Source organism: Ammospiza nelsoni, chromosome 21, assembly GCF_027579445.1.
Source record: "Ammospiza nelsoni isolate bAmmNel1 chromosome 21, bAmmNel1.pri, whole genome shotgun sequence".
Classification (NCBI taxonomy): domain Eukaryota; kingdom Metazoa; phylum Chordata; class Aves; order Passeriformes; family Passerellidae; genus Ammospiza; species Ammospiza nelsoni.
Genome location: NC_080653.1, coordinates 11,641,656 through 11,702,603, shown reverse-complemented (window position 1 = coordinate 11,702,603; position 60,948 = coordinate 11,641,656). Strand labels below are relative to the sequence as shown.

Genomic DNA, 60,948 nt, shown 5'->3' with positions numbered 1-60,948 from the left:
AATATTTGTTACATTTGGGACTCTAGCATGGCTGTTTATTTGCAGATCCTACAGAATTGAGGTTCAGTGGTACCAGTGTTAATTAGAGGTCAGCTTTGTCAATTGCTACAGAAGTGTTTCTCTTCCTACCTGGACATGGAATGAAATCAGCTCCATATCACTCTAACAGCCCATCTTGACAAAGTAATCATAATTCTCATGCAGAATATTCAAATAATTCCCTGAAGGGCAATGTAAGGAAAAAGAAAACAAAAGATAATTATTATTTGCTGTTGGACTTCTCAGAAATTGGGAGTTGAGCTACCCTTCAAAGCCCTGTTTTGATGTGCAAGCCTTGCCCTCAGGAGGGTGCAGACACTAGCACAGTGCAGCTGTAAGACAGAGGCCCTTGTTCAGGTGCGTGCCAGAGGCCACAAGCCCCAGGAGCTCTTTGGGGGTCACTGGCTGAAGGACACATCCCCTCTGGGCCCTCACCCTGTTTTTTGGAACTTGTTTCATAGTTAGTATTTGCAAAGCTTCTGATTTCATTGTTTAATGTAATTTTATTCAGTAAAGCTTCCTCATTGCATAAAGGTCTTGGTATTTAATATTTAATAGCATAAATCCCACGTGAGTCTCAGGCGGAGGATAAAAATTACATTTTAAATTAATGTGCAGTCAATGCCTGCTGCTCTTTCTGCATTTAAAGGCCAATGGCCATTTCAAGCCCAGCATCACCTTGCAGGGGCAATGCCTGTGTTCTCTGCCAAAGTGGCCAGTCCCCATCACAGGACGTGTAGCATTCCCCTGTACAGACGCTGTCACTTGCCTCCATCTGGAGCCCTGTGCTCCATGGCCATTTCAGGATGGACACCTGGCATTCATCCACGCAATCTTGCCGCTCCGTCAGTCGGGAGCTTGTGGCACAGGGCTGCTCCAGTGCAGAGCCCTCCTGCGTGGCCTCGGGTCCGTGCTGCTGCGCTCGCTGGCACCAGCACAGGACAGCCTGGGACACGCAGCCCTGCGGTCCAAACCACCATACCCCACATCTGTGTGGTCATCAACAGCTCCTGGCTTCTGCACGAAAGGGGTTTGGGCCAGACTTTGCAAGGATTCAGCGTGTAGCACATACCTGGAATTCCACGTTTGTTTACGTGTTTGGTTATTTATGCTGCTGCTTTCGTAGTGATAATTTCTTACTTTGTCTTTTATGACTTTTAGCATTTCCTTTTTCCTTCTGCTGGGAGAAGGTTTGAGATGGAAATCTGCACCTAAAGTTTTTGCTCTTGAGACATAGCAGCCAAAAACATGTTCAACTTGTCAGATGGTATAGACCCACCCCACAACCAGCCATACACATTGTCCCTGCAATGTAATGTCCTATTGCCTCAGTGAAATTTTTATATATATATATATATACACACATATATAACATTTCAGATTATGTAATGTCACCATCTGCTGCTTTACATAAACAGTGCTCAGCTTCCACCTCTGCTGCTTTATGCAATTGTGTCCCCAGCCAAGCCACTGGGGTAGGGGATGGAGGGGGGAGTGCTCTGTTTGCTCTCCTCTAACTGAATACCCCTCCCTTCACTGGGGCAGAGCTGGGGAGCTTGCAGCCATAAACACCACACATTGCAGCAATGCCCATTTGTTTTCCGCTTACTGTCCTTATTCTTCCATATGCAAACCAGGCAGCTTATGTTTACTTTGATGGGCAAAATTGCTGCAGGGTCAAATGGAAAGAAGAGATTGGCAGGAAAGGAGCAAATCCTCCTTAAATGAAAGTGTCTGCAGTAATTAGCAAATGTTGCAAAAATGAGCTGATAAACAAGCAAAAGGTAAGAATGGAAAGGTAAGCTTCAGGGCAATTAATTAAGATGGTAAATAAAAAGAGACCAAACATTTTTGCCAGAATTTAACAGATGGGAGGGTATACTGGGAGCATGGTATTTGTTCAAGCAGTGAGCAAAAGCTGGAAATACAGGGATTTGGGACCATTTTTAAAGGAACTGGCTTGTTTTCCAGGAATAAGCCTCAAGGAAAGCAAGACAACATTTCCTACATTTGTATTTGTGCTGCTCATGAAGTCCAAAGAAATGGAAGTTCCTGTGCAAAACTAGAGAACCCACACCCAGCCCTGCTCTTCACGTGCAAGCACCAAAACATTAATCAAGTGCATTAATTAACCTGCAGTGCGGCACGCCCAACAGATGGGCTGGGGATGTACCCTGTGTCCTGCCGTGGGGCTGAGCCCTGTGGCCTGTCCCCCCTCAGCCCCAGCAGAGCCAAGTGCTTGTGCAGGTGCCTGAATTCCCTCAGCACCACAGAAACGTGAGAAGCCTCTAAGGGCCAAGCCCAAGCCTGGAATGGGCTCGGTCATCCCGCCCAGCTGTCCGTCGGCGGCTCAGGGAGGCACGCCCGGAGGGGAGGGATCGGTGGGTGCACAAATGCAGGGGGGTGACTCCCCCTCCCCATCTGCCCTGAGGTTCTGTGGCAGGCTGAGACTGCGCAAGGGATCTGGGTAACTGCAATCTGGCTGCTGAAGGGGGGGCATCATCACCCTAAAGCTCTTCTGAGGATTCCAAAAACACTCAGCTCTAAACTCCAGAGCCTTCTTGCTCTTAACCCTGGGAGAAGTCATACTTTAATGACTACGTTATCACCCCAGTTTATTTTTTTTATGACTGAAGCACGCTTGACTCTTTGGGGTGGGCAGCTTTGTAACAGTTAGTGTTAAGGGATTTGGGGCAAAGGGATTGGGATTGCTCCACAGAGGCAGAGCTGCATTCTGTATTTCAATTTTTGGTGGGTTTATTTCTGATGAAGAGCAAGGGAGTGATGTATGTTATGAGGAAGTGATCAATTACCTGGCATGTCTGGAGCACTGAGGATTTTATCACATCATGATGATGGTGATTGATTTTTTTTTTTTCCTTTTTTTTCAGGTCTGCAGCAGAGCAGCAATCTGTGGATGCCTGATTGCAGCTGACAGGTAAGTTGTGGAGCCAGCTCACCAGTGACTGTGACAGGCCTCCCTATCTCATGTCCCCGCTTCTTTTCAGACTGTAATGGCTTGATGAAGACATGCTGTCAGGGTGATAGAGATCCAGAGATTATTAAATGAGGATGCCTTCAACTTGCTAAATTGCTTTAATCTTGCAGGAGGCTCTATTAGCTCCTATTGGTCCCACTTTGAAGGGGTTAGAGAAAAAAGCAAAGGGGATGGGCTGCAAAAATGCAGCAGTGTTTGCTCTCCTGAAAAGCAGAGCCCAGGAAGAAAAGTGGGAATTGCGCCTGGCTTTGCCTGCCTGGCTGGCGCCATGCAGTGCAGAGGATTGATTTAATTTATCCCAGCAGGTGTTGGGTGCAGAGGGCTGTTACTGGCGCTGGGGGGGTTGTGAAGCACAGCACACTTGGTGTCTTGCCCCTTGCTGGTCTTGGAAAGGATGGAGAAGTTATTCTGTGTCAGGCCGCTCTTGCCTGTACCTGGTTGTGTGGGCTCCATCCTGCTCTGAGGGAGGAGAGGGTTGTGGCATGGGTGCTGGCGTTTGTATCCAAACCTTGAGCATCTGTTTCTCTGGAAATGAGGCTGTAGTTGCAATTTGTATAAAATAACTCTTTGCCAAAAGAAATGATGGGGCTGTTTTGATCTAATTCCAGAGTTGTTCCATTATTTTTGCTGTGACCGTGTGACATGAAATCCTTTGTACTCCATTTCTGATCACCTGTAGCATGAAGAGGGATGGAGGCAGGAAATAGTGAAAGGAGCCCAAATGAGGCAGTGAAAAGGGAATGAAACCAAACAGAAAGGAAAAGGTCTGTTCGAGGTGCAATCATTGGAGAAATGCTGCTATCCTCAGATGACATGCAGTGTAGATGGGAAGGCATATACCTGAATTCCCAAAGCAAAGCAGACAATAGTCTGTGAGTGTCAGTGAGTTATTGCATTTGTTGGCTGCTTGCTGAATTAAGTTCTCTGTTGGTTGGATGTCACTGCAGAGAGGGTGGCAGTCAGAGCTCTGGTTGGATTGTGGATGTTCAAGACTACATTGAAAAATGTGCTGGTGGAGAGGAACTTCTTGTCGGGTAGGACAGGCTGTAGACTGTTTGCCCAGAAATGGTCCCAGCTCCAAGGCCTGTGAGTATTTTAGGGTAAATGCTTTCAGGTGACTTCTCAGTGTGGGTTAAAAGTAGCAGATGAGCAGAAAGAACTATTCCATGTGGTCTCATCTCCCTTCCTCTTCCCTAGTATCTATACAGTTTTAAAAACCCTAAACAAAACAAGCCAAAGCCAAAATAATGAGAAACAAACAAGCACCTACTCACCACTGAATAACCTCTGACAAGATTGGCATTAACAAAGCTGACTTTTTTTAAGACAACCTTTGCAATGAAATGAGCTGATTACCAGTAGGAAGAAACTTAGTTTATTATCTGATTTTTAAAAGCCTGAATAATTTAAGCCATTGGCTTTATCAGGCAAAATGATGATTTCAATTATTATCTTTAATAACTTTGTAGGAAATATTTCAAGTTCTTTTCCATGAATCCTACTTCAAATGCACCTTCGGAGATAAAAGCAGCAAACTTAGCCCAATGAATAACTGATAAAGCAGAAATATCATTGCCTTGCCTCAAGAACATCACAGCTCTGAGTTCATCTTGTGCATGTAATCAGGGTCTGTGCTCTCCCTGGCCTCTATTGGCAGCAAAGCTCTTTTATGATATTCTGTCATTTATGACAGCTCCTCCAGAGAGTTCATTAGGGTGAACATTAATGTGGCTGAATCCAGGAAACTGCTTTTCCTGACATAATGCCAACATCTATTACAATGCTGTGCCGTGCAGGGGGGAGCATTATGGTTGTTTAATGTGCGTGTGTGTGTTGCAAATGGCATCACTTTTTAACTCTCTCCGTAAAGCAGTGTCTGTTTTCTGGATTGCCACCACTATAAATACATGTAATGGGGAGCCTGAGCAGCTGTTGTGTTAAGCAGTTGTCTGTGATGATTATGAATTCATGGTTGTGGCTCCCAGGACTAGAGAGCCACAATTAATCTGTACTATGATTCAGACCATCAACGTGAGTGCTGGTGTTTCCCCTGCTCTATTGGTATTTCTTAGAGTTCCTCGTATAAAAAAATCTGTACTAGGAATTGAGGCAAAGGAAAGCAGCAATGGGAAAGAACTAGCCAGTGGTTTTCCCTTCTTCCATCTATGTCCACACACCCGTGTTGTGCAGGAGCAGCTCCTGAGTCTGAAGCTGGGTCAGTTGTTTCCAGCTTAGCCATGGTGGAGTGTAGGTAGGATGGATGTTGTGGACTCGCTGGTCCCATGCAGTGCAGACCATGTGGGTGCTTGGTTTTAAAAGAAAAACAAGAAAAAGCAAAACTAAAACCCCCAAGTTCACCAAAGAAAACTGTGTTTATGACAGCAGGAGAAACATGGCTGAGGATTATCATTCTTTGCGTGCTTCGCTCGGATGGAGAACACTGTAGCTGTAAACTACCTCATGCTTTTTCCCACAGCCTTATTCTAATCTCCTTTCTGGGTTAATTCCCAGGTAAGAGAGCTGTGCCATTCCATTTTTAATTGTTTTCAGCTCAGTCTCCTGATTGCCAGTGCAGAGCAGGGCTGCCAGGACATGCTGTAACGTGTCCTGTACAAGCATCTTATCTGGTCAGAGCTGCCATGGGTACTTAGGAGGCTGCAGGGACACGGGCATTCATCTCAGTCAGCTGTGATGAGCCACAGCTGCAGTGGATCCAAACTGGCTTCATCTCTGGGCTGCCTGCCCCCTGGGCTGGGATGGACAGGTCCGAGTGGAAGACTTGGCTAAAAAGCAGGAGAAGAACTCTGGGGAAGGAATTCAGGGCTGGTGAATTGCTGCACTCAGCCTGAGATGAGCTTGGGAGTCCCAGTAGCCTTGTGGGAGGTAGGAAACCCCAGGAATGTCCATTTGCGGTTAATTAAGTTCACATCAAAGAAGCAGCGCATCAGGATCTGCTGAAGGCTGCTGAGGAACTGGGGTCCTGGTACTTGTGTGGGAGTAGGAGACTGAGCACAGCAAGTCCTGTAGGATTGACCAAGAGACGGGGCTGGCATGTGGGACCGGCAGAGAAAACCTCCCAGTGAACCCAGAGCAGGCTCTTTCCTGGCCAAGCCCAGGGAGCACGCAGCTTCTTTGGACAACCCCTGCTTCGAAGGGGCTGTGGCTTCAAGGGAGGCAGAGCAGCTGGGAAGTGGGAGCGGTAATAGATGGGGGAGTGAAATCTCTAGGGAGCATGAGGAAGTCCTGTGCCTGCTCCTGCCCCACGCCAGTGCTGCCAAGAGCTGGGCTGAGGGCACAGCCTGCTGTGTCCCTGTGTTGGACTGGAAAGGAAAACCAAGCGACAGCCCTCGGTCCCTGCCAGCCCGGAGGGCACGGGCACAGGGGCAGGCACAGGGGACAGGGGCAGGGACAGGCACAGGCACAGCCCTCGGTCCCTGCCAGCCCGGAGGGGACAGGGGCAGGCACCGGGACAGGCACAGGCACAGCTCCCGGTCCCTGCCAGCCCGGAGGGGACAGGGACAGGCACAGGCACAGCCCTCGGTCCCTGCCATCCCGGAGGGCACGGGCACAGGGGCAGGCACAGCCCCCGGTCCCTGCCAGCCCGGAGGGCACGGGCACAGGGGCAGGGACAGGCACAGGCACAGCCCCCGGTCCCTGCCAGCCCGGAGGGGACAGGGGCAGGCACAGGGGCAGGGACAGGCACAGGCACAGCCCCCGGTCCCTGCCAGCCCGGAGGGCACGGGCACAGGGACAGGCACAGGGACAGGCACAGCCCCCGGTCCCTGCCAGCCCGGAGGGCACGGGCACAGGGGCAGGCACAGGGGACAGGGGCAGGGACAGGCACAGGCACAGCCCCCGGTCCCTGCCAGCCCGGAGGGGACAGGGGCAGGCACCGGGACAGGCACAGGCACAGCCCTGGGCGCAGCGCTCCCGTCGGGCTGCGAGCGGAGCCGCTGCTCCCTGCCCTGCTGTCCTGGAGGGCTGCAGGAACGGGGCTGGGGAGAGGCAGAGAGGAAAAACACCAGAATAAAGAAACCCGATCAGTTAATTGGTGGAATTCTCTTTCTCTGGTTGACTGTATTCATTCTGACAGGAGCCTCTCCTCCTTCCCTGGAGTGCTCTGGCAAGTGAGACTTGCAAATAAAGCAAAGGATCTGCTGAATGCACAGCCATGCATAATTTAGGAGTGCTGGAGCCTTCTGCGCATCTCATCACAAAATGGCATTCAGTAAGTGCTAACACAACTCCTTTGTGGATAGGCATTTCTGTGAATTTCTTGTTTTTCTGTCAGATTTGGACATCAGACCCCTGCCAGGAATTAAAAATTGACCATTAGGAAGTACTGTAGCAGGGCTAACACCTAACTGATGCATTTGTTCACGTGTGCCCACAGTCAAAATAAAGAAATGATTGTGGATCCTTGAGTGGGTTGGCTTTGAAGGATACTATGAATAAATGATGGAAGACTACATTTTCCTTGAATTCACACTTTTCACCCATAAGTCATAAAAACAAATTTGATGCTAGAGAAAATAGCTGAAAGGGGAAACAAGGACATCTCTTTCATTCTAAGGGTGTGGAGAGAAAGTGTTTTATGTCTCTGGACCAGGTGTGTGAGAGGAAAGAGCTGTAACTCTTTAACTTATGTGTATCTGTTCCCATCAGGTAGATGTTTCATGCAGGGAGAAGGACCAAAGAAATAATTAAGACTAGTGTTGATATTTACTTGGACTAATAGAATGTTGTGCAGCATCACCTGAATGAAAATCAAATTTGTGATTAGTAGGTGGTTCATCCTGTTCTAACAGTGTACAATGATTAATTCTTCTTTTTCATGCCACAAATAGTAATTAAAGAGAAATATTACATAGCTGCACCTGGTTTTCATTATGCAGTTGCAACAGTGTGTAAACCAAATCTTTTATTGATGAGAGCAGCCATAAGTTTGAAAACTCAAGGAAGAGCATGAAAACCCCTCTGAGGCTCCCTAGAGACATGTGAGAAATCTGAAATTATTAAAACATATGGTGGCACATACTGATTACTGACAGCTCCTGCTGCGGCTGTGGGCCCTCATTCCTCTTTGACTTCCAGCTTTTCTAAGGATTCTCAGCTTGCTTGGTTCTTCCCCTTCCCTTGGTAAATCTGCTATGCCAGGGGAGCCGTGTGCCATGCCTGGACAGTGAGACCCAGCTGATGGATTGTCCTGCTGCAGGGACAATTTGCTGGTCTCTGTTCAGCAGCATCCCCTCAGCCCCATCCCTGTTGGGTGGTGGGCAGTCTAAAACCCACTTCCCTGCACAGCCCCTGAACCACAGGGCTTTATTCTACTGCAGTCTTTAAAAACCATTATTGTGTATCGGATATTAAAGCTGGGTGTTTACACCTGCTATTTGAGCCCCAGAGAGGGAGGGGGTATATTTGTATGTCTGGTTGATATATTTATGGTGTTTGCTGGGTCCCTGTGGGCAAGGACATTCACCATCACTCAGTGGCCATCATCTACTGCCAATCTCTCTTTATGTGTGCATATGTATTTACTGATCTTGATTAATATTTATTTCTCATAAATAATACATCACTGTGATTTTGTGTGTGCCACTGCAAACTGCAGCAACACAAAGGGCAATGAATGTGGTGGTAAAGCTGCTCCATCCCTGCAGAGCTGCCCCAGGGCCTGGAGGCTGGTTCCTGCCCTCACATCAGCATCCCTGCCCACCAAGTTCTGGGCTCCAGCACCACCAAGCAGCCCCTGCTGGTGTCTGTGCCCTGCTGCTGCCTGCTTTAGGAGGGAACACTCTTTCCTCTGCCCCAGCTGGAGCCAGCCAGGAGGGAATGTGGCAGCAGCTCCCTACATCAGCTGATGGTGCCCTGTGCCAGGCTACAGGGGCAGCAGGGATGGAGTTCTGTCACTGCACACCCTCCTGGTGCCTTGCTAGTGCTGTGCCCTGCTGGCACACGGGGACAGAGAGCCAGGGCTGGCGGCACGGTGCTGGCAGCTACGGTTTCTCTGAGGAACTCGAGTTATTCACATCAGTACCTTTTTGCCCAGTAAAATGGGCAGATTCTCCCCAGACCTCACTGCCCCATTGTGCCAACCACAGCATGAGTAAACAAGATAAAAGCTGAGCCCCTGGGCCCAGGTTCAGACAGCTCTGACGGGAAGGAAGGAGGGAAACAGCACTGAGAGGTGAGCACATCATCAGCTCCTCCGACGGGAAAAGTAGGTTATTCTGAAGAAACAAACAGGAGAAACATAAAACAAATAAACAAAAGAAGGAGAAAAGGAAGATGGGATTTGGACAGAAGCTGGTTTATCAAATTCCAGCTGGACAGTGATATCAATTCTGGTAGCACTCTGCAGTGCATTTGGCACTGTCCCCCAGTGCTGGGATAGGGACCAACCCCACTCTCCCCAGTGAGTAGCTATGTGTGCCCAGCTAGGAAATTCTGGAGAAAACTGGTTGTTCCCAATGGGCTTTCAGGGAGCCTATGTCCTTGTGCTCACAGAATCCTAGGCAGCCCTGGGAGTCCTCATCTGAGTGAATATTTGCCAGCAAACCCCAGCCAGTCAAGTGCAGACCAGTGCTCTACCCTGCTGGTTGCTGTTGCTGTGCAAACTTTGGTATTTGTTGGAAAAGGCTAATACCAGAATGGTTTGCTTTAGGAAAAAACATTCCTGATAAATGGGACTGTTCTGCTTTGAGTAACACGGTGGGGTCACAGCTGGAGCCTCTCATCATAGCAGGGGGAAGGCTGACCTTGCTGTAGCATAGCAGCCTTGCAAGCAGTTTCTTTTTTCCTCCCCTTTCCTTTGGTGGGGATACAAAAGGATGGAGGGTTCTGTGCCCTGGGGAGTTCTGGTTTGGCCCGTGCCCTAATCCTGCTGATCTGTTCTTATGCATGTGCTTTGATGATCAAAAGGCAGTTCAAATACCAAGCAGCACTTTGCTACCCCAGGTCTCCAAATGCTTTTTTAAAGAGGCAGGAACATGTGTGATGCTTACAGCTTGGGTTCAGGGAGCTGGCTGGTGTGGGAAGTCACTGTGCACACCTGAGGCAGGATGGGCACCGAGGGTGTCTGTGCATAAGAATGCCTTCTGCATAGCCAGGAATGGGTTTTACAACACAGAGTGGTTCTTCCAGGCACAACCTGGGTATTGCTAATATGTAATTATATGCAGAGGACCGTATGTCCCGGCTTTTGGAAACTTGTGTAGTCCCTGTTCTTGGAAGCACCTATAAAGTCAATATGTTATTGACAGTCACTGCCTGGTTTGTCACGTGGAGTTATCTGCCACCTCAATGGGGCAGGGAGCTACTTTTGCAATGATTTTTGGTGCTCCATCAAAGTTTGTAGCTCTGAATCAGTTTGTGTCAGATGAGTATCATCTTTTACAGATGATTTTCAGCAGTGACTGTTTTCTGCAAAACAATTATTTCAATAAAATCCACCAGTTCCTCCCTCCTGGTACTTTGGTCAGCCCCAGAGCTGACCGTGGCCAGGCTAATGCCTCTGACCCTGCTCTCTGTGGGAATGCCACTGCCAGCACGGCTCAGGGGTGGCCTCAGACAAGCATCTTGGTGGGGCAGGGAGAAGATCAGCAAGCCTGGGTTGCCTGGAGGCATATGGGCTCCCATCTCTGCTGTCCCTTTCTTGGACAGAGCACTTACCCCTTCCCACACCACCCAGGCTTTCTCTTGGGTTATGGATGATGGACCCTGGATTTCTACTTCGTTTAGTGCCCACTAGTTTTCTGGATTTGTCCTTGTACATTTGTCTTATTTTTAGTTATCCTTGGTGACCTGACCCAGTTTCTGCTCTCGTGTATTTACTCCCTATGGCAAACCCCAGAGTCCACAAGACATCAAAGATGGTACATATCCTCTTCCAAATTTGTTGTGAAATGATTACCTGGAGGCAAATGATAATTTCCTAAGACTGCAAAAAATTGAGAAAAACCCTGTTTCAGATGTCAGCAGCCTCAGCTCTGCAGTAACTGGTGTCTTTGGCCACTCTGCATAAGCTCCCAATGGTTTCTGCCCCCCTTGTTTTTCTGAGCCACTGGCCAACAGTCACAGCTTTGGCAGCTGTGTGATGCTCCAGCTTTGTCCCTGCACCATGGCCGTGGAGAGCTGTTCTAGGAGGGGTGACGCAGAGCCCTCGGTGCCTTGCCCAGTGTGGGGAGTGTTTTAAGGGCTGGGTCCAGGGGGCAATGTTAAGAGTCAAATGAGTAAGAGAAAATTTTACGCCAGTGGGCGTCTCTTATGTATCTGATATTATTTAGGAAAATATGCAGAGAGAGATTCTCTATCTTTAAATAGACTTGCATATTTTATCTATCAAGAGAGCAAGTCTGGTGTGTCAGAATATGTAAATACGTTGAGTAGCTCTGAGGCTGGCAAAAGAGCCAATATTAAAAAAAAACAGATTTGAATCTCTGGCTGTCTCATATCCTCTGCTGTAGATGCCTACCTCCTTAGGAAATAAAAGATATTGTTTAACACACTCTGAGCTGTCACAGTTAAGTTCGATACCTCTGGTGTCTGGTGCTCCTGAATGTAATTGGGATGCTGTACATTTTTCTAGTCATTACTTGGGAATGATGCTCTACAAAGTCAAGATAAAATCAATTGGAAAGCTGACTTCTTGCAACTTCCATGTCTTCTTTTCTTTTCTTGAAAGTTGAAGTATTTTCCTGCAAGAAAATTGCATTGACTGAATCCCTGTGCTTCCCTGTTATGTCTTGCTTTCTGGGTTTGTAGCTGCTCCATCTTATCGAAGTGGAGATTTCATTAGGGAACTTCTGAGAGTTTTTCTTTTAATTAAAGGAGGTATTATACCTCCTTGGTCAAACTACAGCTGCTAATTCCCAGCTGTCATTGTGGCATTTGTTTAATTAAGAACAAAATTATATGCATGACTGGAGAACCATGAGACAGATTTTTGAACATTTACAGGGTAGGATCTGTTGCTGGGGTAAATCAGCTCTGTTTCAGGTCTGTGGCAAAAAAGCACATTCTAATGACGGGGGACAGATTGAGTAGCAGGAGAGGGGAAGAACAACCCCACCTCTTCCTTGGCTCTGAGCTGGCAGTAGTTAGGCATTGCTACCCATGCAGATACAGATGCCTTCTACCAGACCTCTGTCCAAGATGCGCCCTTGACCTTGCTCCCATCCTTCAAGACAAAAGTTTTGAAGGAAGAAATCCCTGCAAAACCCCAAACAAACCCCCAGAGGTGGGTGGGTGGGTGCTGCAGGGCTGCTGGGACATGGCCCAGGTGTCCCCTGCCTCTGGCAGCTCCTTGTGTTGACAGGATTCGTTGGACTGGCAGGCTGGCCTGGATGAATTGTGGTGCCAGGAGAGTTCATCACAGCTGGGCTAAATGGGAAATTCCTAAGTGACCCGAGGCGATGATTTCTCAAAACCTTTGGGGTTTTTTTCTTTTTACTGGATAGACAGAATGGAAATTTGACAAGTGCAAGCCACACTTCTTATCCTGGTTCTGAGCAGACTGGTGAATCCACCTGATGATAGAGTTGATGTACTGAGTTTGTCCAGACCTTCCTTCTCTGCTCTCAGCATGTCTGGTTTGGCTTGAAACCATCTCAAATAAATTCAAGGCTGTAAAACTGTAAGAGGACCCAACAGCAACCTCCAGCTCCTTGAATTAAAACATTTTTCAGAGATTTTTGGAAGGTATTGATCTTTAGTGTGCTTAATGATCATTATTAACCTTAGAATTATGTATGGTAAAATGAGAAACAGAAGGAAGGAGGGAGAAACAGAATGTTTGCCCTGCTGAACAAGAAGACTGATTGTTCTGGGAAGAGGCTCCTGGTGTCCCACCATGCGGTGGGAATGGGGCCAGAGGGTGCCGGGACAGTGACACAGCCACGGGGCTTCTGCTGTGAGAGCCCCTTTGGCTGTTCCTCACTCTCTGAGCAATCATGTCCCATGGAGGGGCACCAGAATTTAGGTATAATTCTGCTTTGTGAGAGCCAGTGGGATGAAAACAGCACAGCAACAAGAGCTGAGGTTGCTTGTGGGGCTGTCTCCTCCTCTCTTGAGGAGTTTTTAAAGCCTGGAAAGGTATCAACCCATTAAAAAGCTCATAACAAAAGGTGAAAAATTCAGAGAAAATTTGACCTATTAATAAAGGATTTAGCTAAATGTTTGTGTAAATATTCATGCTGAACTATACCATTAACTTTTCCAGTTAACCTGCTTTCTCTGCTAAGGGCTCTGAGTAAAATATGTTCCCAGAGTAGTTTACAAAATAAATTAGTGCTGTATCTGGCCTATTATTCTTCCATAAAAGATTTAAAAAGATAGATGCAAAAGTCCATTTCTGAGGGACCACTGATCATTTTTCTCTCTTATGGAAAATAAAACCACTAAAAGGCAACAGTTTCTGGGAAGTCTGCTTGGTTTGCTTGTCATTTTGCAAGGCAACTTCTATTTGCAAACGAAAATTCTTAAGAATTTAAAATGTCACTTAGAGCATCTGCAATTGCCCTGTAGAAGAGTTTGTTCACCTGTCAGCCTTTATAAGCACATGAACATGCATTTCTTTTACTCCTGGGAAATCTTGTCCAATTTTAACACTTTTCAGTGCGGTTGGTGAGAGGGTAGCCTGAAGTTAAACACAGGAATATATTATTGCATTTGACACTTTTCACAAGCATTGTGCTTAGTGTATTCTGAGTATTGAATTGGAGGATGGGCCCTGCAGGCCGTGGATAAACCTGGTCCATGCCTCGAGTCCAGTGAGTACCAGCAGAGCAGCTTCTGGGGAGAGGCTGCTGAGGACCAGCTGGGGTTCTGCCCCAAAGTATTGAGATGCTCTTCACTGGCACGGGAAGAGTTGAGCACTGGCCCCTTTGCTCTCTCCTGCTCTGTGCTCAGCTTGTAACACACGTGCTGACAGCTCTGCGTGTTCCAGGGCTGGGGCACAGCAGCACTGAAGAGTGAACCTACCAGGGCCCGTGTAAAACTTTTGTTTTCCAGATTCTCCTCAGTCAGCCACAACTACTGGCTGAACAGGAGTAAGTGTTTTTAGAAATGCTGAGACCTATAAAAATCCTGTGTCACAAAAGCACCCAGGGACCACTGGGAACACTTCCTTGTGGCCACAGAAGCCTGGGAGGTGAGTACGGCCAAGGTGGCTGGAGTGGTAGAACACACGCACCTGAGGCAGAGCGCCAAGGGACCCCAAAACAAGGCATGAAGGCATTTCCCCCTGCCTTGCCAGCTGGAGGTACAAACACCAGAGCACTGTTCAGACCTTCTTGAAAGCAAAAGGTCTTGCTCAGTCTGCCTGGAGCTAGAGTGTCTGGAGAGGGGGACAAGCAGGGAAGGATAAAGACAAGGAATTTGTGGCCCCTCAGTTTTGAAATGATCAATTTTGAAATATCAGAATGTTGTCAGAACTGATGCCTTGGCTGCATCCACAGTCCATTGGTATGGCAGGCTCCCTTGTATTGTGTTGCTGCAGCTGAGCCTGGATTTCCCCCCCCAAAGACAGAAAGTGACTTTCAGTGACCCTGTTCGTACCTAAAAGGTTCAGCCTGCAGATCCCGACAGCAAGAACATGAACTAAAACCAAATTCTCAGCTTGAGTCCTCACCAAGAGCGAACACCGAGGCTGCAGCTGCAGAGGACCCCTGTGCTGGGTGCCAGAGGGATTGTGTGGGGCTGGATACACACGAAACAGCCACAAAGAGCGAGTCGTGCGGGTTTGCCGGGAAATGCTGAGGGTTCACATCCCTCCTCTGCCCCGGCCAGGGCTGCAGCTTGGCCGCTGCTGCTTTCCCGGGCATTCACTCGCTTCCCCTTTTCCATGGGCCCCATAAAAAGCGATTATGTCTGTTTTCTGTCAAAGGGACTTGTCACAAGCAAAACCCTCTGTGTCTTTTTCCACCTCTTTCTCAAAGTAATGAGCGGTGCGTTGAGCCAACAGAGTTGCACTATGTATCTGCAGGAATTCTCGTAACAGATATGCTGAGGCTTGGAAAACTTATTTTAGATAAGCCAAATAATCTTTTCAATTATCTTTTGCTGAAAATATTGTATTTTGTAGGCATTCAAGAGTGTTATGGCATAAAATACCAGCCTAATTATCATTAACTTCTCTATTATGTTTGCTGAAATATTTTTTGGAGTTGTCAAATATGCAGCTATTTTGTTATTTGGGAGGGAGGTTTTAGCAGCTGGATAGTTTATTTCTTGATTGTGCAATTTGATCTACATATTTCATTTCAAGAAGATGTTATCTAAAAGGATAGCACCAGCAGCTCATATTTATTTATTAGGATTATTCCATCATGGTGGGAACAGCGTCCTCAGCTGGGTCCTGAGTTCCCAGGGCTGGCACAGCAGGGCTGGGGGGCCAGGGCAGTGTTGCCCCTTCCTGGCTGCCTGGATGGGTGATGCCACAGGCAGTGTCTGACACAGATCGGGGCTCTGCGGGCAGCCAAGCCCAGCACGAGGGAGCAAGGCTGTGTCCTTGCTTCACAGTGTGTGTGCACGTCTCAGACTCCCTCAGCTCCTACCCAGCTCCCGGAGCACTGGCCTCCTTGTGCTGAAAAACAGGTTTTTCCCCCGGATTTGGTCGTGGTGTGCAAGGCTGATGGAAAATCCCTCCAGCTGCTGCTGCAAAACACCATTTCCCTGAAAGGAAGGGAAGTTTTATTGCACCGCAGAGCCAGCAGAGGGGATGCATATACAATTCATTCTGGTTCCTCCAGGACATTCTGTTTGGCGCTGACGTGTCAGAGCTGTGACTGCTCGGGGGCTGCTGAGGCCTGTGAGAGAGGCACTGCAAGTGTGGGTTCAGTCGAGATGGGGAGGTGAAGCATTGTGCTTCAAGCATTGGTGTAGCCATTTACTTAAATTATCGCTAAGCCTAATGTCACCCCATCTCCTCCACTGCCTGTTATTGAGTGCTCCAGCTGGGTAATCTCATTAGAATTTGTCTCGTTCTCACCTCCGGCAGCAGCCATGTACACAGCCTCACAAAAGGTTATTCACACAATATTGCATGACCTTGATGAAAGGCTAATTTGATAAGAATTCAATTTAAAATTCCATTTGTACTGACAAACCAGGATTTTATTGATGTCACAAATTTTCAGCAGTAGAAGTGACATTAGGGGCGAGGCTGCCTTGTTTGCAGGCCTGGAGGTGGACAAGGCAGAGGATTTATATCAGAGGGTCAACGTACCTTGCAGCAGTTTAGTTTCTATGCTTCAGTAAACTGTTTGTAAGTTTTCTTTCCTTTACTATCCTATTTTTCTTTGCAGTTTGCTTAAAGAGATCTTTGCAGTGGCAGGGACGAAGCAGTGGTGGCTGATAAGGAAGGCTGTTTCCCTGAGCAGTCAAAGCTCATTTCCTACGTGCCCTTTCATCTTTCGGTCTCCACCAGGCTGAGCCAACAGACAGGATAAATAACCAGCCCGATCTGCTCTCTGGATGGGGTGCTCATGCTGTGGGTCCCCGGCCCTGGCAGGAGCTGGGGTGGCTGGGGACACACCGGGCTGAGTTGGGTCTGGAGATCCGGCACCAGTGTCCTAGGAGCAGATGGGGAGTCCAGCCAGGGATGCAGTCAATCGGCTGCTGCTATCCACCAGCTTGGTTTGCTGCTGAGAACCATGTTTAATGCTCCCTGTGTGTGCTCAGGGGCTGCTGATGCTGCCATCCCTCCCGTGCCTGCATCCCTCATTAACCTTCCCTGGCAGCCTGCGCGAGGTGTGCCAGGGCAAAGGTGGTGCTGTGGCAGCCTGTGCCAAGGGCAAGGAGAGGCACAGAGAGGACAGCAGCAGGTTGCCAGGGGCTGTGGGAGTCCACGTGTGCAGAAGAAAGCAGTGACTGAAGTGGCAGCAGCCCGTGCCTGGGTTCCAGAGCCAGCAGGGCTCAGCAGTGTGGCAATGTGTTGTTTGTATGAAACTTGTCAGGCTGTGGCAGGGCAGGAGAGCCTTTTCCAGGCAGCTGAAAATAACAGTGCTGCAGTGTGGAGACATCTGGAGAGGAGGGTGCTGGCACCTGGCAGAGGCTCCCCAGGTGCATGCAGGCTGCTCACAACAGCCTGGCTGGGCCATCCTGACACAGGACACTGCCTCAGCAGCCAGCCTGTGTGTGGGCTGCCCACCTGGACACGGCCTGTGTCCCTGCTGCCCACATGTGACACCCGAAGCTGCAGCAGGTCCTGTGCTGCTGTTCCAGGTGGCAGGAGGTGGCACAGAGCAGGACACAGGCTGGGACTCCCATCTAGGAATGGCAAGTCCTGTCCCCTGCTGCCCTAAGCTGTGCATTGGCCCATGCTGCAGTTACAGCATTTGGAGAGTCACAGCTCTACAGCAGACCCAGTATTGTAATTACTCTGAGTTAGTACCTTGGAAAAATCAAATGTGCTCTGAAAGGAATGATATCCTCAGAAAAAAACCCATGCAAAGTAAAAAACCAGCCTTATCTGACTTAATTTCCTTTTGCTTTGATAGATTTTGCAATAAATTACTTATTTAATGGATGGCATGAAACATCACACTGTGATATTTCAAACATTCAAATGCCTTGATCATTTAATACTATTTTCCCTTCTTTATTATGCCATAGGCAGAATTTTAATTATTATATTTATGCAAATTATGTTTGTATAATCGTATTTGAAAGACTGTGTGGATCAAATTTTCCAGCCAATTTATCTAAATACAAGCCTTAAACTTTCCCTTTATCACTGTCACAAACACTCTTCCTCCTAATTTGTCATTTTAGGCACTTCCTTCCTATTACACTATCACAGAAGACTCAGTGTTGTTTGCGGCCTCCAAAAAAATAACTCAGGAATCATAGTCAGAAAAACCAAACCCATGTTTGTGTACATGGGTGAATAGAAAATCTTGCTTTGTAGGCCAAATTACTTATTTTTGAACTGCTTGGTTTTCCCTTTCCCTGCTGGCTCTCTGAAGTCTTGTCCCAAAAGCTCACTGCTCCTAACAATGATATCTTTCCCCTTCTAAATCTGCTCAGTGCTCCCAGTAAATCCTTCTGCTGGTACTAGTGGGTGATGGTGTTCGTTAGCAAATTACTGTCTAAATGAGAGAAGCAATTAGGCAGATTTGTGAAGGACAAAACTTGTATTGATTAATGTAATGATGACACATGCAGAATAATTTTGGACTCATACAGAAAGTAAAGATCAAAAGGATGGGAAAAACAGGTGTCTTCCAATTAGAGCATAAATCGACAACTAGGAGCTTTCTCTGACTGCCTTTTGAAACTTCTGGCATTAATCACTGCTGCTCTGTGCATAACACTCCAAAGAAAGGAAGCAACCAATATTTTCACGTAATTAAAGGAAATTATATATCCAATACCTTTTAATGTGATTAACAATGATAGGATGAAACTGTTTAAGAGCAGCAGTTAAGAGGAATATTAGCTGCCATTATGGCTGAGCTAAATATTCAAGGTTATATCTACCCAGCTGTGAATTTGGAAGGTTTGCCTGGTAGGTAAGATAAAACTCTTCACTCAGATAATGAAGCGAGTAGTACCTGGGAAAGATCATAATTGGTGCTGTGAAACAGGGCCACAGTGTTATTCGGTTACCAGCTGTCCCTGGGGTGAGCAGTGAATGTGCACAAAATGTCAGTACATCACAAAGATGCCAATATATAAACCAGACATATTATTCTGCAATAAAAAATAGATCCACTTCTGAATGCATTATGCAAAAGAGACAGATGAATGTCACAGCCCAGTGCTCTGCCCTGGATTCTGAAAGAGTGTGGAATCCACAGAGAAACCAGCCCGGGAAGGGTTTTTCCCTGGGCTGTTTTGGGGAGGGGGGCCTGCCACGGAAAGCCACTGTCAGGGCACAGAGGGCTGGTGGGTGGACAGACAGACTGCCTGCTCGGGGTGTTCAAACGCGGGGTGTTGTGCTTGTGCTCCTCTCTGTGACCTGTGCTCTGGGCAAGGAGCGCCCGTGCCCTGGCTCTGCTGGGCTCCGTGGGCAGCTGCCCTGGGAGGGAGAGGGGCTCACTGTGCCCCGTGGGGCCCTGATGAGGGGAGCTGAGCCAGAAGAGCAGGGTGCTGTGAGTCCTGGCTCCAGTGGCTGTCAGCAGCTCTCCTCCCCATAGGGAGCCAGAGCATCGCCCTCTGCTCCGTGCATCTGGCCCTGTGCTAAGCCCCGTCACCCCTGCCATGCTTAGCAGGCAGGAGACAAAGCATGCCGCCAGGTGAAAGCGGATTTCTGGACAAAACATTTGTATTTTCTTCTTAGTGGTCTGCATGAAAAGACACATCACAGAGACGGACAGAGCCCTGATGTGCATGAGAATTTCTGTCTATGTGGAGTGCTCGACAGCACACACATAGATGGGTTTTCGTGGTGTTGATGGGTGTATTAAATGAAACAGTTCCATACTGGCACCAGCTCTGTTTTCTGGAGGGACAATTTGTTGTATGAATTTAAGGACCTGTTAAATTAACCAAGACCCAGTAGATGAAGTATAAATTAAGCATTCTTGCGTCCCCTCCTGTTGTCTGTCTCTGTAAAGGCACCAGTGATCTCACAGAGCAGAGTGCTCCATTAGAGCTTGTGCCTCAGTGAGGCAAGAGGACAAGAGCGCTGGGCAATCCGGGTTGGAAGATAATTGTGTTCCTGTCTCCAACGCTCAGCAGTGTTATCAAAATCCTGGGTAATGAGCTGTTCCCCGAGTGACCGGTGTGGAGAGCGTTACAGCTCAGTCTCTGGTGCCCCAAAGGGCTCAGCGAGGAGGATTCTGTCAGCTTGCAGCAGCACTGGGTAAAGCCATAAAGCCCAGCCCTGGCCGGTGGGCGAGCCCCTCGGCTGTGAGTTAGGAACACAAGCATGGGGCTGGGGAGGAGAGAGCAGTGCAGGGCTCTCATCCTGAATCCTAATGACAGCACCCTAAATACCAGTGTCTTTAGTTATTTCCTGGTTTAATAAAGCAGAACCAGGCAGCTGATGATTTTTATTTTAATTCAAGCAGAAAGCCTTTCCCCGTGCCTGAATTAATGCCAGCCCAGAGGCCAGCTGCACAGATGCCAGAGTGCTGGTTTGTTTATCCGGACACAAAGCCTCCATGGACTGGGTGTGGATGATTAGTGACTGCAAATCTTCATGTTGAAAAATCTGCTGTGGATTTTCCTGTTGTCTCCATAAGTCTGTGAGTCGAGGAGCAGAGCAGACAGCGCTCCTGCCCATGATGGGCGCTGAGCTGAGCACTGTCCCAGCGGTGTGAGCAGGGATGTACAAACCTCCTCCCTGCTGCTGATGACAGGCAGTAAGGGCGGCAGATGCTGGTGCTGCTGGGACAGCCGGATGTGACTGACTGTTTGCTCTCCAGGGCTGGAGCAGGTGCAGCTGTGTCACCGAGGGAACGCTGCAGTTACAGGTTGCAGCATGCAGCAATTGGGAACAGCCCTGCAGAGACCTGCTCTGCCTGGGGACAGCCCGGGGTTCCCCAAAGGGTCATTGGAAGCCCCTTTCCACTTCTCAGTCTAAAATACCCTGATTGTGTGTCCTTCCACAAAAAAAGACAGCTGGGGAGGAGCAGGGCTGCCTTAAACCTGGAGGCTTCAAGCGCCCCAAGTTTTTTTAATGTATTTTAAAATACTCTGTCATCTTAATGATGTTTTGATATGTCCCACTAAATTACCTTTGCAAACCCTCCACTAAAATTTGGCCTAAAAAGATGGAAATCAATTCCTGGATAGTGAAATTTGCCCGGTGCTCTTCTTTTAAGCAGTTAAATGACTGAGTAATAGATCCATAAATGAACATCTTATTAGCCTAATCCTGAATGGAAGAATACACAAATCAGCCATTTGCTTAGTGGATATCACTTAAGCTTGCCATCCATCTTAGTCAAAGGAGGTGCCGAGTTTAATTTATCAGTGACTGGCCAAGAACTCCCAGAGAGGGAAGGGGGGAACAGCAGTCTCAAACTGGTGCTCTCCTGCTGTAGATTAGCGTGCCTGTTGTTTAATTGCGCCACACTGAAATGCAGGGATTCCTTCAGCTGTGAGTTGTCCTGCTGCCATGGGAGGAGTGGTAGGGTAAGCAGGAACATCCAGTTGTCAAAGCATTGGGCTTGGGCTGTGAGAGCAGCCAGGAAAGATGATCAAGCCCTGTTTGAGCAGGGTGAGCACAATGGTGAGTTCTTCAGGTGGCAGAGCAGTGGGACGGGAGCTGCTACAGGTGCTGAGACCCAGCACTCCTTCACCACCTCCTAAGGAGCTCCCCTGGACTCTGTGGTGTCCTTGACAAGCCTGAAGCTGAACAAGAGACTTGTGCTCTCTTTAAAAATGACTGATTGAGATATCATTTGGGTGCAAAATTTGTCATCAGTATTCATGTCCTCAGTCTCAGATAGCTTTTATTGAGCCAAATTTGAAATGATCGGAAATCAGAGAGTGGCAGGTTTTGAGCCAAGGCTTAGGAGGTCAGGCTGGACTTTGCAGAGGTCTCTGCCTGAAAGGGCTGGAGCCTGGTTATGCAGAGGATTTGTGAGTTTCTGTGTTTGTATTAAGCTGCGTGCTTAATAAAAGAAGTAGTTGCACAAAAGGGATGGGACAACCACCTTTGCTGAGTGTTGGTAGCTCTGCGTAAATAAGTGTGCAGTTGTTCTCCAGAATCAGTATTTCGTATCTCTGGTTGCAGTAAGCCCAGAACTGTGGCATTAAGTACGTCATTGTCCCGTGACTACAGAGCCAGTCTGCAGCCTCCCTGCACCTTCCAGACCCACACATTCCTTAGCCTGAACACACTGTAAGCGTTGGAAGCTCGGGACACCAGGATGTGCCCGTTCCCCAAACTCATGGCATTCCACAGGGACACTAAGGAAAGCAGAGCTCTGGTGCGGTTTTAAAAATACCTCTGAAGTTGGGCAGAGCTTGTTGGGTTTGTTGCCTGGTTAAAACCCAAGAGGAACCTGACAGCTGTGCTTTGAGGAAGAAAGCACCTACTCATGTGTGCAGTCTGCTGCTCCCCAACAGCCAGAGTGGTTTAAGCTGTTGAAAACAGGATGAAATCCTGCCTTGGGCTGCGGTGCTGGGAGCAGAGCCGCAGTGAGCCCGGGCCCCAGCGCCGCTGGGCTTCCCTCCGTCCTCCTGTGGGTTTATACAGATATAACTCAAATCATAACACAGCTCCTTAATGTTGCTAACTGTGTGATTTAGGCTTTTGATCAGCAGAATAGAGTGATCCCGAACACTTTTAATGAACTATATATTTATCTGGGGAGTCGTACCGCTTTCATCCTCCACACAGCTAATAACCATAGCTCAAAAGAGCCCGCTGGCTCTGCATCTCATTTTCAATCCGTGCCTTTTTAAAGAAGATAATCATGGAAAGAAAAATGCAGGAGTTTGGGGAAATGGCTGTGCTGTGTCCATTAGTGGGAGGGGTGGGCAGGAGGCGGTGAGAGCTGGCTGGATGCTCTGCAAGCCCCACGTGGGTCTCGGCAGCCTCAGGACAGGAAGGGAAGGCGGAGGGGGAGCGTGGGGGCTGCAGGTGATGGTGTGTGACACTCCAGCTGTTCCTGGTCTGTGTGAGCCGTGGAGGCCATCAGCAGGAGAAGCAACACGGAACCAGAGGCAGCTCGTTTCCACGTCCAAATGGTGCACAGGAGCCACCCAAGCTCCATCCTCCCCCTGCTTTCAATACCACAGTTTTCTTTGGACTTTTTCTTTCTCACTGGAAGAATTTTTAGTGCAACTTAGAAGCTGTTCAAGCTAGGCCAAGAGTTTAAACCATAATACCAGAATCACAAAGAAACATGGAATTACTCTCATCATTCTTTTCATTCTAATACATTGTTGTGCCTAAACCCTCTATGGAGTCAGGGTAGTGTTTTGCCTGCATTTGTAACAGAGACATGACCTCCTGGCTGCCCCACAGGCAGAGTGGGCTGAAATTCCTCCCTGTCCTGAGCAGCCCTGTCCCAGCAATGTGGCACAGGTGGCTGCTGGCCGCTGGCCTCCTGCAGCCCCTCTAGTCTTTCAGAATGGAGCAGGAGGCCCAGAGGTAGGGCAGGCAATTGCTGCCTCAAGACCATGGCACAGAATGCTTCCGGTCTTTATGTATTAAGCTTATTTGAACAATGTGTTTTGTTCATAAATCACTGGTGACAGAAAATGTACAACCATGTATATCGCATGCTACAGAGGGTGATAAACAGGAGGTCTTAAGTATCTGAGGAAATTTCATTCGTCTGGCTGGTCTGGTATTCAGGACCATTTAAAAATTGTTTTTTGCCAGTAAGAGCTGCAGAGAAATTACTATCAATCTAAAGTATCTGGGGCCTGAGCTCAGGCTGGGGTTAGTGGCTATTTTGCATTATATTGACCTGGTGAAATGCCAGTTGGTTTTTCTAAAATAAAAATAGCAATAGCCAATAATTAATGTTCCCATAGTTAATTAAATTGGTCCAGCTGGTAAAGTGAAGCCATACACTCTGGGCTCAGAGATTTGCTGCTGTGGGTCACGTCCACATGCATGCCTCTAAGGGCTGTGTGAGTGCACAGGTCATGAGTGTGGTGCCCTGCTCAACCCTTCCCACAGCAGCTCCAGTAACACCAGTGACATCCCCAAAACCACCCTGGGGACTTGCTGCTTGCCCTTTCTCGAGCAGGCTGGAGCAGCTGAGCGCCACTGACCTCTCCTCCTCCTGTGCCAAGTCATCACTCATCTGTGGGTTTATTAGCTGTTTATGAACATGCTCTAATGTTTTAGGGAACAAAGCTGACCTTGGCTGTGTGCAATTACCCCGGCTCAGAGCTGTGTGACAGTGCAGAGGGATATGTGCACCTCAGGGACATGTCCCCTCCCCGCGGGGGCAGGAGGTCTTGACCAAAAGAGATGGATGAAATAATGACATTAAGTTTACTGGGATGTTGCCAATAGTACAGAAGCAGCTCAGCAGTTTCCTTAAAGCCCCTGTTTAGTGCAGTGGGACAATTTCTGTTCTGGCAACGGTCTGGCGCCACTGAATTACAGTTTGGCCCATTTGTGTTCGGGTTTTTGCTTTAAATCTGTTGTGTTTATTTTCTTCTTATTAGGGCCATGTTCTTGTAAGAATGGGACTTCACAGAGCCACTACAAGGCATTTGGTTCATCAGTTTTTAATTAAATTTGAATTGAAGATTCTTTTTCCTCTAGGCTAATTTTCAAGTGACAAACAAAATCCCCTTAAGTGCCTTTTCTTTTCTGCCATAAACTAGTAAAGATGCTGTCAAATTCCCTCAGAAACCCAGCTTCTCCAGCCCCAGAAGAGTGCAGATTATTGTTCTATTAGAAACAGATCAGATCAGTTCTTTAGGTAAACAGGTGAAATAAAACCAGTGCCAGACCCCTCAGTGCTTGTGCCAGGTGACATCACTGGACCCCTTGAATGGGCATCGCTCACCAGGACCATCCTCTCTAACCTCTTTCCTGTGATTAACTTCAATTAGAGAGAACAGGCTTGATTAGACTGCGAGAGTAACTTCTCAGAAAGCCACTCACTATTCTTGCTGGGGCAAGGGAAGAGTGCAGGGCTTAGTGAAGGAATAACCTCTGCAGAATTAACTTCCTGCTCTTTTCAAATGAATTTTCAGGCCTCTGAGCACTGCCATGTGGATCCTGTAAAAGATAAAAAGGTTGATTTGGAAAAAAAATCGTGTGTGGTACCTCCTGTACCTCCTACCCACTGATGCTCAATGTTACAGCATTGATGCATCTGGTACGGTTGTGTTGAAATTGCTGATAATTACCTCCATCTCACTGCGTTTCAGTTCTCGATAACAATGTGCAACAGCTCCGTGTCATTTCCTTTCTTCCCTGTACACACCAATCTGCTGGATTCATCTTTCCAGAAGTACAAGCTGAGGATGATAAGGATAATTGATGATTCCCTTCTGGACCGGGTCATTATTAATAGCTGTGCTCACTTAGGCTGTCAGCTAATCTCTGCTGCAGAGGGTTTATCTTGGTGTGCTCGCTGTGCTCCCCACTGGCGGGGGAAACGTGCTGTGCAGAAATTACATTCCTTCTTAAGCTCCTGTTCTGGTATTCAAATTTGAAATTTTTGCTTCAGCCGGACAAAGCCAAACTCTCAAACTCATCCCACCAGCATGGTTGGAGCTACTGGCAGTTTCCAGGTTAGCTTCTATGGCTTGAGTAACCCATGCTCCCAGGGTATCCCAGTACCTCTAGTCCTTGGTGTGACATCCTTCCCAGAGTGCTGGGAGGCAGGACAGTGCACCTGCACTGCTGCCAGTGGGGTGTGCCCTCAGTGGGCAGGGCTGCAGCTCAAAGCTGCAATGCTCAGCATCCCCCCGAGCGCAGCGCTGCGGTGCAGGAGCTGCTTTGGGGCAGGAGGAGAACGCTGCCTGGGGAGGCAGGACCTCAATGGCAGTGAAACAAGCAGTTGCCCTTGAAATATCAATGGGTTAATACTGTTCCCCAGTGATATCTGTTCTTTGGCTTCTGCTAAAATGAAACTGGTTGAGATTTTCCTTTCTTTTAATCTGAACGGTTAAAGGAAAAAATTCTTTGTAGGGATTGTTTTGGAGAATTTAAACAAGTGGCATTTTTGCATGCTGAATGTTGATATTTTGTCATAGGTCTTCATATTTCATCCATTAAAAAGAGTTCCCAAACCCTCCACTGTGGCTAGCTTTGTGCCAGGTGATGCTTTGGTCCTTGAACCAGTTGTAGCAACTGGAGCAGAACCTGGGTCCCTGGGGTGGGCTGCACCCACAGAGGAACCTTGAATTGTGTTCATGGCTGAGGGGCAGCAGTTCCAGATTTTTCACCACCTGCCATGATAAATCTCCTTCCCTCCCTCCCCTTGCACCTTCAAGAAGTTGTTCCTTTTATTTGCGAAGTAGAAAAGTGATTTTTAAAAGGTGAAAGAGTATTTCTGAGTTTGATAGCATGATTAGCTGGGCTCAGAATATTGTTATGGCTTATCTTGCTCTTCTGTGATAACTCAGAAAAACAATAAATGTCTTCTTACAGCAGACTGACATTCAGTATTGAAATTGGTCTCCTAATCTTTATGTGATTGCTTTCTCTGTGATAGAAATATTGCCTCTTGTAGGGTATTTATTGTCTAGTTCTTTCCAAAGTATTGACTTTATGTAACCGTTTGATATACATCAAATCCCTCAGAGATTTAATAAACTCTTCTGGTCAGTCTTCTGTTGTAAACACATTGAGATTTATGGTCATCTTAGTGGAAAGCCCTTTTTCGCTGAAATTCTCTGCTTCCAGATATCAAAAGATACGAATGGGAGCATAGATCAATGCGGGGATCTGCGCTCGCAGCTGTTGCACGCTGCTCAGGAGCTGTTGGTGGCTGGAGCGAAGTGTGTGTGTCGGTGATGGAGCAGCTGCCAGGGCTGGGCTAGGGGCACCAGGACTCTCCTGTGCTCGCCGGGGCTGTGGCTGCAGGGCCCGGAGAGCCAGCTGGGCTCATCTGTCCCCGACACAGCTTGCCTCCAGGAGCATTCCTGGAGGAATGGAAATATCTGCTGTTACTCAATTATGCATAAAGTCAATGTATTGGTGCTGTGCTGCAGCACCTGGAATTGAGAGAAATGGAAAACTGGGAAAAGAAACATACAAGCCTCATGAGCAGCCACATGTGTGTCATTTCCTTGCCAGGTTCCTCGTGCTTTCCCACCCTCTGACTTCTTGGAGCTATTAGTTCTTATTCTGAAACCAGACCATATGAAACTTTAAAAGTGTCCTTTGCTTTGGGATTGGAGAGGGGAGGAACACACTTGTTTTTAGGAAGAAACTTTTCTCCATACAGGAATCAGCTTTCCAGGGACAGCCTGCAAGAAATCCAGCCGAGCTCTTCAAATTCACTCATTAAATGCAAATACTCTCTTTTTCATCTTACATTAACCTCCCTTTAATGGTGTGAAAATGTCTTTTCATTTCACAGCTCAGCATTAAAAGACTATATAGTGAGAGGTTTCTGAAGTGTTATAAATCAATAGCAGCTAGAGAGCGGAGCAGGTTCCTGCTTTGCTTGCAGTGGGGAGGAGCTGCTGTTCCTATAATGTCTAAATCAATCCCCTTAGGCTGGCAGTGCATCCAAACCCTGCCCCTACCAGCCGCTGGAAGTCTGGCTCTAGAAAGGAAGTTCTGGATTGAGGCTTTCCTCTTATTTTGGTGAGATGAATTTCAGTTTCCCCTCTGATGGTGCAATTTAATGGGCAAATGCCGTTTGCAGACGCCTCTCCACAGGCTTTGCATTTCCTGTTGTGGTGGTGGTGGTGGTGTTCCTGCCCTTCAGCTCTTCTCCCGGGCAAGAGTGAGAGGCAGCAGTGAAGATAAAATGTTTTTCCTCACCTGCCTGTTACAGAAGGTGCCTGTCTTGCTTCTCTGGCTGCTTCATGACTTGGGGACAGGTAATTAGTTGGGGCGGTGGTGAAACCTCAGATAAATGGTGTGATTCCATGGCTTCTCTGCTGATGGGAACACTTAATGGGAAACTTACTGGGAATGATAAAGTGATGTATTTAAACAAGCTAAAAAGAGAATCTGGGTGATGTTTTGAGGCAGCATGACAACCACAGCTCTCTGGCAGCTGACTATTTCCACTCTGCAAACCTAAACCTAGAACTGCGGGCTGGTGTGCACATCACTGTGCCCAGGGCTGGACCTGGTCCTTGTCCTTGTCCCTCATTTGTGTGTGGTGGTGAACCAGGCTGGAATCTCCCTCAGCGGAAATATTGGGAACAACTCCCGGGGTGCTGCCAGCCACCCAGTTTGCTCCTTGGCACATCAGGTTGTTGCCATTGGAGCAGCAAGCAGAGCATTCATGTGGAGCTGAAACCTTGCAGTGTTATTTCATCTCCATTATTTTTCCCTCCTGATCTATTGAGATATAACCACTTTCAAAGACAGGGACAGATTATGGTCACGGAGATGGCTTAGCTGGGACACAGCTAGTCATTTTTCCTTGCTGATATTTTATTAATATATGTTATTAACCTTGATTCTCCTTCCCCACGGTGCTTTATCATCTGAACTAATTAATTCTTCTTGCAAGATGTACAGGGAAGGGATGGGCATGTAAAGGAGATGCATCTCCAGGTGGCCACAGTGGTACCTGCAGTGAGGGGTGATGCCAGCTGAGGGGGAGACCTGGCACACAGCAAACAGAACCTGGATGCATGCACCTGTAGATAGGCTGAACTTGTCCCTTTTAGCTGGCACAAACACTGAGGGAGATGATACCTAAGGAATAACATTTCTGCTTTTTGATGAACATGAGATAGCCACGAAGAATAAAGAGTTTCTTTGGTTGGTGGCTCGCAGCCAGCGCAGTGTCAGGGTGTGCAGCACTGACCTGGCCCCCCAGATCCCCCTGCTCTCCCCAGGCTGCTGTGGGTGATGCTCAGCCCCAGCCCAGCCATGAGGGCCCGGCAGGATGGAACAGGGCTGTGGCACAGGGTCCCCTCTCTCTGCCCCTCACTCCACCGTGTGCCAGGGCTCCAGCCCCAGGAGCTCACCAGCAACTCTGTGCTCCCAACAGCTGCTATTAACACCATTCCTCCTTTTCTTTCAATGACCCCCACCCTCCTTTCTTGTTTCGCTCTTTCCTTCTCTCCCACCTCCCTGCTCCAGGGCTGACATTTGCTATAGCAGTGCATTGGTTGAGAAGCATTGGAAGTCTGAACGAAACTGGGTGCCTGCTATAGCCTGGCAGAGTAAATGTAATCCTGTTAGCAAGATGAAAATACCATATGCCAGGGAGAGATGGAAGGAGATCAGAAAGGATGACTGTGCTTGCAGAGGGCAAAAGAAAATACGTACACAAATTCATTCAAAACAAAATAAAAATTGACTGGATTTGTAAACAATCTTAATGTCCCGAAAATGGCTCATCTGATTCATCCTACCCAGAGATCTCATTGCACTGAGTGACCTCTGTGTTCCCAGCCTGGGTTTATGCTCTTTATCTGCAGGGTCCCTGGTGCTGGTGAGAAATGGCACTTCCAAAACGATGCATTTGCTCCTGAGCCACTGCAGGGCTGTGGAACGGAGGGGAGTCCTGTGTCCCACGGTCTGAGGGGCTGTTTGTCCATTCTCCCTGGGAAATTCAGAACCTCCAAATGCTGAAGGGGAGAGGAGGTTCCAGGGAGATCTTCCCGCAGCTTTTGAAGCTACTTTATATTCAGCAACAAAGTCTTCACTCGGATGAGCCAGTGCTGTCAGATCTGCCCACGGTGTCCGAGCATGCAGCGCAGCGAGGGCTGGAGCCAGGCACTGCCCTGGGCTGGGGACACTGGGGACACTGGGGACACTGGGGACACTGGGGACAGTGGCCATCCCCTCCTAGGGCCCGTGGGCACCCACGTGCTGCCACAGGCCGGTGTGGCTGGGGAGAGGGAGTGGGAGCATATTGTCCTTGATGCCAGGAGAGATCTGAAATCCAAATGTTGTTTCAGGGAGAGCATCTCTGAGAGCAGCCTACAGCGTTTTACAGACATTTGAGTGTTCTTCCCTTTGAACTAAGCTGCAATTTGTCTTTGTAGATGTCTCTAATACATTAATACAAATGGTGTAGTAGTGGAAATGCATTATAATACTGCACAGTGTTGCTCTTAGTAATTCTCCTCCTTCAGCAAGCGAACACTTCCTCGCTCATTTGTATTCATTGTTTTGATGCTTAACTTGAAAAATGTATATTATACAACAGGCTGAAACCCATGACGAATAAAAGGAAAGAACCCAAGGGGATAATAAGCATCTCAGCACTGCTGTGATGTCTCCTGCTGCTAACATTAAAGCAACCCAAGGCATCACTGCTGTGTGCAGAGGACAGGGAGTTCCATGGAGTTCCATCTCGCCATGGGGATGGGGACCCTGCTAGCAGGGACCCAGGGAGCACCAGCAGGGCCAGCACTGCAGGGCTGGTCCCTCCTGTCCCGCTGTCCCTGCAGCTGGGTCACAGCCCTGCAGCCCCCGTGCTCTCAGCACAGACTGCTGCCTCCTGGGCAGCCGTGCAGCTCGTGCTGGGCTTGTCCCGCGCAGCAGCACCTGTGCCCCGGTGCCCCTCAGCCTGGCTGCCTGCTCTGGGTGACCTCAGACTCTCCATGCAGTCTCTGATGTGTGAGGGGAGGTTTGGGTTATTCCGTACATTGTTATCTCCAGTAACCTCGTCCGCATCTTGCCCGGTAATTCAGACCATAGAATCCTGGATTTAGTTTTGGGGGTTTACTGTCATGGATTTTTACCCTGCGAGTGTACCTGTAAAGCCATTGATATTCAAATAACTTCACTAAATAAGCAACTGTGCCAGAGTAGTTATTTATTACTATTTATGATGAGACTTACCTAACTGATTTCTCCAACACATTTCTCCAGAGGAAATTAGATACATTGCTTAGTTAAAGCTGTGCCAAGGAGGAAATGTTTCTATAAATACTTACCAACTCATCTGGAGAGATGATAAGTGCTGGTGTGTCCTTCACAATGTCACGTTAGTTGCTGAGTCTGGTTTAAAATTCAGTTGTTTATGTTCCTGGGAGAAAAAAACCCCAATGGTTCTAAAGTGAGGAACAAAGTATATGCAAAAAATCAGTCCTGAACTCTGAAACCTTGAATCTAAGGGCTTTTTTTTCTTTTCTATTAGATTGAGTAGGGAATAAATTGCCAGCCAGGCTAACATAGTGTGCTTGCTTACCTGGCACTGGAGGACAAAGTGACACAGGGTGGCAGCCAGGGTGTGTGTGCCACAGTGCAGTGGTGGAGCAGTGTCTGTGCCCAGCCCTGGCATGCCCTGTGCCCTGTGCCCTGTGTCCCGCTCAGCAGGAGGAGGCACCGTCCTGCCCACGACTGCAGCGCCCTGACAACAGCTGAGTACGAAATTGCACTTCAATTACACTGCAAATTGTTACGAGAAAGGAAGTTTAGTTGTGAATCAGGCTGAGGCACTGTATGAAATGCATTCAGATAAGAAAAAGAGTTACCTAAATCTCAGATTTTGCCAGTTACAAAATCTCTTGTGGTTGTCTGCAGGCCTGGGAAATGGAAACAGACAGCAAATAATGAAAAACATTCCTATAGGCTTCTACCTATGGATTGCAGGAGGGATGCAGGGAAATTGCATCCTGGTTTACATGAAATAATGCACAAAGAACTGGAATGGATGAGTGAGATTGGGGTCCACCCTCAGCATTCCTCCATAAGCACACAGAAGCTCTCATTTCCAGTGCCAGCCCTTGCTCAAGGTGACTCTTCAGTTCTGCTGCTGCTTCAGCCACAGAGGTGACCAGGGGCCCCCAGTGAGTTTTTTGTGATAACTGACCATTCAGAAATAGCTGTGGGTGCCAGCAGCTCCCCAGTGCCCGCGGGGGATGCTGGTGCCCCTGCACGTCCCCTTGTTCCCCTTAGCCCATGCCTTGATTTATTTATTTCTTTGAGTATGTTTCCTCCTGATTTTTAAAAGCTCAAATATGGACACTGTTTTGCTGCTGGCTCTGAGGTAATGGGATTTTTTGCCACTCAGCTTGTTATACAATCTCAAATGTCAAGAAATCCACCTACCAGGCTGTCTCTGCCTTAGTAACTCTATTACCAGCTCTAGCTAGTTTCAGAATAAACTCTAAAACTATGGCTAAACACACACATTGCATCTAGCTGCAGCAGTTAAACAAGCTAATTCCCTCTCTTGCCTGGAAAATTGTTCACTCAACAGCTCTTTGGACCTGTCAGGTTATTTTTAGCCACAATTAAGACACCAACATACAATGTCATAGCACCCCTTCTGTTAACTGATGTGCCAGTACTTTTTTATTCAGTAAACTATTAAAAGTTTTAAATTTTTAGTATTTAAAGCCTTGAAGGAGAAAGCCCCCCTAGTATTGATGCCTGATGACATTTAGTCAATGAATTAAGAAAAAAAGAACGGTGATGGTTCTGACTGTCTCCCAGCTCTTGCTAGCACTAAATTACAGAATTAATGGGCTTTTAGAAGAGACTGACACACAGTTACTGTGGTAAAGACAATTAAAAGTGGAAAGCCACTTTTCTCACCACATTTAATTTTAACTGGAGACTTTGAGACTCAATAAATCTTTTACTTATTTCATTCTCACATTTTCCACAGGTATTCAAGTTTTTAAGGAAAGTTCCTGCTATAAACAACTTAATTTTTTCTTTCTTTGAATCTTTTGCTATTGTCTTTTTTTCCATTCCTCAATAAGGAGTTGAGGTGCTTTCCCATCACCAGCATTCTACTTTCTTTAGAATTCCTGTTACTAAGATGTGGCTCAGGTTTTATGAAAATACAGTGGGGCAGGAGTCTCAGTCCCATCTGGGATTGCTCTGGCAAATCTAGCTGTCGGGAAAAAAAAGCAGACAAAGGCACTTGTCTGCAGGAATATCTCAGGGCAGTGGGATCAGGGTGTAGAAGAGGGTTTTTTTAAGAAAACAACAACATCATGAAAATGCAAATTTTTATGACCGTTTTGGAAACAGACTCAGAAAATCTTTCTATTCCAAGAGCTTGGGCTTAATTAGCCTTTCCTTAAGATAATGATATGAGATAGAAATGTCAATTTTGTTTAAAAACAGTTTCCTAAGAAACACTTCTTAAAGAAGTTGCAGAGAATGGATTTATCCAGGCCCAGTGGCTGTTCAGAGGATGCTGCAATGATTCAGCATTTCCCCATGCAATGGCTCTCTACAGGGTTTATTAGCACAGCCTGCTCCAATGCCTCTTGGAAAGCTCTTGGCACAGCACGCTGTAAGTCTCTTCACTTGCCAAAAATTGTTTTAGGCTCTTGTTCAATATCAAGTTCATGTTGTGACCTTGGGTGGAAGCACCAGGAGACACGGTGCTGCTGCTTCTACCAGTCAGTGCCTTTAGGGCAATTTCTGTGGGGAGCTGAGCCGTGGGTCAGGCAATCTCCTGGTCAGGGGCACGGTGGTGCTGCTTGGTGGCATGCAGCAATGCACGCCCTGTGAGCAGTCTGGGCGGGCACAGCTCAGCGTGGCAGCCCAGTGGAGATACCCACATTTAGCAGTGTGAGCACAAGTTCATTCTGATGGCAGCTTTAGTAGAGGAACAGGACTCTGGAAGACAGGAGAGCTTTAATTCCTTCCCTGCCCTGGTCCTTCTGACAGCTCTTGGCAGGACCATCATGACTTGTGGTTGTCTTCCACCTTCCCCAGCTCGCTGCCACTGCAGATCTGCCCTGAGCTGATGCAGAGCAGCTTCCCTTGCCATGCAGAGGCAGCAGCATTAATGTCAGGTGACATTTATACCTCCCTCCCCACTGACTTAACATCGTGTGAGTGGTTCAATGTCTCCACACAGATTGATGGAGCAAATTACCCTTGCGAAGGACCTGTGTCTCTCTGACTGTAGGGACTCAGGTGACTAATTCCAGCCCGACACTTCCCTTCCAAGGCAGCAGCATTGAGACGTGTCCTGGCCATGCCCCCGTGCTGCTTCCCAATTGACTGGTTGATGAATGGCCGGCCCTGGCGTGGCAGCAGTGCTGATGGATGCAGTGCCCGGCTCTGCGGCGGTGCCTGGCCAGCATCTGGCACAGCCTGCTGCTGCCCCTGCCCCCAGGCACCTCACCCCTCAGAGCAGCCCCACGTCCCTTAGGGACCTTGTCAGGAGCACTGGTGGCCAAGGGGTTAAAGGAGCTCCGCAGCTGGGCCCTGTGGCTCACGCTCTCCACTGGGTTATAGTCAATCCCTGTATGATGTTGTCAGTGAGGGTGAAATGAACTTGCAGTAGCTGAAAGCAAGGTAGGTTAATTAAAAACCTTGATCAAAGCATCATACACCATATAAACGGTTACATCTTCTAATTATTTTTAAATGGTCTCTCAGGCAGGATGGCCAACAAGCAGTCCCTGTTCCAGGGCCTGTGAGCTATGGAGTTGTGTCATCACGTCAGATACAGTTATCACTGGCTGTCCCAGCGAGAGAAGGGCACAGCTCGGGATGGTCCCCCTGTTGAGGATGACAATGAGGAATTGGTGATGAGTCCTTAGCCCTGGTGTGAGGGGCTGGGCTGGGAGTTGCACCGACCCTCCCAGCTGGGGCAGGGCCATGCCTGGCACGAGCCTGGCCGAGCTGGCCTTGCATCCTGGCCGTGTCTCAGCTCTGAATCCCACACCAAGGGAGGGAGTTTCAGCACCTGCTGCATGTTTTGGTTCTCACAAGCACTTTGTGCTGTAGGGTGAAATCAGAGCAGTCAGCCCAGCACCCAAAGCAGCTCTCTGTGCTTCCCAGCACACTCTCTCCTTCAGCAGGGAGCTGCCACCTGCCCCAGGCTCTGTGACAGCTCCGACTTCGGGAGGGCAGAGGGGCACAGGGCACACCAGTGATTATCCAAGGCAGGTTTCAGTGGGAATTTTAGGTTACAAATGATAATTCTGCACTCTGTGTAGGAGAGCTGGGAGATGCAAATTCAAATCCTCCCCACTACAGCACGGTGTCCAGGCACAGGTACCATGGGTGTCAGTGCAGGGATGTGCTGTAGTGAGAACAGCAAAGGTTCTTCCAAATCCCTTCTCCTGGCATGTGAAACGGGACCAGAGTAGCATGTGCTTCCTCCTACCCTTTGGCTTTTGTATCTTCCTGTGCTGTCAGAGGCCTGTATTTACCATACATTATACACTTAGAAAATGACAGGCCTGTAAATCTGGCTGAAGGCAGTTTTATGGTGGTGTGAATACAAATAAATAGCATTTCCAGTGCAATACTGGGATAGTCTGAGCTGTCTTGGGTGGGGTTCTGCAATTGCAAAGACTTCCTTTCTTGTGTTGATTTTGGATTTCATGCAAACATTGTTTCTATCCTATTATTTAGCCCCTGGTATAGGACTTTTGGAATACAATGGTTTCTTGTATAAAGGCCCAGGTTTGAATCCAGCAGTGTTCCTTTTCCAGTATGGTTTTGCTGTGAGAGGGGAAAGAAGCGCTGGAGAAAAGAGCAGCACAGGCTCACGCAGCTAATGAGAGCAGGGTGTGAAAGCGTCCTGTCTTTCCTTCCCACCAGCAGGGATGGACCCCAGAGCGAGCTGCAGCACCGAGACACGTGGGAGGTGTCGCACACGGTTTGCTCATCACCCGTTTGCTGCAGAGGCAGCTCATCGCTTGTCCCCGGAATGAAAAAGAAGGACAAGGGCACCTCAGGTAGAGGATTTGTGTGGCCTTGGTGACCTGGGCTGGAGCAGCGGCCACCGTGCCTCTGGGGCCAGCCAGCAGGGGAGGGGAGGCCGGGGCATCTCAGCCCCCCCAGCGGCCCAGGCCCTTCAGAGCACCACGAGGGGCCGGGGGTCGGTGGCCCAGGACCTTGAGAGCACCATGAGGGGACGGGGGTCACTCCTGGTGCAGCTACGAGCACACCCACCCCACCAGCTCAGAGCTGAACTGCGTTTGAGAGCCCAGTCCTGTGTTCTGCAGTGAGCAAGGGAGCTGTTCACAGCATCCTGCCATGAACTGGCTTCAAGAGGCCCCTTGAGCTCTCTCAATTAATTAGTTTGATGAGGAGCTGGGTTAGTTACCAAGCCCGTGAGCCTCAGAAGCCAAGTTACAGAGCAGCTGTGAACTGGTTTGTGCTCCTAGGCCAGCACAACCAAGGCTGCTCTGCATCTCCCACATGCTTCAACAGTCTCATGCCCTTTCCCCTTTCTTTCCTATCAAATCCCATTCCCTGGGCTGCTCTCCCTCCTCCTCCAGTGCTGCAGAGGACAGCTTTTCCCACTTCCAGTATGGTTCTGCGCAGCCACTCACCTCTCAGTGTCAGTGTGATCTGTGTTACAGAGACATCAAAGCACAGCATCCTCTGGGAAAAGGAGAGATAAGGAGAGAAGAAAATGTTCCAGAAGCACCGACAAGCAGGAGTTGTGTTCAGCCCCTTTTGGAACAATAATCTCCCGAAGGTGTAGGAGCGCTCCAGCAACGCGCAGCGGGAGCAGCCAGGGCTCTGTGCGCAGCGTAATCTGATCGTGCTCTGTTTGGATAAGAAACACAGTTTCATGCTTTTCACTTGCTAGGAAAGAGATTTATTATGAAAATCAGGTCCCTGCCTCAGAGCACATAAAAAACAGTTGGCTTCATAACCTTGGGGGAAAATATAAATAAAGAAATCCCATGAGACACACATGAGAACTGAGTAAGTATTAAAACATATGTTGGAACATATTGATCCCTGAAAGCCTCCTGCAGCAGACATGAATCTTTTTCATTTCCAGCCCCACTGATGGTTTAATGAGGATGGTGTGTGCCACTCACCTGGATCAATAATTTTTGCACATTCCTGCCAAGCCCCCACCACAGGCCCTGTCTCAACCCAGCAAAGAAGACCTTGCCATGTTTCAGCTGAGTGATATCAAAGCTCTGCAGGGAGCACAGCACAGCCCTGGCCAGGCATCTTATCTCAGGCTCCAAGGGCTGCCACCTTCATCAAGGGACATCCGAGGACCTGCAGCTGACCTGTGGATCAGCATCCCTCCTGCTAGTTCTTGTCCACAGTAATGTCCCAGTGACACCTGGCTTGGTGTAAGCAGAGTGCCTGAAATGGATCCTTTTATTCCTCTTTCAGGTGCACCAGATTTTTCCTTCTTCTCCTCTTAAAGTGCGTATGTAATAAATATAGCACAGGCCTAGGAGGATGAAAAGATGAATCACAGCAATGAAAATATTTAACTATATTTTAAGCAGGACTCCCAACAGGTACAATCATAGCCATCTACCCTGACATGCTTCAGAGGCATCAAAAGATGGTTTTTCCACCACTGAGTTACCGTTAATTATTCTTAAAATAAAGTGCTACCATGCAGCATTAATTCAGAAGAAACTGTAAGTTCCTTGCTATTTTCTACAGCTTGTTTTCACAATGAATTAATGGGAGTTAATTTAGCAGTTCACAACAAACAGGACCACTGCAGGAATACAAACTAGGTGTTGCTTCCTGAATTCTTCCTCCCTCTTGTTAGTGCTCCTCTTTGGCTTTTATTAGATGTAGTACAAAAGGTCTTAGTCTGGTAGAGAGTAAATTTGCTGTAAAGGCAGAAATCAGGAAAAAATACTGCATGATTTTCTCCTCCTGTGGTTATTAACAGTTTGGCACAGATACATTGCTATCTCAGTGGAAAAAAATGGTAAAAAATGGGCTCTAATTTTTTGCAGTATGTTAATATTAGTATCTATGAACCGTATGGTGTTGTCATGTCTGTGTAGCATGTCCTTTGTCCAAGACTGATCCCAGTTTTCTGGAGCAAGAACCATTTCAGCCCACAGGTGGCACTTTGACTGTCGATCACTTTCTCTAAAAATGCAAGACATTTTAGTCCTCACTGAGATGGAAAACTAAAATAAGCAATTTGGAAAGCATTCTGCATCTTGGAGAGGCTTTCTATAATTTATTCAAACTCAGCTTGAAATAGAGAAATGGTTTTACCCCCAGAAGCATCCAAAAATACATTGTGTCAGCAAGTGCCTTGTGTAGGAAAATCACCAGATCTTCAAAAGCTGCAGGTTGAGGTCGCTGTGCTAACAAAGGGCTCCTTTACAGCTGCAGCTCCTGTGCAAGCCAGATGCTCAGCAAGTGTTGGGGTCCAGCTGGTGTGTGGCCAAGAGGCTCTTCAACAGTAATGTCCCCACGGCCAGATAGGAATTTTGGGTTCCCCCTTAGCCAGTCCAGAAGCTGTAGGGATGCACAGAGGTTCCTTGGGCATTCCAGGAGAGTAGGATGCTCCTGCCTCCTGGCTCAGGCTTGGTTCTCTGGTGCCGGAGATGGGAGTTAATGTTTACTGCAGCGGGCATCCGCTCTAGAGGGTCACAAGGAACAGGAGGAATGTCCCAAGCTGTGTCAGGGGAGGTTTGGACTGGATACTGGGGAAATTTCTCCACGGAAAGGGAGTCCAGCCCCAAGCAGGTTGCCCAGGGCAGTGGTGGAGTCCCATTCTTGGATAGATTGGGGAGACATGCAGGTGTGGTACCTGGGGACAGGGTTTGGTGGTGGCCTTGGTTTAGTGCTGGGGGAACGGTTCCACTTGGGGGTCCTGAGTGGCTTTCCAGCCTCCTTAACTGTGGTTCCATAAAGCTGTTGAAGGTGCTTCTGTCCTTCTGGGAGACCGTGAGTAGAGCAAGTTGGGGTTTCATTTCCATCAGGAGCAAATCAAGTCAGTCTGGAAATGCTGCCTGTGTGTTTGAAGGATCTGTAGCAGCAGTTGTAGAGACTGGGGGCGGGGAGAATGGCACACAGAGAAAATTTCATTCAAGCAATTAAGGAATCACCACACTTTTATGATTAACTTCTTGTTCCCAGGCTGCATGCAGAAGCTGTTAGTGGGGGCATTGCTATTCCATACCTGGAACGAACAATGGGAATATTTGTTCTGCCCGGGAGGATTACACCTTCCATTAATCTAAGTTTTATTGAAAGTTTAAATAACAGACAGACAAAATTTGATCAATTAGCAGTGTAATTCCAAGGAGATGTCACAGTGAAATTAAATCTCAAGCATTTTCAATGCAAAGAAACCTAGGAACTCCCTCCAGTTTTCTTTCTCAGTACAGTGTTTAGATTTTAATTGAAGGTTTATTCTGCTTTGTGCATCTTCTAATAAATTTTAATTTCAGACTGTAATGAGAACAGTTTTCTATTACAGTGTTTGTAGCATTTCTCAGATAGATCAAAGATGCCTCATAAATGAAGAAAGCAAACAGGTTTGTGCAGGATCCACTAGCCATGGGAATCTCCAGGAGGAAAGAAATTTATGTGGGGAAAAAGAGAGGGAATTGGTGCTGTGGTGAGGAAGGATGCATGGGGAGCCAGGTGGCTGTGATTATTGTACCCACGTGCTCAGACCCTGGCGGCTCACTCGGGGCTCCTTCAGGTCCCACCCGTGCCAGATAGCCAGGGCTGTTCTCTTGCTCACGCCACCCCAGACAAAAGCTGCTCCCTGAGCCCACCTTGGCACTGCTGTTCTCTGCTTCCCAACTGCCGTGGTCCCCTTCCTGCCATCCCTCCATTTCAGCTTTCATTTCCTTACGTAACTTCTCTGTCCCCAGTGAAGTGTTATTGCCATCATTACTGCTCCACATGTCTTCCATCTTTCTTATCATAAATGTCATTCTCATACTGCAAATACCAAAAGTGCCACAACCTTCCTGTGAATCTATCTCAGTTCTATCTTTGGAGACATACCTCATCTGAAAAGAAGTAATACTGAAAATAGCTGTATATTTTTGGATGTATATTTTTGTCTGGATGGATGTCAGGGATCAGCTTATCGGGCAGCTGAAGCAATGCAAATCCCCAGTCTGCACAGGTCTAGTTTTGTTTACACAGTAAGAGTTTCTGGTCAAACCTGGGCCTTGGTACCCTTACAAAAAGCTTCCCAAAAGTGACAAAGACTCCAGATTTAACAGAAGATAGTGGTGAGGAAAGGTTTCTCAGCAATGGTGGAGGCACAGAACACAGCAGCAGGACTGAGCTGCCGGGTGTGCAGCACTCGGGCTGTGATGGCAAATCACTCTGGACTGTTCCCCTTCCAGTCACCGTCAGATGAGCAAATACCAGGAGGAACTGGTGCTTGTGAAAATTAATAGACGTGGCTGCACATTCCCAGCATCTGATTATCTGTAACTGTACCTGCCAAGCCAATCTGTTTGTGAATCCTGAGGCACCGGGCAGCTGGAGCCCTGGCTGGGGCACACCAGCCCTCTGTGGCATAATCATGCCTGGGAGGTGAGGATTTGGGGTTTCTCAAGAAGTAATTTTTCTTGGTAAAAGCAGTGATTAACCTTGCTTCAGTCACGAGCAGCGGTATTTAAAACAACAACAAAAAAAAGGCAGCTGAGAGCTGCCTGCAGCTTGGCTCGGGCAGCCGCTCCTCCATATGGCGTGTGAAATGCCAGCACATGAAATTAACTCTCATAAATAAGGAATAAGGGCTGATTTGCCCAGATCTGGATGGGCTGACTTCCTGTGGAACACAGCCCTTAACCGCGGCATCATTGTAGCTGCAGGTGTTGGAGGCCACAGAGTTCCAACAAAACGTGTATTCCAGGGAGATCTTGGAAGGAAAAAAACACTTTGGGAAGGGGCCAGCATTCCAGCCTCATTCAAGGAGGAGTGCCTGTTTGTGTTTTCAGAATTGAATGTTTCAGTTTTCTGACGTTTTCCACAAGTCAGGCTCGAGTGAAATTATATTTTGTTCTAACAGAGCCTTTGAAGTAACGAAATTTTCCCTCTTCCAGGGGACTCCTTGTACAGGAGTTCTTTTTCCTCTCCAGAACGTGAGAAAATTGAAATTATGAAACTTCATCTGAAAAATCAGAAAGATTTGTCCCACATCACATATCTCATGTAATCTTTCACTGACAGTACAGGGGGTTCAGACTGAAAGCCCTATTCCTTCTAGAACAGAAATTCAGTATGCGAGATGGTGGCAAGATTTTAAGTAGAACTCTAGGACTTAGAGTTGCCCATCTCTGACAAAAAAAGTTAAACAGAAATAGTCAAATTCTCATGGACCCTGGTGACTTGGGACAGCAGTTTTTCAGCTCATCTGCAAGAGGCCTTCCCAAGAGCCCGGTGTCCACTCGCAGCAGGCATCGGGTCAGGTACTGACCCAGCTGAAAGGGCCAAGCACCAGTGCCTGAATCCCCCTCTCCAGCAGCACCATGGGTTCCCGGAGGCCTGATCCTGCAGAAACAATGGAATTTTTCTTCAGTCACCATCAGTGAAGTGGGAGCAGTGTCACTGGGAGTTGGGGATTGATGGATGGTCCCTGAAGTGCAGCAGCACAATCTGTCAGGACTGAGGTTAATGGGGGAATAGAAATAGCCCGAGTCTGCACAGCTGACATCATGTGCTAAATTAGCTGCAAACCAGCTCACAGTGTACTCCTGCTCCTCTCTTCACTGTCATTGACCCCGTGCCCAGCTGCAGCACGGCACAGCCTGGCACTCACGCGGAGCCTCGGGCAGCCCTCGGGGCCAGAGTGCAGGGCTGGCACTGCCCAGCTCTGCTGGGGCTGGGGCACCCCTGGGCACTGCCGTGGCACAGGCACAGTGTCACCCTGCCCTCATCCCACTGGGACACCAGGCTGGGCACTGCCATGGCACCGGGCACAGCGTCACCCTGCCCTCATCCCACTGGGACACCAGGCTGGGCACTGCCATGGCACCGGGCACAGCGTCACCCTGCCCTCATCCCACTGGGACACCAGGCTGGGCACTGCCATGGCACCGGGCACAGTGTCACCCTGCCCTCATCCCACTGGGACACCAGGCTGGGCACTGCCATGGCACCGGGCACAGCGTCACCCTGCCCTCATCCCACTGGGACACCCCCTGGGCACTGCCGTGGCACAGGCACAGCGTCACCCTGCCCTCATCCCACTGGGACACCCCTGGGCACTGCCGTGGCACAGGCACAGCGTCACCCTGCCCTCATCCCACTGGGACACCCCTGGGCACTGCCGTGGCACCGTTTGTCCTCTGACACTCCTCGGGCACAGAGCGGCACCCACAGAAAGGGGGAAATCCCACTCAGAATTCGCTCCCATGTGCTGACAGTGTCCCACAGGGCAGACTGACTGTGCATCCCTGTCACTTCTCCAGGCTCTGGCACCACCGTGGCCTTCAGAACCAAGCTCACTCTCCTGCCAGCTGGGAATGCTTGAGAAATGTTCCAAATGCATTTGGTACTCCCCTGCAAAGTGCCACCTGTCATGGAGACCAGACTAACCCACAGCTGAGAAAATGGAAAACCAGGATTTTCATTGTTTAATGGCTTCAAATCCTTTACTACTTAATTCCCATTTATAGCATAAATACTAAAGAAAATCAAGGTATTTTAAGAGGAAAAACAGATCCTAATTTCTGTTGATGTCTTGTTCTCGCCTTACAGGAAGAAAGGTACATTCAGAAGCTAGGTTTGGCTCGGGAGACACCACTCTGCAATGAGAGGCTCCAGCTCTTCCCACGGGTGTGATAATTCACAGTTTAAATAAGTTTTTTCCTGTCCTGAAGGTAAAATACAACACAGAAACTGCCACGAGCAGTTTTTTTGGTTTGTGGTTGCAGCATGGCCTTTTCTGCCCCTTGGACATATGCCATGAATGCTTTAATCCTGGCAAGGGTTTTATCTTAAACAGATACAATGAAGGATCTGAGAAGTAGGTCAGGGGACATTAGAGGCTGTTTGATTCATTGAATTGTGTGCATAGCACGCTTTCAGGCCTGAAATGTCATTACCTGGATGCGATGAAGCTGCTGTTTTGTTTTAGAAAATAGTCAAATGGATGGTTAGGAGGAGAAAGGAGAGAGGAAGGACTGGGTTTCTGGGGACCAAACCCATTTCAAGCAGGAAACCACCACCCCAAGCAGGTGCTTGAGCCTCGTGGTGGCAGCAGGGACCAGCAGCACCCAGAGGGGCAGCGTGGGGCTCTGGGGTGGCGCTGGGGTTACAGATGTGGGAACAGGAGAGCTGCAGCTGTCGCCTCTGCTGGCAAAACAGTGCTTGGGGACACTCCTGAGATCCTTTCCAAAGTATTGACAATGTGGTTTTCCCCCTCACAGTGCTTTACCACCCTGTGTCTGTCCGGGGTGCAGAGTTTTCATTTCTTTAAATGGTTCTCAAGAAATTATTGAGAAATAAAAATGCATTTCAAAGTTATCTTCAAGGCTTACTGTGGTCCACATGGTTTCTTTAAATCCACAGTGCATATGCTATTTTTCAAAGCTTTACTGGTCCCCAAATGATTGTAATGTCATGTTGACTGGCTTTACTGGGGCCTTGAGAGTTTAGAAAGGAAAAAAGTAACTTAGCAAGGGAAAACCCTTTAAATATATATACAGAAAAGTTGTTAAAGTTCATCTAATCTGTCTCTAGTTTTGGTATTTCTAAACCAGGCACTGACATCAAGGTTAACAGCACTTTCCTGCTCTGGGAATGTTGCAGCAGCCAGTTGACTGGAGCTCCTTGATGCCTTAAGAAGAAAGCCCACCCATCTGACAGGGCTGGTGCAGCCCTCAAGCTGCTGAAATCACTGCCAGGAGCGAGAGCTTGGCCTCTCTGCACTCCCCTGCAACTGCTGGAGAGCCTGGGATCCTGAAATGTCCCTGTAACAGCATTAATGCAAGATGGATATAGCTCCATACCCTGGATATGCTTAACCTGATAAATAGTTTCAGTTAATGGACAGCAAAAGGAATGATGCTCAGTAAATTTGATTTTATGAGCCTTTCACTTATTTGCTGTGCCCATTAGGTCGGAAGTTAGGTAATGGTGAGTGTCCATTAGTGCATTAGCTCAGTGATGAGGGAGCTGAGTTGGAAAAAAAAAGAAAATGGTGGAAAACCGCCTGAAGGCAGGTGTATTCATTAAACCTTTGCTCGTTAGTGGTGGCTGTGGTGGACACTGGAGAGGCATCGGAGTTTGGTTTGGGTGGAAGAGCAGCAGCCCCTGCATCCCCTTCCTGCTCCCACAGCACTGGGTCCGTGTTCCTCCTGCCGTGGGGAGCCCGAGGCAGCCAGGGGGCTGCGGGGCAGGGATGGGGCTGCTCGTGTGCTCCTGTCCCAGGGCTGCTCTGGTGGGCAGCCTGGGGCTGCTCCTTCCACCCACAAATGCATGACCCAGCTTGTGACAACCACAATAACCATTTCACTGATAACCCTTTCTTTTACTCACGTCCTTTCGATTTTTTTTCTCTGTCCAGGCAAATTAGTTTTTAAAATCTCTTTTCCCAATTTCTTCGTTACCCTGGGATTATTTACACAGCCCACAAAAAGCTGTTTACTCTTCTGGGTAATTCAATGAACATTCACTTGCTTTGAATTAATATGCAGTGTTGTTCCAAGTGCTGGCAATTTAGTGGTAATTGGAACATCTCCTTACCCTGGAAAAAACATCCAGCCTCCCAAGTTAGTTTTCACAAGTGGCATTAATGCAGCAAGAGAGCCAAATTCCCTTGTATATGTGCTAGCAAGGAAATATGGGGCTTGTTAGCAATTACTAGGTAAATTTTCTTTCCCTCACCTCCTGGTGGTGCTTCTCTGTAGCTGTGAGGGCTGTTCAGGTGGCTGGGGTCTGTGTCCCACCGCTGCCAGGGCTGGGTGAGTGGTGCTGTGGTGATTAAGCAGTTTGCCCATGATGTGTTACAGGTGCTGGAAAAGAGTTTGGTGGGTAGAAGGGGTTCACAGCAGTGTGTGGAGGAGCAGGCACAAAGAACCTTTTCAGCAGCAGTTTGATCTCACCTGGATGCACATCAGAGGTCTGTGTTGTAAGCTGTTTGTGAGCCCTGCAGAGAGCTTTGCCTGCAGGATTTGGTAGGGACGTCTGTAATTGCAGCAGCTGGGGATGGAGCTCCCTCAATAGCAGCACCAGCCCTCAGCAGGCATTTCCATTTCAATCTGCTGGGTGCACTCTGGCCACAGACAGGCCCTGGCTGTGATAGAGACCTGTCTGTGAAGCTAACAGAACCTGATAGACAGAAAATGAAATCTGTTTGCTCTGCTCTGTTGTCTGCTCGCTTCCCTCATTTGGTTGTGCTTACAAGGGCTACTCAGGACGCTAACCCTTCTCCAGGGGTTTCCCCAGCAATGGAAACAGCTTTGTGAGGGACAAAGGCAGGGAAAAAGGCAATAGGTTGCATTTGTTTGACACAGTTTTGAGGTCCCAGTGGGAGCACTTTGAATCTGTGCAATCCAAAGTGAGGGTTCTGTGCCTTTCAGAGCCTTTTCCTTCCCTTAAACTTTTCACCCCATGTATAACCTCCTGCCTAGGCAGGACATGAGGCTCAGCCAGAAGGGAAGACAGAATGTTGTGGGGTTAGTTAAACTCCCGGGCTGGGTTTGCTGCTGGATGTGGCTGTGAGAGCAGCTCCCCTGTGGGATGACAAGTCTCAGAGCATCAGGGCCCTCCAGCAGCCTCTCCTGCTCTCAAGACATTCTTTCTCTCATCACATTTACTGTAGAACTGGTAAACTAATGATGAAAATATTTTTGTTGATTTTTATGCTTTGCTTTTGACCTGTGAAAATGTGTTTACAGCAGGATTTGCGTTAACACCCTGAGAATAAACAAGTGTGAATATGGCACTGATCATGCTAGCACAAAAATTAATGTTGCATATGCAACATTAAATACCACTAAAGAATTTAATTTAATTATGGAATCAGGCCTTATGGAAGCCAGCAAGCTGACAGCCCAGAGAGCTGAAATCTTCTGGCCGTGGCATGAGCTGAGCACACAGGATCTCACTGGGAGCTGCTGCATGGGCACACCTGGCCCTGCATGGGGCACACCTGGCCCTGGTGGCGGGGGACAGAGCAGGGTCCATGTGCTGCCAGCCCTGTCCTCCTCTGCATGAGCAGGGGCTGCAGTTACAGAAGGGGCCCAGTCTGGGACAATATTCAGCTTTACAAATTCTCTGGGTGGATGTAGCTTCCAGTCACTGGAATCGGTCTGGGGGCAGTGTAAACCCACAGTCTGGAGCAGAAACCCTTCAGACCCAATTAGAAGGCTCTTGAGCTCACAGGTATGCTCCAGACTCGCTGACGCCTGCTCGTGGAGGCAGCGGAGCTCAGGGCTGCCCAAGAGGTGTGCTCCATCCCCTCGTGCCCTCCACAGCCCTGTGCCAGCCCCAGGGGCTCGTGGCCCTGTCTGCAGCCCCGTGCTGCCGTGGCACTGGCTCTCCTGCAGCGTGGGGCCTGCCACAGCTGGCATCTCCGCCCTGGGCCTCAGCCACGGAGAGGGTCTGGGCTGTGGGCAGCGCCCACACCGCTCGCATGAGGAGGGATCCTTCCTCCCACCCAGCACAGCCCTTGCCCCCGAGACTGCATTCACAAAGGGTGATTAATGCAGTCTTTGGGAGAGCACATTGATTAAGACGTCCTATTTACAGAGAGCTTCTTAGTGGTGTCCTCAGGAGAACAGGGAGCCAGACAGCGTAGAGTGTGTTTTTAGTAATGTAAAAGGACGCTGTTATTTGTATTGCATCACTGAACTCCATTATATCTTTTATTTTCCTTGTTTCCAGGACAAATGCAGTTCCCTGTGAAGCCACCACCAATTGGCACCCGCTGGCAGGTCACCAGTGCAGATTTTATGCCACAAAAGAAACAGGCTGCTCTGAATGCCAGCAGTACCTGGCTTACAGTGCCACTGACTCAGCATGAGCCACCTCCTCAGCTCCCACGGCTGCCCTGGTCCTCGCTGGCCACCCTGGGCACTGCCAGCAGAGCCACCTGAGCTGGCAAGGGTGGCAATGCCCAGGGACGGGGCCTCTGGCAGGACCTTACCCTCAGGCCAAGGTCTTTTTCCTCTGCCAGTTTTCAGTGGAGCTTTCCCTGCTCATCCCCTTGCCTGCTTGCTGCTGGAGCTTGTCACAAGCACGGGGGGGTCTCTGCTGGTCACTTGGTCCCTGTCCCCTCCCAGAGCAGGTCCTGGCTGTGGGGCCATCCCTGGGGCAGGGCTGGGACCACCTCACACACGTTCCTTGCAGGTCTCTTGGCAGAGCTCTGCAAGCAGCTGCTTCCCTCTCTCTCTGCATTAAGATTAATGTTTGAACAGCAGTTGGCCCATCCATCTCTCTGGGAGGCTTCCTCCAAACAAATAGCAGGAGGAGGTGGCATCTATTTGGGAATGACAGGGCTTCAATCTATTTATTCCACAGGTAACCGCTCTCTCCTGAAATGTCAGATTGACTCTTCATCTTCCACAGGCTGGGTGCGAGCGCGTGTGGCGGGTGCAGCCCGCCTCCCTTCCTCTGCAGGAAAAAGAGTCACTGAGATTGATTGCACAATTGAATATGCAGCATGGTAAACAGTTATTTGGAAATTATTGTTTGTGTTTAATTATGACATACAGAAGTTTAACAGTCATAAATTTTTCATTGGAGTCGGAATGCAAATGTAAGCTTTAACGTGCATCAAGGAAAGACACAAATCAGCACTTGCACAGCACAGCTCTGGGGCCAGCAGCCCCACACTGCTCATGGGCATCCCCCTCCTCAGCATGGTGGGCCAGAGCTGTCAGTGAGCTGGAGTGGCTTAGAAACCAGAGGTTGCTTATTTCTGCTTGGTTTGTTCTCTGCATGGATCCTTACGGCAGAGCAGAGGCTGGACAGGCACTCAGGGCGTCACTGCCCCTGCACTTTTGGGGTGCAGCCAGGGTGGGGAAGGGCCTGTGGGTGTCACCTCCATCCTGGCAAAATAGGAGAACTTTCTGGTTTTATGAAAGTGGCTTTTCAGCACTTTTGCTGCTGGCAACAATTCTTTCCAACAATTATCAGATTCATTTTCCCCATCTTTTTTCTCTTTTTATTCCTTTCTTATCTCTTTCTTCTCCTTCCCCCAGCACATACACATGGACACGTGCTGTAGCTCTTGGCAATTGAAGAAAATGAAAAATAGATATGTAGAGGGAAAAAAGTTTAACAGCAAGAAAAGATATGCTAGAAAAGAGGGTGGTAATAAAGGAATCTAATTAAAATGGAAAATTTCTGTGGGAAAAGGAAGCAGTGTTGGGGGAGGCAGAGGTAGAACATTGTTTCTATCCAGCCTGCTCTTTTGGGGGAAGAAGCAGCATTTCCCAGCTGATTAAAAACTGGCATGATAATGACAGTTGAGTATTTTTCTGTCTTTGTATTTCTGAAGCAAATCTCTCGTGGGACAAAACATATCACTCAGTGAGTTGCATAACGTTTAATTCTGTATTAGGCAAAGAACAAACTGTGTCTGTGTTGTACAGTTCACACATGAGCAGAAAGGTGAGCTCATGTTTTCTGAGCACCCACTTGTGCCTCCAGAGACAACAGGTTTGGGCAGGATTTCAGGGAGACAGGAGTCCAGAGGGTCTTGTGACTGTTCCAGGGTTAGCAAATGGGGTATGGAGATCTCAAAATAGAGTGCAGAGAGGGCTGACCTGCAGCTGAAGGATGTGTTTGAGCAGTGCTGACCTCGCCATCAAAGCTTGAGATGAAATATCTCCCCAGACGAGTTCTGTTTATGATGTTCTGCAGCTATTTTAACAACAGTACTGTGGCCAGCGGAGCTGTGATTTACTGCACAATGGCAGAGGTGTCCTCAGAGCCCCTGCAGGGTGGCCACCCTCGGCAGGGGGAGAGCAAGGGTCACAGCACTGGGGACACGTCCTGCAGCCCGTTCAGCACTGAGCTGTGGCAATCAACACAGAGCGGCCCAGACACATCACGGTGGGGCAGGGGGTGCTGACGAGTGGAGAAATGGCATTGGGCTGTTTGGATTTCTGCATATTGTGACTCTGCGTAGCTGTCAAATGACCCATGGCTAATCTCACTGATTTAGGCATTTCTTTGTTCCTTGGCTGATAAGGGTGACAGGGGAATCTGTGGCCCTTGGGACACGATGAATCAGTTCTGGGAAAACAAGTTCTCCAAAGAGGAAACTGTCTGTGGGAAGTGGGGTGGGAGTGCTAAACCAGAGATGTGGCAGTGGGAATGGCTTTCCTGGGCTGTGCCTTAAGATTATTCCTTGCTGCCTGTCACTTCTTGGTCCTCTTCCCATGTTCTGGTTTGAAGGACACCTTTGAAATGAGGGATGAGTCATAATGAGAAAATAAACGCAAATTAATCAAAGATGACACTAGAAATTATGTGAAACATAATTTCTTTGGCTCAGTGTTCCAAGGTGGGGGGGTCTGTGTGTGTGTGTACACAGGCACACCAACATGAGCCGTCACCATTCATCATTACAGTGCTCACAAAAGGTTTTACAAATATCAACACCAACAGCTCCCACACAGAGCTCTGGGTGACCTTCACTTGGCTCTCTGCAGCTGGATTCAGAAGCCATTGGTTTGCTGGCTGTCTGTCAATTTTCCTTTGTGCTTTCAGTCATGAGTGGCAGCAGCAGTGGCAGTGACAGCCATTCCCCAGTGAGCAGCAGAGCCTGAGGACCAGGCAGGTGATGGTGAGAGGCACCTGGGGTGGGCTGGGGGAAAAGGGGTAAAGGAGGAGTGATGTGGTACTCAGGCTGTATAGCTGCAGTGGAAGGGAAATGCTGTTAAAGAATTGGGTGTGGTTCTGAAAACCCAGACTGAGGGTATTTCATCTTGGAATGCAATTACATTCCTGTAAAATCTTTCACTGGCATGATGCTGAATGTGGAGGTGAGCACCAGAAGCTTTCTGCCCACAGCTTTGCAGAATTCAGTCAGCTTGTGAGTGAGCAGTGATGCACAAATAACCAAGAGACAATGTGTGTCCTTTCATGAGCGTTCATGCTAGATCTGTGTCCTGAGAGGAAAGCAATGTTTGGGTCACAGGACAGGGCAGCAGCAACCTTAAATCCCACGGGAAATAAAAATGAAAGAAGCACTGATATTGAGAAGTTCCCCAGTCAGAGGTGGTGTATCACAGTTGTTCTCTGTTATAAACACCACCTTGAGCTCTTGCAGCTCCAGTAAAGAGAAAAGTAAAATGAAAACACTGTAATGGGTTAGAAAATGCTAAACGAGACAGCTCCATTCAGCGTCAGTCTGTGACGTGTCAGAAGTGGCAAAATGTTTCACTGTGCCAGTTATTAAAAATGAAGAAATTGTGCCCAGGGTGAGGTGTGGTGGTGATTGATTGTGTGCTCGGAGCTCACTGGGCCAGCCTGAGCCAGGGCATTGCCCACTCAGTGACACGGCGGGAGCCGCAGCCAGCGCCGCCCCGCTCGGAACTGTTTCCACTACTCTGTTAAAATAAATACCTCAGTTCTGCCAAAACATATTAAAGGTAACATGAGTCACCACTAAGGCAAACAGAACGAAAATTCCCTTGAAGGAAGTGAGCACAAACATAACTAAAAGCAGTAGATTAAAGATTGAAATATAAACTGCAGATGACAGACAAACTTCAACTTTTTCTTGGTGATTTTCCAGAGGAAAAGCATTTATCGTGTCTTTTTCATTGTGCCCTCTGCCTTCCCCTCGCAGCATCTCACACTGCCCTCTGAGCCTTTATTTGCCAAAACTCCATCCCCACGTCCTGCTGGATGTGATTATACCCGTACCCCTATAAAATCTGTGTGCGTGTTTCTAGAACCGCTATGCACTTTTGCCTTTTTTGGGGGGTTGTGTACGTGCACGCTGCATGCGGTGGGCAGTGCATGGGCTGCCCTCTGCGGCCGGGGAGGTGCAGGGTTGCACACACGGACCCGCTGCTCCAGGGTCGCGGGCAGCGGCGGCACTGCCACCTCTGCCAGCCCCGCACGTGTGTGCCACCCTGCCACAGCAGCCCTGCCTGCTGAGTCGCTCCTGCCCGGGCAAATATCAGCGTAAAGAGACATGACATTTTCTGGGCCGTTCTTTTGTATTAATAAGATTCCAGCTACAGGGTGACCTTTTCACAAAGGATTTGTAAATGCCAAAAGCTGCATAAAAATCTCTCTTTCTCAGGCAAACAGAGGCATCATAACTTTGCATTTATCTCTTAAATGGTGTTTTCCTGTCTTTTCCTCTTTGATCATCTCTTTCCCCTGAATGGATGTAGTGACAGCTGTGCCTCCAATAACAGCTGTGAAAGGGAATGAGAGAAAATCAGTGATTGAATCACTGCCTGCTCGGGGGATCGTTCTGCTCAAGAGGCTGGATGAATGAAAACAAACAGGGCAGGGATGGTGCCCCTGCAGGACAGGGACCACAGAGCTTTGGCGTGGGGAATGCTGGGTGCCACTCCCAGCTTGTGTAAGGAGAGCTGACGCTGTTTCTTGAACCACATTCACACACAGAAAACAGGAAAATCAGCACAAACCAACCACACGAGGCTTTTATGTTACATTGCATTTAGGGTATCTGATTTATCAAATAAATGCTGCCTTTGCAGCAGGCTTTACACCCTCTTTGGGTGTATTTCCAAACATAGGAAAAAAATAACAGCCAAACAAAAACCCAACAGAACAAAAGGCTTATAACTTAGCCAATGGAAAGCTGAGGCTTCATCCAAGAGCAGGGCACTGGTATACATCACCACCACCCTGCACTGTGCCAAAGGCCCCAGGACCTTGCCTGACCTCTTTGGTCAGACTTTGAGTGAGCTTGGAGTCGCCCTGAAAATCACTGCATTGCCTTAATTAATACATTGTGTAAGGAAACTCTTGCACCTTTTTTGTTTCGCCTCCATGGTTACCTTTTTCCTTTGTCCTCTTTCTGCATCTCTCATGTCTTTTCATCACCAACTAACATAATTTAATTCTTTCTCCCTTTTGCAAGAGTCCAGAGCCTGCATTTGTCACTGGCAAGTGTTCAACTTTTCCTAAACTGCAGCTTAAAAAGGAAAAATTGAGGCTGGATCTGAGTCAAATGCAAGTTTCATACTTTAATGTTTTATCACCCCAAAATATCATTCTGCTTTTAATTTCCTGAGTGATTCTTGCGCCCAGCTCAGCAAATGCTAATATACTCCCCCTGATTCCCACTCTGGTTCCTCCCAGGTTTTCTCCTTTTCCCTCCCATTTCCTTGAGAAGTGTCTGATCAAAAGGAGCAACAAACTGTAGGTGGATTCCTAAGGTGTCATGTCAAATATTGAGGGTTGATATGAGAGCAGGAAATATGTCCCCAGTTGAGTAGGAATATATGCCAGGTAAACATGAAATCAGCAAAACCTTTTCCCCAATGCACTGGTGAATTTCCTGGCAGTCTGCATGTCAGTTACCTGAACCCTGACCAGGTTCTTCAGCCAAGCCAGGACAAACCTTCCCCTGATGGCTCCTTCTGCGCTGTTATCCTTAGAACTTTTGCATCAGAGTCCAGGTTTCCCTTCAGCAGCACACAGCATTGCTCCTTGTTCTGCTGCACTGACTAATGAGAGTAATTGGTCTCTGTCCTCTTCATAATGTCCCTCTAAGTATTTGTAAGGAGTTATCATGGCTCCCTCCAGTCCTCTTTTCTCTTCACATAAAGATTCTCAATTCATTTTAATTCGTCCTCCCTGACCCTCCCTCCCACTCCCACTTTATATATCAAATAATGGAACCCAATTACCTCGCAGACATGCCACGTTTGGAGGAGAGAATGGAGCAGGGCCCAGCAGAGCGCCCTGGAAAGGCAGCGGTGGGTTCTGCAGAGCCCAGCAATGCCCAGCAGAGCCCAGCAGAGCCCAGCAATGCCCAGCAGTGCCCAGCAATGCCCAGCAGAGCCCAGCAATGCCCAGCAGTGCCCAGCAATGCCCAGCAGAGCCCAGCAATGCCCAACAATGCCCAGCAATGCCCAGCAGAGCCCAGCAATGCCCAGCAGTGCCCAGCAGAGCCCAGCAATGCCCAGCAGTGCCCAGCAATGCCCAGCAGAGCCCAGCAATGCCCAGCAGTGCCCAGCAATGCCCAGCAGAGCCCAGCAATGCCCAGCAGAGCCCAGCAATGCCCAGCAGTGCCCAGCAGAGCCCAGCAATGCCCAGCAGAGCCCAGCAGAGCCCAGCAATGCCCAGCAGTGCCCAGCAATGCCCAGCAGAGCCCAGCAATGCCCAGCAGTGCCCAGCAATGCCCAGCAGAGCCCAGCAATGCCCAGCAGAGCCCAGCAATGCCCAGCAGTGCCCAGCAGAGCCCAGCAATGCCCAGCAGTGCCCAGCAATGCCCAGCAGAGCCCAGCAATGCCCAGCAGTGCCCAGCAGAGCCCAGCAATGCCCAGCAATGCCCAGCAATGCCCTGGTGCGAGCCACGGCTCAGGCTCTGCAGCTCTGCTGGGCTGGGGGGCTCTGCAGCATCCCAGCCTTCTCAGGAGCCACCACAGCACCAGCTGGGCACTGCTGGGCACTGCTGAGCACTGCCGGGCATCGCTGGGCACTGCTGGGCACTGCCGGGCATTGCTGGGCATTGCTGGGCACTGCTGGGCATCGCTGGGCACTGCTGGGCACTGCCGGGCACTGCTGGGCACTGCCGGGCATTGCTGGGCACTGCCGGGCACTGCTGGGCGCTGCCGGGCATTGCTGGGCACTGCTGGGCATTGCTGGGCACTGCCGGGCTTCGCTGGGCACTGCTGGGCACTGCTGGGCTTCGCTGGGCATTGCCGGGCACTGCTGGGCATCGCTGGGCACTGACAGGCACTGCTGGGCATCGCTGGGTATTGCTGGGCACTGCTGGGCATCGCTGGGCACTGCTGGGCACTGCTGGGCTTCGCTGGGCACTGCTGGGCATCGCTGGGTATTGCTGGGCATTGCTGGGCATCGCTGGGCACTGCTGGGCTTCGCTGGGCATTGCCGGGCACTGCCGGGCATTGCCAGGTCCTGTGGCACACCTAGCTGGGCTCCTGAAGATCCCAGCATTATTTTGCTTTTCCATTTCATGTTCATCTGCCCTTCAGGTTTTTGAGGGATTGTTTCTCTCTTCGTGTTTCTTCAGTTATTTGGATGATATTTTATCACTGCAGTCAAGTAATTGCACTGGCACAATATGAGCATTAACATTTGCAGTGTGAGTTGAGAAAAAACACCATCTTTAAGCCTCCACAGGAGAAATGCTCCTCAGCAGCAAATGAAAGTGCCACAGCCCCAGCTTGCCTGCAGCAGCAATCCCTGCTTCTCCTCCAGGGCTTTGAACTTGAGCACCTCCACCAGCAGTACCACTAACAAACAGCAAAGTCAAACACGCTTTTCTCAAACAGACACCCAGTCCTTGTGATTTCAGATGTGATTTTGTTTCCTGATTTTATCTGCATGAGCAGTTTGAATGGTTTTATAATTTGCCTGTGCTTCCATTTTATCACATCTGCCTCCCATCTGTTATTTTTATGGTTTGCGTTCCCATTCTCCTCTCCTAATGCCAGCAGCTTGACTGTAAAGCTGATGGCACATCCTGGAAACTTATCACCTCTCCCAAAAAAACATGTCTTGTGCAGGATGGCATGAGAACCACCTGGAGAAGGACAGGTGGATCTGTTATTAATGATTTTCTTTAGCAAGAGCCCACAAAACCACTGCACTTGGTGCAGGTGCATGCTCTCTTCTCACTGCTCCTTGCAAAAGTCCCACTGAATGAACAGAAACCAAATGCAAGCAAAACCTTAGTGATTCAGGGGTGTTCATCTGTTGTATCCCACGGCAGTGGGGACAAAACAGGAACAGAGGGAGCACGCCAGGGCTCCAAGCTCTCCCCCAAGGCTCATCCCAAAGGACAGGGATCTGTGGGAGCAAAGAGCTGGGCCCAGGGATTTTCCATGAGCTGCCCAGGGCTGCACAAGGGAGGGGGAAATTGAAAACCAGGCCTCTGGACCCCCAGGCTGAGCAGTTCCCTGTCTCTCAGAAGATAAATGAGTGATTTGGTCACTGTATCATGACAGCAATGCTCCTCCTGAGCATTGCAGTGCATCCCTGGGCAGGGATCCTGCCACAAAACAGCTTGGAGTCAAAGTCAGCTCACTGCAGCTCTCACAACCCTGGCTCTGGTCTGCAGAGCCCACAGAAGAAATGTGAAAGGGGCTGCAGGACTTGTGCATTGATGCCAGCTTGGCATCAGGTGGAAGAACCATAAAGTGCAAAATAAATACAGAATTTCCCTAACATTGTCTCCAATACTCAATGCTCAACCTCCTATAAACAACAGATGAGTCCTGCATGTGCCACGGGTTTGGGCCAGTTAAAATTTTCACTTATTTGTGGCAGCACAGACTTCTTCTCCTTCTTTTATAATTTTCCAAGCACATGTATAATTGGCTCTGGCCTGCTACCAAGAGGTTTATTAGAGCGGCAAGGGATGAAACTAATGATTGTTAAGAAGATCTAATCCAAGGATACTGAGTTGTTGATTACACATTTTACACATTTATGGCTGCTAACCAGCAGCTCTCGAATAAGGGCCTGTGGATTTGTTTACCTTGCCAAAGCACCAAGACGTAGCCAGTCACTAAAACTCAGAGGCTGAGGCAGAAATCAATACAGAGCTGCTGAACACCCTCCTGTGCAGCTGGGGGAGACTAATTGCTGATGAACCTATGAGTCCAATAAAAATGTGCATAATTTAAATTGTATTAAAACCATAAGCTGCTAAAACATCAATATTTAAACACCATCCCACCATCCCCTGAAGTGTCACCAGGGATCTTACAGGAAGAACAGATATTGCTGAACATTAAAGCAACAAAGGCGAAAGCATTGCCTGAAATATTTCTTTCACCAAATTTCTGACATGGATTTGTATAAAAGTGTCTCATGGAAGAATTTGGCCCCGGGTGTTCTTCCTCCTGGTGTAAGAGCAGGTGCTGGAGCTGCAGCGTAGGAGGAGTTCACTGAGGGCTGACCCTTCCACAGCAGGGTCCATTCCCAGTCTGTGGCCATCCTGGCACTGCCCAATCCAGAGCTCGCCTGCTGAGAATAACGCATTTATCACCACGGTTCTACCCGTCTGTGCTCTACAAGGTGTGCACGTGCAAACCTCCATCATTTTCTCAGACACTCTGGGATACATACCATGAAATTTAACCAGGTGTGTCCTATACAGGGCTGTAACATTGCAGCTGTGTGCACTAATTAGATAACGCTCATTGTTGTTCGTTCAATTTGCATTTGCAGAGGCGGTGCCAGCCTGGCTGCCGGCCCTGATTGATTGCTCCCACTTTGCCTTCATTAGGAAGGTGGCCTCAGCACAGTGGTTTTACAGCGAGTTTGCTGCCACTTAACTGGATGTGCCAGTCAAATGCCTTGAACTGTGGCTCTTGATTAACAACATTTGACAATGCAGTGCAGGCTGTTTGAGCAGCCTGACAGGCACTGGTGGGGCTGGGCGAGCCCTGCTCCCACTCCTGCAGAAACTGTGGCACAAGGGCTGGGGACAGCTCACCTGCACACCAGGGCCATCAGTGACTGTGTCCACTGCCCATCTCCTGCACTCAGACGTGACTGACAGAAATAAATGGGCCTGTCAGAGGGTTTGGCTTTGCCAGACAGCACTGAGCCCGTGAAACCGGGCACGTACAGGTCTCAGCGACCTCTGAGATTTCTCCTTCCTGTCCCCTCACAGATGCAGAGCAGGGTTTTCTCTGGTCCATCCCATCTCCCCCTCCACTCCAGGCATCACCTCGGGGGATCAGTGGAGCAAGGGGCTCAGCTCTGGGTTTCTGTAGCAGCAATCAGCCTGGAAGCACCATTGCCCCAGCCCAGGGACCCCCAGCCCCTCTGGTCCCAGGCCCCCCTGCCCTCCCCAGCTCAGCCCTTTGCCACCAGACTGCCAAAGGAGGATGCTGGGCCTGCAGGGAGCCTCCTCTCAGCCCATCCACGCCATGGGACAGCTGCCTCCCTGCCAGAGCAAGGGCGCTGCGTGGCACGGTGATGCCATTCACTGCTGGACTGACGTGCTCAGTGACACAAGGCAGCTCCACTGCCAGCGTGTTCAGCAGATGAACTGTCGCTCCAGCTCCTTCCAGGGTGAAACACTGTCACTTTTCCCTTTTGCATATGCAGCACGCACTGGGGAGTTCAGGTCTGTGCACAACAGATTTATTCATCAGTAATCGTTTCATTTCTGCAAAGGAAATATGTTCCACTGCTCCTGCAGCTGACAGGCTCTGGCATCAGTTGGAGGCTGAGGTTCCAAAGGAGGCAGAATATGTTTATGGGATGAACCACAGCTGTTTGCAGTATTCCCCTGCCCTAGCAATTATTTTAATAGAAGGAATTCCTGGAGGGTTATTTGGCTTCACACGGTGCACGTCGTGTTCACAGTCACTAGTTCAGGTATCAGGCGAGAGAACCTCTGAAGACAGTTCTGCTCCTGTAAAGCATTTTTTAAAAAAGGCAGCAGGTTGAATGCCGCAGCCTGCTCACACACCAGAAAATACTTGCCCCCATGGGTAGCACAAGAAATGATAGGAAAACCAGGACATTTGCATAATCTGCATTATCATAAAGTTGTTTACCAGCATGGCTGAGCTGCCCAGCACTCCCAGGGTGTGAGGAGATGCTGCCCAATGCAGCCACTGCTGTCTAACCTAGAGACACAGAAAAGGTGAGCAAGACACATTCCTGCAGAAAACATGGATCCTCTGGCTCCACACGCTTTTCCCTGAGGGAGAAGAGGGGGGAGCTCCCCAGCCTGTCCACGGTGCAGGGGTTTCCATGGGTGCAGCTCCTGCAGGAGGAGTCTCTGGCCAGGCTGGCTGCAGGAGAGCAGAAGGGAGTACCTGCTCCAGTGCTGTATTTCCACAATAAACTGGAGCCCATTTAAAATTCAGCAGCATCGTGTGAACGTGTTGCTGCTTTGCCTCAGAAATAATCAGTCAAGACAGTCCTCAGACACTGCTGCTCATTAAATAAAACACCCGGAGTCCTCCCTGAAGGGGAAGGTTCCTCAGGGACTGGCAATATTTTAGCCTGCTTGCCATCTGAGGGCTTTAAAATACTTCAGAAGCATTAATTAAGTCTCAGGACATGCCTGTAAGATGGAAGATTAGCATTTACTCAGCAGTGAGCAGCACTGGGGCTGCAGGCTGGGGAAGTTTGGATCCGGTGCTGTGAATCCCTGGTGCCAGCACAAGGGAGAGCTCCCACGCTGCAGCTCCTGCCCTGACCCGCTCTGGGGCCAGGCTGGTGGCCTTGGAGAGGAAGGCGAGCTCCCAGGTGGGGCTGCTCTGCTCGCACAGGCCCTGCCAGGCTGGCACTGTCCATCCCGGCACTGCCCAGCCCGGCACTGCCCAGCCCGGCACTGCCCAGCCTGGCACTGCCCAGCCCTGCACTGCCCATCCCTGCACTGCCCATCCCGGCACTGCCCACCTGGCACTGCCCATCCCTGCACTGCCCATCCCGGCACTGCCCACCTGGCACTGCCCATCCCTGCACTGCCCATCCCGGCACTGCCCAGCCTGGCACTGCCCAGCCCTGCACTGCCCATCCCTGCACTGCCCATCCCTGCACTGCCCATCCCTGCACTGTCCATCCCTGCACTGCCCAGCCCGGCACTGCCCAGCCCGGCACTGCCCATCCCTGCACTGCCCATCCCTGCACTGCCCAGCCCGGCACATCCCAGCCCGGCACATCCCAGCCCGGCACTGCCCACCTGGCACTGCCCAGCCCGGCACTGCCCAGCCTGGCACTGCCCACCTGGCACTGCCCATCCCTGCACTGCCCATCCCGGCACTGCCCATCTGGCACTGCCCAGCCCGGCACTGCCCATCCCGACACTGCCCATCTGGCACTGCCCAGCCCGGCACTGCCCATCCCTGCACTGCCCATCCCGGCACTGCCCATCCCTGCACTGCCCATCCCGGCACTGCCCATCCCGGCACTGCCCATCCCGGCACTGCCCAGCCCTGCACTGCCCATCCCGGCACTGCCCAGCCCGGCACTGCCCAGCCTGGCACTGCCCATCCCTGCACTGCCCATCCCGGCACTGCCCATCTGGCACTGCCCATCCCTGCACTGCCCATCCCTGCACTGCCCAGCCCGGCACTGCCCAGCCCGGCCCAGCCCAGCACTGCCCAGCCTGCAGGGTTGGTTTGCACTGGCAGCATCCGTGCCCTTCACTGAGAGAATCTCACACAGACACTGGGATTTGGTTCAGGTGGCTTAATGAGAAAATGAGTAAATCCCTTCCTGGGTTTTTATGTTCAAACCAGCTGTCCAAAACATGAGATATCTGAATTCCTTGTAGCTTTAGGATGTTAGACTCTGTTTTCTCTCTGAAAATGCCCATTTTTCAGTGCACAGGAGAGCTCTAGCTGTTCATCCCACCAACAGGACTTTAGTCACACACTTATGAATGTATAAGTGGAAGTTAAATGTTTTAATACTTCTGTGGAAATAGATATAAGGGAGGAAAGCACGAATAAATAAAATCTGCCAAGTGATGCTTCGGAAAGTTGTCCAGAGGGGGGAAAAAAAAAAAGAAAGAAAAACTGAACAAATATCCTGTAACTCAAAGGAGAAACAGGTAAGGGTTTGTGTCACCAAACAGTGCTGTTCACATACAGAAATGCCATTTCTTACCTGGAGATTTAGATGAGAAGAGAAGCTCAGTGATTTTTATCAGTGCCTTTAGTTTCTCTGCAGAGAATATGAGCACACTGCTACTGGCAGAACATCCATAATGGGGGAGGTAAACACTTCCAAAGCGTTAATTCTCTCAGCATTGTGGGATCCAACATGTGCATCATCACTGTACGTCAGCGAGGGATAATGTGAGCAGGCACCACAGTGTAAAATACAACTGTGCAATCTGCTTCTGAGAGACTTCCATGTGGAAACAGACAGTGTTTCAGCAGTTTCCCATAACAACACCACAGCCCAACACAGCTCCTGGCCGCTGAGATCTGCCCTTGTCACAAACAGCTTTGCAATAAATGCCCCTGGTGTGGGTGAGCACAGCCCTGTGGCCAAGCACTCAGTAGCCATGGGAAGGGAAAAGGCAAAGGGGAAAATCAAAGTCATTGAACCATCACAAACCATGCAAACTCACCCTGAGCAGCACTGGAGGAGCTTCCCCTGACTCCCCAGGGCAGACCTGCGCTCGGCATGTCCCAATCATTTAGGCCTGCTGAATACTTAATTCCCCACTTAATTGCTTCCGTGCCAAGCAGCTTTCCCTTGCTGCACTTCCTTCATCCCAGAAGGAGGTTAAAGAAGGCAAAATGATCTCCTGGACCATCCTCTGGACACAGAACCTAGGCTTCTGTTTGGGGTCATACTGTGATCTCTGACTCTCTAACAAGAGCTGGGGAAGAGATTGAGCAATCTATGTCTCTATCTGCCTTCCATGTGTTTATCCAGGACACAACTAGATCTGGGCAAATGATTACGCACAAGTATTTCTTAGATCATTTTTTTAGTCTTGACCATTTTCTCACTTCATTTACATGGGGTTTTCACTTCTGTGACTTTATTCTACCAGCTCTGTTTAGTATCAAAGTATTCACTGAAGCAGCAAATTATACATGATTATTGGAGATTACTCACTGAGAGTGAAGTGATAAATGAATAATTAATTCTCATTATTAGCACTGTCTCCCTGCTGCCTGAGGCCTCTGTGAAATCAGGACCCCATTGCTTTAGGGACTGTGCTAGCAAACAGGGACAATCCCTGTTCCCAAAGGGCTCAGCCTGGAGAGGTGGCCCAGCTCAGGGGAAGGGTGGGAGCTGTGCTGGGGCAGCATTCCAAAGCCCCGTGGGCTCTGCACTGAAGGGATGCCCAGAGCTCCCTCATTCTCTGTGTGTGGGCTGAAGATGCTGCCCCTCCCTGCTGAGCTCATCACCCTCACTCACCAACACCAGGACAGCCCTTAATGCCTTCTCACCAGCCAGCACCTCTCACAGCACCACTCATCCTTCTGTGGCCTCCTTATTGCTTTGGCCTGCTCTGCTCTTTGGCTTAGAGAGGTTTTGAGCCTCAGCTCCACCTTCGAAGGTGGAACAGGTGCAGAAGCTGCGAGGGAGAAGGCAGGAGGAGCAAAAACCCCGCGGGGGCAGAGTTTCCTCCCTGCTGCCAGGGCTGCCAAGGCAGAATGTGACCAGAGTGATGAATGACTGTGCAACTCCCCCAGAGCACACAAATAAAACAGGGAGCAGGCTGTAAAATATGTTGGAGCTGGAAAATGAATGATCTCTGTCAACTATTTAAAAGCAATCCAGTAATGTGAACAATCAGAAGTGAAGAAAAATCAATACACTTTTCATGGCACTGAAATGGAAAATAAGTGGGATTTTACTCCAGTAAAATCCATGCAAACAAAACCCAACAAATTAATTCTACTTGTCAATGAATATGGTCATGTCTTCAGCAGCTGCAGCACCTCCCAGAGTGCTGTCTTCAGCCCCAGCACTGCGCTAGTGATGTAGCAGAAATCCCCACTGGACTCAGTTTTACATGACAGAGAATTATGAACCATTGTCTGTTATTCCCAACACATTCAATTTGTTTAACAAATAATTCCTCTAGGAAGGCTTCAGGGAAAGCAAA

The 60,948-nt window shown here is 49.0% G+C and overlaps 1 long non-coding RNA gene across 1 annotated transcript; it reads right to left on the bottom strand.

Moving 5' to 3' along the window:
- Positions 1-24,226: 24,226 nt before the first annotated feature.
- Positions 24,227-30,816, bottom strand: LOC132082761 (uncharacterized). The gene is made up of 4 exons (XR_009419855.1): positions 30,757-30,816; positions 30,503-30,594; positions 24,821-24,931; positions 24,227-24,689 (listed from the first exon to the last, which is right to left on the bottom strand). It is a non-coding gene; the product is annotated as an uncharacterized LOC132082761 (long non-coding RNA).
- Positions 30,817-60,948: the final 30,132 nt, after the last annotated feature.